The 71,369-nt window shown below is 43.0% G+C and overlaps 4 protein-coding genes across 8 annotated transcripts in view; 2 read left to right on the forward strand and 2 right to left on the reverse strand.

The window, feature by feature from the left end:
• Positions 1-4,148: 4,148 nt before the first annotated feature.
• On the reverse strand, positions 4,149-32,574 carry kdr (kinase insert domain receptor (a type III receptor tyrosine kinase)). 5 transcript variants are annotated; one of them, XM_056276290.1, is made up of 30 exons: positions 32,224-32,574; positions 30,826-30,919; positions 30,492-30,694; positions 29,701-29,822; positions 28,738-28,906; positions 28,211-28,350; positions 27,713-27,896; positions 26,483-26,606; positions 26,076-26,245; positions 25,614-25,770; positions 23,855-23,975; positions 23,535-23,646; positions 20,401-20,745; positions 19,374-19,520; positions 19,141-19,272; positions 17,882-17,988; positions 17,353-17,488; positions 16,572-16,676; positions 16,274-16,387; positions 13,235-13,323; positions 12,192-12,351; positions 11,966-12,057; positions 10,071-10,193; positions 9,394-9,505; positions 9,209-9,308; positions 7,419-7,524; positions 6,965-7,107; positions 6,226-6,313; positions 6,059-6,144; positions 4,149-5,445 (listed from the first exon to the last, which is right to left on the reverse strand). In XM_056276290.1, exons 1-30 carry the CDS (start codon positions 32,288-32,290, stop codon positions 5,229-5,231), a joined length of 4,065 nt encoding a protein of 1,354 aa, XP_056132265.1. In that variant the 5' UTR covers positions 32,291-32,574; the 3' UTR covers positions 4,149-5,228. The 5 variants fall into 5 exon arrangements, 4 of the variants coding, with proteins under 4 accessions (XP_056132265.1, XP_056132264.1, XP_056132263.1 ...); XM_056276289.1 differs by having other exon boundaries at positions 12,192-12,354; positions 28,738-28,903; positions 32,224-32,573; XM_056276288.1 differs by having other exon boundaries at positions 12,192-12,354; positions 32,224-32,573.
• A 14,697-nt stretch (positions 32,575-47,271) lies between these two features.
• Positions 47,272-49,227, forward strand: srd5a3 (steroid 5 alpha-reductase 3). The gene is made up of 5 exons (XM_056277819.1): positions 47,272-47,501; positions 47,713-47,864; positions 47,973-48,164; positions 48,261-48,386; positions 48,521-49,227. The coding sequence occupies exons 1-5, from the start codon at positions 47,284-47,286 to the stop codon at positions 48,778-48,780; spliced, it is 948 nt and encodes a 315-aa protein (XP_056133794.1). The 5' UTR covers positions 47,272-47,283; the 3' UTR covers positions 48,781-49,227.
• Positions 49,228-50,342: 1,115 nt separating this feature from the next.
• Positions 50,343-64,671, forward strand: tmem165 (transmembrane protein 165). Its single transcript, XM_056275958.1, has 6 exons — positions 50,343-50,665; positions 51,086-51,311; positions 51,407-51,582; positions 63,703-63,885; positions 64,230-64,335; positions 64,535-64,671. Exons 1-6 carry the CDS (start codon positions 50,516-50,518, stop codon positions 64,609-64,611), a joined length of 918 nt encoding a protein of 305 aa, XP_056131933.1. The 5' UTR covers positions 50,343-50,515; the 3' UTR covers positions 64,612-64,671.
• Positions 64,672-70,810: 6,139 nt separating this feature from the next.
• The window catches only part of clocka (clock circadian regulator a), an 18,766-nt gene continuing 18,207 nt past the window's right edge, over positions 70,811-71,369 (reverse strand). Inside the window, exon 21 of the mRNA XM_056275960.1 lies at positions 70,811-71,290. Within this exon, the coding sequence (XP_056131935.1) occupies positions 71,111-71,290 (180 nt within the window). The 3' untranslated portion in view covers positions 70,811-71,110. The remainder of the gene's footprint in view (positions 71,291-71,369) is intronic.

Below are 71,369 nucleotides of genomic sequence, written 5' to 3' on the forward strand. Positions count from 1 at the left end.
TCATGTTGATTATATGCCTTACCTAGCGCTCTCACCTACTGAATTATTGGCCTGGATAAAGGATGAGAAGGCAGGTGTTGATACTCCTTTGTAACAACAGAGGGCCCTATTGTTTACTTATCCCCAGTTCCATAGGAAGCCAAGACATGGGAGCAACACTGACATCTGTTGATCAGTAAGATCAACCTTCATTTTCAGTGATATAGTCATTTACTGAATTCACCTATATTATCCTATATCATTCATGTACATTGAGGTGTGTGTGTGTGTGTGTGTGTGTGTGTGTGTGTGTGTGTGTGTGTGTGTGTGTGTGTGTGTGTGTTGGGGGGGGAGTCGTTCAGTCAACCTACCTCAGAAAACAAATGGTCCAGAAAGTGTGTTCAATAAAGCCAAGTAGCAGTTTTGTTAGGAACCAAATTAGCTCAAGTCACCAACATATGATGTTTTTAAGCCCGAAATATCCATTATTTGATGACCCGACAAGTTTTACATTCTATAAAGTATAGGGGATTTGTAGCTATAGTAGGTCAAAGGCTGTCTTTCACAATAGGGTATACTGTACTCAGCATAGATAGGTCCACTTATTGAAAAAAAAAAAAGACTCACTCCCTTTCATCAGCTTACTACCGCAGAACTGCTGATTTAGTGAAATAATATCCATTCTAATATTTAATTCTGTGCTAGTAGGGAAAAGTTTCTTAATTTACCCCCAGTAGTGCATGGGCAAGTGTGGAAACAGCTTCTCATAAGCAGTGATCCATTTCCTCCCCTTTGCTATAATTAGCCAGTGTAATGTCCTTGATCACAAGCAAAGTATGTCTGGATACCCACACACTATCACCCACTTAAGCCTCAAGATTGTAGCCTTGAAAACAATTGTTGTAATTATCTGGTTATGGGAAATCAGTTATTGAGGCTGAATCAAATTTAATGAGATTATAACATGTGCTGTGGGGTAAAATAAAGTAATTGAATTAAAAGTACATGATGATTTAAAAACCAATGAACTCTGTTTACTTCCAGAAAACAAAAAGTCTCTTGTGTATTGGAGTTTGTGAATGCACACCAACAGCACATTTAATGAGGCAGTTCTGAGAAATCAAAGATCCTTGTCTTTGCCGTCATCTTTATTTAATCTGATAAATTATTATGTTGTGAAGCTATTCTCAGTGGGAAAACATCCCATAAAACAGCCATTACTAAACAAATACATGGTAGTTACATGCTACCATGACATGATTTGCTAAGGCCTATCCTGTCATATCAAATTGATATCTATAAAATGAGTCAGAGATAGACTCTGTTAGTACAACTTTTGAGATTATCTTTCTTGATACTTTGTATAAGCTCATGTCAGCTTCTAAACCAACTTTCCTACTTGATCCCTTACCAGCAAAACTTTTTAAAGACCGCTAGTCTTTTCTGGGACCTACAATACTAGACATTGTTAATTTATCACTTACTACTGGCATTGGCCCCAGTATTTTTAAGACAGCTGTGATCAAACCTGTACTTAAGAAACCGCACCTCGATCCTGGGTCTCTTAATAACTATCTACCAGTCTCTAATCTTCCATTTTTTTTCTAAAGTAATAGAGGGTTATGTATCAACAACGTTCAACCCAAATGGAAGAAAACTATCGATATGAGCCTTTTCAATCGGCTTTCAGGCCCTGTCACTCCACTGAAACTGCTCTGACCAGAGTGGTAAATTATCTTCTACTAGCTATGGACTTGGATTCCATCCCTATGCTTCTATTACTGGACCTCAGACAGCCTTTGACACCATTGATCACTGTATACTATTAAATAGAATAAATTCTAATTTTGGTGTCACTGGCCTAGCTCTCTCATAGCTCAAGTCCTTACTTATCCAGATGCAGTGTGTCTGCTATCATAACATTACATTGAAATTCTCAGATGTTAAATATGGTGTACCTCAGAGCTTGGTTCTTGGCCCTCTACCTTTGTCTCTTTATATTTCACCTCTTGGCCAAATTATATACAATCATAGAATACATTTCCATTGCTATGTGGATGATACTCAGTTTTATGTGCCTATAAGGGCTGATGACTATACTCAAATTATTGATTTAGAGGCCTGCTTAGCTGCTGTAAAAATTAAATGTCTCTAAATTTCCTGTTTTTAAATTCAGATAAAACTGAGAGGCTGGTCGTTGGCCCTGCTAGACATAGACACCAATTTGATCAACTAACAGTAACAATCAACAACTCTGTGATTTCACAAAGTGTGGCAGCCAAAAATCTTGGTGTTACGTTTGATCCCAGCCATTCCTTTGATAAGCACACAAAGGAAATCACCAAGACTTCAATTTTTTCACTTATGTAACATAGATACAATTTGGGCCAATTGGGCCAATTTGGTCTTTCCTCTTCATTGCTGAAGCAGAGACTCTAATACATGCATTTGTTTCATCCAGACTTGCTTACTGTAATGTTCTGTTTTCAGGTCCACCACGTGCTAGTACTAAAAGTCAGATGGTTCAGAATGCTGCTGCTAGAATCCTAACTATTTTACAGCCCACTCCAATTTCATTGTATATGCTACCAAACACATCATTTGCCAACATGATGTCTCTTACCATTGCTATGCTGATGATACTCATGTATATATATTTCAGTGAAGCCAGATGACTTAGGCAGGTGTGAGTGCAATTAACCACTTCTGATTTTCAAAAGGATATCAACAAATGTTCCCCTACTAAAACCAGACAAAACTGAAATCCTTGGTTTTTGTCACCAGCAAATGTCTAGCCAAATTAATTCCTCCCTTAGTTTGTAAAATGTTATTTAAAAAAAAAGATGGCTAAAACTGTGAGTCTCATTTGACTTATTTTGAAATTACAATCATATTTAAAAGTCAGAATACTTTATCAATTAAGAAGTATTGGCAACCTAAAGATTGGTCCTAGATTTTAATGATGCTGAAAATATGTTGCTTGGTTTTTACTTCATTCCACTTAGACTATTACAATGCGGTCTTTACCTGTGAAAATCAGAAAACATCCAGAACTCTGCAGCTAGGCTTTTTAATGAAAATCAACAGATCTGTCACATATCAGGAAAGAACCCAAAAGCAGACGGGACAACCAGGTAAGGGAAGAATCAAGTCTTTATTGAAGTGACCGATCTCAGGGGTAGAGCAGGAGTTGGCTCAGTGGCAGGTAGACGGGCAGGCAGAAGTCCATGAATGGCGACGTTCCAGCGAAGACTGGTCCACAGTGGAGGCTTTTTAAGGGTGATGGCGATTGCTTTGATGTCAAGGGAGAGCGGCTGATTGCTTTGATGTCAAGGGAGAGAGGGCGTGACCAGCTGGTGTACCGGGGTGAAAGGGGGGGGGGTCAGCAGGTGTCAAGGGCGATTGCTTTGATGTCAAGGGCAAGAGGCTGTGACAAGATCACCTCTTTGCCTCCCTTCACTGACTGCCTGTACATTTTAGAATCAATTTTAAGATTTTATTACCTTTAAGGCACTTCATGGTTTGGCTCTTATCTATTTCTTTGCCCTTTTAACCTCATACAAACCAGTGTGTACTTCCTCAGGTAGGGCTCTCTTGGCTGCGCCAAAGTCCCAAGTCAAGTCTAAAAGTGACTGGGTTTTACTTTAAGAGCCCCAGGGCTTTTGAACATTTTTATTTTGTTTATTCTTGTTTTTATATGTGTTTTTAATCTCTCTTTTATTTCTCATTTTGATAATTTCCCTCTTTGTTCTGCTTCCCATCGGTGTCTCTGTAAAGCACTTTGTGCACAGTGTACACGGTTCAAAAATTTTGATATAATTAAAGCTCATTATGATTATTAGTATAATTAGTATGGTTATGAAGGTCATCAAGACATTGACATGAACTAACTGCTCTTAACTACCCAGTACACCAGGCTTTGACTTAAAACGTTAGAAATCAGCCTCGTATAACCAATTATAAGTATTGTATTGTATTGTATTGTAAGTATTGTATTGTACTGCAAGTGTTGTATCGTATTGTATTGTATTGTATTGCATTGTATTGTATTGTATTGTGTTGTAAGTACTGTAGAAGTTATTATACAATTGTGAAATGGGGACATGCTAAAAGAGGGGGCATGAGAACCCTTCCTTGGATTGGAAAAGTTAAAGAATAAGCCTTACCAGAGCTGTCAAACAAATTTTTATGTGCCCTTCAACATAAAATCCCAGAATATTACCCAGTCCAGAGTGACCTTGTCCCAGTTATTATGGGCATGTTGTCAGAGAGCTCAATATACCTGCAAAAATACCCAAGGCTGAAAGGGTATTGTTCCCCTCAGAAAAACACCCACATACCCCCCCCCCACACACACACTCATGGTAAGTAAGACTGGGAAGTATTGTTTTCTTAAGGCCAGTAAGACACAGAGGGAGGAAATGAGAGTTTTAGCATACAAAAGTACACACAGAGAGAAAAAAATTGGGAGAGGTTATTACACACACATACACAGAAACAAAAATTGACATATAATTGTGAACAACTGATGATACTGGATGCTTAATTGACGTGTTGAACAAAAGCTGTTAAATACTGACAAAGTGGTGCACTAACGCCTTCTTAATCTAGGAGTGCATTTATTTTAGAAAACTAGTTACATTTAATGCTGGTTTAGTAGATGCAACCTTAATAAAATATGATAAGTCATACAAATAAAAGAGACTGTACAAATAGGAATTAAGATTATATCATTCAAAGCAACATACGAATGACAATGATAAAACTGCTTCCATCCAAAGAAAAAAGTTCATTTCAATAAAAACTCCATTTCTATCTTTCCCAAAGTTGACAAAGAAAGGCTGGAAAAAAAGAATAAGTTTTCTTGTTCAATTATTTAAAAATTCCAGTTGCCATTTCCTGCAATACAGGAAGTGGGTGGGTTGCCTCCCAGGAAGTAGGTGTGCCCACATTTCCAGGGTTACCCAGACCTTCCACTTGCTGTGTAAACATGATAGTATTCTCTGGATACCTCTAGCTGTCTAGAGGTGATCTTTACAAAGATCAATTATTGTGTGCATACAACCAATCTGAAGTGGCCATGAACTCTGATTGAATTATAACATTATCGCTTAAGAAAATGCCCAACCCCCACAATGAATAAAGCTCTACGGCACGCGATGTCATTGTTCCCAAAAGGAGTACTACCTGCAGTAGGGAAACAGAAGGGTTTGGTGCAGAGGAAGGTGATGGTGGGGATTTAGCTGGGGTCAGACCGGTGGTGTGCTATAGCGGACCTCAACACTGAACTTGTCCGGTGTCTTGGTCAACGGAGATTTCTTCAGCATATTGTGCTTCATGATCACCTCCTCATTCGCATAGATTGGAGTGTCAGTGTCGTCGGAGTGGTACCCTGATTGGTATCCACTCGTCTGGTTAGATGACTCAGAGGCCAGCGACTCCTTACTCTTACAACGCAGCAGTTGACTGAGGAGAGAAAAAGAGATGATGACATTTGGGGTCACTGTGGCCTGAAACGTACCAACTTGGAAATATATTCAAAGTATTGTAAAAGTAAGTGCAGCTTCAAAGCGGTAGATTCCACTTTACTCAATAGTTTGTGTGTTGGAGCACTAGCAGTGTATTTGTTTATGGAATTGTTTATGGAATATTTGGGACAATGACTAAAGTGCCCTGCTCTTGTCTGTGAATTTGGCTCCCCCTTTGCCCATTCATGGAAATGAGGCAGCCCCAGGATACAGAAGACATTAAATGGGAAGTGAAGTTCGTTTTGGGGTTAAATCCAGATTATCAGGGGAATAGTGCAGGGTTTTTTTAACCACGAATATACATACAAAAAAAATGCTAAGAAAATGTAATAGAGAAAATAAATCTTTTTTTTTTGCTCTTTGTTTGCGTTGCAATACTGAATTTCCACAATTGCCTTCATCAGATGTGCATCTTAAAGCCTTAATTTTGTCTAGGCATTGGCTTTACAAAATTATTAAGGAAGCCACTATGTGAATAAAACACACATTGTCGTGAGTAAAAGAAAATCGTGGACTATGGGTTATATAATGTATGAGCATACAGTCCTGACCTGAGGTTGGGTGTCCGTGGCAGCTGATGATCCAGACCTTTCATGTCATCTGGTGACAGGCTCATGCCACTATCTGTGTGACCCTCCTATGGGAAGTGGAAGTGAGATCTACTGGTTGATGATGTGTGGATGGAGATGGTATGTCTATGCATGTCAGAAACACTCACCATGATGCTGCTGTGCTCCACAGGAATGTCCTCAAAAGTCTTTACACTAAGCGGCCGACTGCACCTGTCACTCTGTTGGGAAAGCATGCTGGAGGAAGACAGGTGGAGATCAGTAAACAAGACTCAACACTGAGTACTAAACATAAAGAATCAGTAGCCACAGTGAAAAGCAATGGCAAAGCCACACTTGTGAGAAATTCACCAAATGTCCAATTCACCTCCATTGGTTTCTTACAGAGCACGAACAATCTTGGCCAAAGGCACTGTGGAATAGTAGCTGGCCTGTGATGCGAGTAAAGCAGAGGGTCAGAAGTTCAAATTTATGCAACTTTGTGCAGATGTGTGTGGTTTTTACATCGAGAGCCAATCACATTGGTCCAAACATAAGGATGTGGCACTGCCTTATAGGCTACATAGGCTTATAAGCTACAATCAGAACGATGGAGGAGAAAATTATATTCTGAGTTTTGGGATTCCTCAAAATGCATGAATCATCCCTTTCTCAGTACAAACACTCAGAGAAGAGATGTTGCATGGAGGAGAGTGGCAGGAAATGTGAATGTCTCCAGTCTTGAGTAAACAAACTTGATGAGTTGATCTAAAAAAACAACTCAACTTGTGTGTGTGTTACTCGTCCGTAAAACATGGAAACACACAGAAGTGTCTGGATAGAGATACCATGTGAATTCATAGCTTGCAAGTGTGGCTTTGCTATGAGAGGTGAATGCTTCATGCTGACCCAAGGATCGGTGCATTGTCATAGTGGAGCTGAGGTTCCAATGTATCCCCACTCAACGGCCCAGTGTAGGGGCTCCTGGGATCAGGGTTCACAGGGGACATCTGTATCTCATCTGTTGTCAGAGGTATGTAGTCCTTCCCATCCTAAAGACCGGCACACTGGTTAGGTACTCTAACCAAAAGTCAAAACCTCAAATATTTGTTCAATTGATTAAATCTGGTTTGTATAACATTTAAGAGAACATTTTTAAAGCAATATGTCTGTGAATGTTCTCATTCATCCAGGTCATGGTTATCCAAAGGAGTTGAATCAAGTGCAACTGGACTTGGTATATATCCGTAAAGCACAAGTTCACAATCGTTAAGCAATGTTAAAACTTTGATAGTTTATCATTCCAACATTAAAAATATTCTGTTGGATTCAAGGATAGGTACGGACATTGACACAAACAGACCTGTTGAGCACTGGCCTGTAGAAGATTACCCAGATGTTCTACCAGCTCGGTGAATGTTGGCCTGTCTGTGGGACGATCCAGCCAACAGTCCAACATGGTCTGGTATCTTTAAAAAAAAAGCAAAAAAAGAAACAAAAAAACATTAGAATCAATATAAGTCAAAGGCTCGAAGTAGATTTCTGTTGTATACTGTCCATCATTACATCATACAAACTAGCCTTGTAGTAAAGACCACCAAAGGTGAGATCAAGTCCAGACCAAGTCTTTAGCCGGAAGTCTGAGACCCAAGCTTGTCGAATCCAAGTCAAGTCCAAGACTGTAATCAAGGTAGCGAGCCCAACTCAAGACCAATGGAGCCAAAGTTGTCTAAAGACTGACACCTGAACAACCAATTAAAGCTTTAAGCCAATTAAATGCCACAGTTATAATGGTCAATCATCCATCCATCCATTTTCCGAACCGCTTATCCTGCTCTCAGGGTTGAGGGGATGCTGGAGCCTATCCCAGCAGTCATTGGGCGGCAGGCGGGGAGACACCCTGGACAGGCCGCCAGACTGTCATACAGGGCTGACATACACACACACACACACACCCACACACATTCATACCTAGGGACAATTTAGTATGGACGATTCACCTAACCTACATGTCTTTGGACTGTGGGAGGAAACCGGAACCCCCGGAGGAAACCCATGCAGACATGGGGAGAACATGCAAACTCCACACAGGATGACCCGGGATGACCCCCAAGGTTGAACTACCCTGGGACTCGAACCCAGGACCTTCTTACTGTGAGGCGACCGCGCCAACCACTGCGCCACCGTGCCGCATAATGGTCAATCATCAAGTCAAAATTTCCCTACACTGTAATAGATATCTAGGCTTATTTTTCCACCCAAAATTAGGGAATGTTGCAGATTCCAATTTTCTATGTTCCGGAGACATGAGTTAATCATATAAAGAAACAGATTAGAGTGCACTTTATTGATCTACTCAGGGGAAGTTTGATATTCATTTCAAAAATAAAACAGGAAATTAATTTAAAAGTCTCATCTCATCTCATCATCAGCAGCTTTTCCAGGGTCGGATGGCTGTGGCAGCAAGCTAAGTAGGGTACTCCAGATGTCCCTCTCCCCAACAATGCCCTCCAGCTCCTCCTGGGGGAGCCCAAGGCATTCCCAGGCCAGATTGGACATGTAGTCCCTCCAGCGAGTTCTGGGTCTTCCCCGGGGTCTCCTGCCAGTGTAATGTGCCTGTGAAACTTTCAAAGGAAGGCGCCCAGGAGGCATCCTAATCAGATGCCCAAACCACCTCAACTGACTCCTTTCGACACAAAGAAGCAGCAGCTCTACTCTGAGCTCACTCCAGATGTCTGAGCTCCTCACCCTATCTCTAAGGCTGAGCCCAGACAACCTATGGAGGAAACTAATTTCAGCAGCTTGTTTCCTCAATCTCACCCTTTTGGTCACTACCCAAAGCTCATAACCATAGGTGAGGGTTGGAACGAAGATTGACTGGTAAATTGAAAGTGTTGCTTTCGGTCTCAGCTCCCTCTTCACCACAACGGTCCAGTATAACGTCCGCATCACTGCTGATGCAGCACCAGTTTATTCAATTAAATTTATTAAATTACTTTTAATTTGATGCAGCATCAAATTAAAAGTAAATTAGGAAATCATCATGAATCAGCACGGTCTGAGAGTCAAGTTCAAGTCATTGTGCTGTAAAGTCAGAAATGAAATGGCACCTTTAAAATGCGGACTCAAGACTAATACAAACTCTGCACTCACATCTCGGTGGTGGCGTAGTCTGGAGCTCTCATGCGGGTGCCTTCCTTCAGCCTCCTGCAGAACAGCTCGTCAATACACACACCGGGGTAGGGAGAAGCCCCTACAAGAGTAAAGACAGTGATTATATGAAGGGGCTCGGTCACTATAAGTCCATTGTTTGTACCAGAGACTCATACTGGGCTTACCCAGGGAGAAGATTTCCCAGAGGAGGACCCCAAAGGACCAAACATCACTCTGTGTGGTGTATACCCGATCAAAGATGGTCTCAGGAGCCATCCACTTAAGTGGGAGGCGTGCCTGTTAGGATGATGAAAGGTTAATGCACTACTGTAGACTTTACCATGCAATAACACACTTCATAAACCCCCTAATGGTATTGTCTGGAGTCTATATATATACTTAGCACAAAAAGTAAGGAAATTTGTGTTTGGTAGATTATTTCTTTGTTGTTACAATGCTTCTTGGCAATAAATCTTATACCGTTGGAAAGCCTGTTTATTTCCCTTTTAAATGGTGCCACATTTCTAAGGAACATGCATTTGTGGATTAAGCAGCAGAGCTGAGTATGTGGATTGCGCCCATGAAAAATTTGCCAAATCTTCTCTGCCACTGCCAAACAGCTTACTTTGCTGTTGCTATTGACTCTTGTTTTGAGCTTCTGGTACCCCAGGTGCTGACAATCAGGTGGCTGATATAAGATTTATTGTCAAGAAGCATTGTTACAACAAAGAAATAATCTACCAAACACACATTTCCTTACTTTTTGTGCTAAGTTTATATATATATATATATATATATATATATATATATATATATATATATATATATATATATATATATATATCAGTTTAGGGTGACTCACATCTCCCTTGCGGACATAATCAGGGTCTTTGTAGACATCTCTTGCCAAGCCAAAGTCACAGATCTTCACCACGTTGTTCTCTGAAAGTAAAATGTTTCTTGCTGCCAGGTCTCTGTGAATACACTGTGAGGTATAGCAGGAAAAAGAAGAAGATTCCACATTCATATGTGGTAAAAGATTCACATTGATCATCTTCCTTGTACATAACAGTGTAAGGTTCATACATCTATTTCAATTTACAATTACAATTTACAATTTCATTTAGCAGACACGGCGGCATGGTGGCACAGTAGTTAGCACAGTCGCCTCAAAGCAAGAAGGTTCTGGGTTTGAGCTCCGCGGTAGTACAACCTTGGTGGGTCATCCTGGGTCGTCCTCTGTGTGGAGTTTGCATGTTCTCCCCATGTCTGCGTGGGTTTCCTCCAGGGACTTTGGTTTACTCCCACAGTCCAAAGACATTTAAGTCAGGTAAATTGGCCATACTAAATTGTCCCTAGGTATGAATGGGTGTGTGTGTGTGTTGTCCCTTTGGAGGAACTTGCTTGCTGCCACACCACCTGGCGCTCTCACGTCTCAGAGGGAGTGAAGTATATGGAAAACCAGTGCACACAACACTGTGTAGCAAAGCATGCGACGAGGCATGCTCGCAAAGCTACCCCTGCCCCCTCCAGTACTGCTTTTGCATGCCTGGTCTGCAACCGCAACTGTGCATCCAGGATCGGACTATTCAGCCACCAAAGGATTCACAAATAGGAGAAGATGGTCATCATCGGACACGATGGACAACCAGCAAGCAAGCAAGTGTGTGCATGTGTCAGCCCTGTGATGGCCTGGCGGCCTGTTCAGGGCTCCCTGCCTGCCACCCAATGACCCTGAGAGCAGGATAAGTGGTTCAGATAATGGATGGATTTAGCAGACACTTCTATCCAAAGTGACATACACCTGAGAGCTGATACAACACAACCAAGGATCTAGGCAGGACAGAACATGAGTAAGGGCCATAAAGCTAAGTTCGAGTCTGATAAGACATAGATACCAATAGGCAGTGCACAGAGGTAATGCATAGAGTGCATACTGTTGTGGTGTTAGTTCCAGGCACCTTTCATTGACAGAGTATAGTGAGCAGGAGGGAGTGTAGACCTGAATGAGGGAGTTCAGGTAGGTGGGAGTTGTCGTAGTTGCTGTTTTGTAAGCGAGTGCCAGGGTTTTGAGTTTGATGTGGGCAGTGACTGGGAGCCAGTGGAGGGATATGAACAGCGGAGTGACATGTGTTCTTTTGGACTAGTTGAAGACCAGATGTGTCACTTTGTTCCGGATCATCTGCAGAGGTTTGAATGTACATGAGGAGAGGCCTGCCAGTAAGGAGTTGCAGTAGTCAATGAGTGATATTATGAGAGCCTGTACCAGGAGTTGTGCTGCATGCTCAGACAGGTAGGGTCCGATCTTCCTGATGTCGTATAGGGAAAAATTGACATGACCAAGCTATTGAGGCCATATGCATCTTAAAGGTTAGTTGGTCATCAATCATTACACCCAAGTTTCGGCAGTCCTTTGTGGGCATGAGTTGGGTTGATTCGAGCTGGATACTAATCTCTTGCTGTAAAGAGGGACTGGCTGGGATGACAAGGAGCTCGGTCTTAGAGAGGTTAAGTTGAAGGTGGCATGCTTCATCCATGGTGATATATCGGCTAGGCATGATGAGATGTGAGCCAAGACTCTGTGGTCTTCTGGCAGGAACAAAGAGCTGGGTATCATCAGCATAGGAATGGTATGAGAAACCATGGGAACAGATGATTACACCAAGTGAGGTGGCATAATTTGCATGTAATTTCAAATTGTAGCCTACATACACATATTTCCAGGTTACAGTGCTTTGGTCAGTTTTTGAGTCTCACCTTGCGAGAGGACAGAAACTCCATTCCCTTGGCCACTTGAAAGCTGTAGCTGATCAGGTCTTCCATGGTCAGGTGGTCATAGTCTGAGCTTTCTATAATCACATAATGTATATCTTTTGCATGAACTATATAGACAAAATGATCATAGTACTGAAAAGTAAGTATACACATCATTCACTGAAAGTGGGTTCGCCTGAGCTGTTTTTGTTTTATTGTTTTTTTGCACCTTCACTGTTTTCCAAGTTGACGATTGAAGTCGTGTCTGTGGTTCTGGAGCAGACAGCTGTGCCTGTGCAGATGTCCAGGTGAGCACTGTTTCCCAGACCCAGATCCCCTTCAGTCACATCCTCTTCCATAGGCACCCACTCCTGACCGCCCATCCTTTTCTTCTATTGATTTCATTTAAGCAAAACATTGACAGAAATAAAATGGTCATAATCATAATCATAATGTTAACATGTGTAGCAACAATGCAGTAATTGCAGAGACACTACAAGACTTGAGTCTTAAAAGAGGCTGAAACCAGACGGACAACATCTGTGGAAAAAAGCTGCGGTAACATTTTAGATTACAACCTGCAACGTACAGTGTAATTACCCCCTAGCTACGGTGTGATCTTTTGTACTAAGGGTGTACCAATACAGTATGTACCAATACTTTTTTGGGGGGATTTTTTTTTAATATACTTTATTAATCACCATAGGGAAATTATGCTCTGCATTTAACCCATCCTAGCTGTGTAGCTAGGAGCAATGGGCAGCCACCATGCAGCACCTGGGGACCAACTCCACTTTGGCTTGCCATGCCTCGGTCAGGGGCACAGACAGGAGTACTAACCCTAACATGCATGTCTTTTTTATAGCCTACATATATGTATTGGTACGTATCGTATTGACACTGCTTGGTATTGCTACATATACCAAGCAATGTCCAGATTTTTGCTCAGTAGGTCATACATACTCTGTAATAATACCAGTAGTAGTAAAAAAAACTACAGTATAAAATCTTTGTAAGATCCCAAATTGTTGAGATCTTATTCCATAACGTCACATCTTGTTCCTCAGTACATATATGTATTGGTACATACTGGTCTGGTACACCGTTTGTATGGGCTGTAATCAAAAGCATTACCAAAGCTGCATCAGATCGTATAGCTGTGTAGTGGCAGATGATCGGTGTCATGGCTGCAGGTAGCAGTTTGGAGCAAGTGTAACCACATCAGAGGATGGCTGTGCTTTACAGGCAGCATTCGGGTTACAGTTCATTTACCTTGAAGGGGCTGTACTCTCCACGTTTGCTCTTCAAGAAGCTGGAAAGGTTGCCGTGCTTACAGTACTCCACAATCACCATCAACGGCCCTGAAGAGAGCGATACAAAGTGAGCGTACAATATGATGCAGTACTGCAGAATAAACACAGGCTGTTGGCATCCGGGGAGCGTGACGGTCTATTCCGCTGCAACACAGGGATCTCGGTTCGAAGCCCCGTGTTGCCTCCGGTTTGGTCGGGCGTCCCTACAGACACAGTTGGCCGTGTCTGCGGGTGAGAAGCCGGATGTAGCTATATTTCCTGGTCATGGCGCTAGCGCCTCCTCTGGTCGGTCGGGGAGCCTATTCGTGGGTTGGGACTGGGGGGAATAGCGTGATCCTCCCACGTGCTACGTCCACCTGGCGAAACTCCTCACGGTCAGGTGAAAAGAAGCGGCTGGCGACTCCACCCGTATCGGAGGAGGCATGTGGTAGTCTGCAGCCCTCCCCGGATTGGCAGAGGGGGTGGAGCAGAGACCAGGATGGCTCGAAAAAGTGGGGTAATTGGCCAAGTGCATTTGGGGAGAAAAAGGGGGGAAATCCAAAAACAAAAACAAAAAAAACATAGAGGCTGTTGTATAGCGAAAAGGGGGAGCTATTATGAAGAGAAAGGAATTAACACAAGTCTTCCAAAGTGAACATCACTGACTTTGTTTTGGGAAGCAGCTATGTAATTAGGCCAGACAGCACTTGTAAAATTCCATTACTAGCTGTCATAAAAGAGGCAGTCATACAGGATCGCTAGCATGTGCTCAGGACACACACACACACACACACAAAAAACATGGTTGACAAAGTAGATAAACCCGGCAGATTTACGGTTACAAAATTAAAATATAGCCGCGAGAGGCAATTCTGGGGTTCCAGCCAACACAGACCATAAGAAGCTGAAAGCTGGAACAGCTTCATTAAATCTATCCACCAAGTTTAGTGATGTTTTAACAAGCTGTCATTGATTTATGGCCAAATTTGCGCCAGCCCCATACACGTGTTTGGAACTGGTGGCACCCCCTATTTAGCAATTTCAAGACGGTTTTAACACATGTGGTTCAAACATTGTTATGAAACATATCCTGAGAGTTTTGTAATGATTGGACAAACAATATGCCACACCCATTTTTGTATTTGTAGCGCCCTTTAAGTGGTCTATTTGAATAAAACTTTCAGGGTATGTCAGGTACTTATGTGGACATATCCTGCAAGTTTTGTGATGATTGCCCAGCGGTTGTTGACTTTGGTCTATTTGTGTGCTGAGCCACGCCGCTTTGAAGTTCATTGGTCAATATCGTGAAAACTAAACAAGATATCGACAAACTTTATGTAACTTTTGATAAATTTGGTCGAATAATGAGCCACATAAAATTTGGTAGCAATCGGATCTACAGCTAGGAGATGTCAAAAATGTTTTTCAAAAAACTGAAAATGACGGAAAATCTAGTTAGGCAAACTTTAGTAGTTCTTGAGGCAAATTTGAAGAGCGATGATAGACGTCTGTACCAAGTTTTGTATAAATCGGACTTACGGTGTTGGAAATTATGACTTCTCAAATTTGACCTTTAATTATAGCGCCCCCATCAGGCCGACTGGGGTCATGTTTCTTGGGTAGCACTTGCACACATCTTCCAATCAATGGGCAAAATCTCGTGTCTCTGCCATTTCCCATCTTACAGGAATTTGCACAAACAATAATAAGCCAGTATAAAAACCACGCCAATCACACTTACTGTAAATATGTGATGTATCTGTGATGTACACTACCGTTCAAAAGTTTGGGATCACCCAAACAATTTTGTGTTTTCCATGAAAAGTCACACTTATTCACCACCATATGTTGTGAAATGAATAGAAAATAGAGTCAAGACATTGACAAGGTTAGAAATAATGATTTGTATTTGAAATAAGATTTTTTTTACATCAAACTTTGCTTTCGTCAAAGAATCCTCCATTTGCAGCAATTACAGCATTGCAGACCTTTGGCATTCTAGCTGTTAATTTGTTGAGGTAATCTGGAGAAATTGCACCCCACGCTTCCAGAAGCAGCTCCCACAAGTTGGATTGGTTGGATGGGCACTTCTTTGAGCAGATTGAGTTTCTGGAGCATCACATTTGTGGGGTCAATTAAACGCTCAAAATGGCCAGAAAAAGAGAACTTTCATCTGAAACTCGACAGTCTATTCTTGTTCTTAGAAATGAAGGCTATTCCATGCGAGAAATTGCTAAGAAATTGAAGATTTCCTACACCGGTGTGTACTACTCCCTTCAGAGGACAGCACAAACAGGCTCTAACAGGTACTATTTAATGAAGATGCCAGTTGGGGACCTGTGAGGCGTCTGTTTCTCAAACTAGAGACTCTAATGTACTTATCTTCTTGCTCAGTTATGCAACGCGGCCTCCCACTTCTTTTTCTACTCTGGTTAGAGCCTGTTTGTGCTGTCCTCTGAAGGGAGTAGTACACACCGGTGTAGGAAATCTTCAATTTCTTAGCAATTTCTCGCATGGAATAGCCTTCATTTCTAAGAACAAGAATAGACTGTCGAGTTTCAGATGAAAGTTCTCTTTTTCTGGCCATTTTGAGCGTTTAATTGACCCCACAAATGTGATGCTCCAGAAACTCAATCTGCTCAAAGAAGTGCCCATCCAACCAATCCAACTTGTGGGAGCTGCTTCTGGAAGCGTGGGGTGCAATTTCTCCAGATTACCTCAACAAATTAACAGCTAGAATGCCAAAGGTCTGCAATGCTGTAATTGCTGCAAATGGAGGATTCTTTGACGAAAGCAAAGTTTGATGTAAAAAAAATCTTATTTAAAAATACAAATCATTATTTCTAACCTTGTCAATGTCTTGACTCTATTTTCTATTCATTTCACAACATATGGTGGTGAATAAGTGTGACTTTTCATGGAAAACACAAAATTGTTTGGGTGATCCCAAACTTTTGAACGGTAGTGTATGTATGAGTTACGGACTGTGAAGAGAGTCTGGTATGATGACTGGACTTACCCCCCGGCTTGGTGCAAGCTCCCAGAAGGTTGACTACGTTGAGATGGTGGCCAATGTGGATGAGAATTTTCAGCTCTGACATCAAGGCACGATACTCACTCGATGTGGCGCCCTCTGTGACAAAAGGCGATAAACTTACTTTGTGTGTGTGTGTGTGTGTGTGTGTGTGTGTGTGTGTGTGTGTGCGCGCACGCGTGTGTGCGTGAGTGAGTGAATGTATGCAAGTGCACAAAACATTGTGTCTCAATATGTCTTTTTTTACACATGTGCTAAGAGGAGTAAGGGGCAGAATATTTACCCTTAAGCATCTTTACTGCAACAGTTGTACACGTGGTGGCTTTCTCAATGCCAAAGGCAGCTGCCTCTACCACTTGGCCAAATGCTCCTCGTCCCAGTGGGTCACCTGATGAAATAAAACATTTGCAATGGATGCAAGGCCAACGTTTCATCTCCTAGATATCAGCGCAGTAAGCATATCACTGTGAATAATGCTTTAGCTTTAATCGTAACACTTTGCAATAACTGTAGCCTAATACAGCATGAACAAACAGCTAATAAATGATTAAACAATACAAAAATTATCAATAAGTAGTGAGTTAATGAAATACTAGGCCATAATGATTGGGCCCATAGTAACTTATCGGTTGATGAAGCACTCACTTAGTTAACACATGATTTTATTGAATCCAGGAGGGACTCCAGAAAACAACCAGAATCTCCAACTTGAAGCTTTGTGTTTGAAAAGGTCTGACAGTTGTACAATTACTTTTTTTAGTAGTAGCCATCATTGAAATGGTAAACAGTTTCTTCTTTGTGTGCATGCTTTTGTGCACGTGAGTGTATAATTTGTATGCATAGCTGTTTTCTGTGATTTCAGGAGTGTACATCTCATTGATATTAATCTCAATTTTGCTGAACTAAAATGAACCATTTCATAAGCTCATTATTTGTTAATGATTTAGTCTGATCCCCTGGAAAATCCTTTGGTAACTGTTTGTTCATGATGTGTGAAGTATTTACAAATAATATTTATTTAAAAGAAATACTGTTTTGCATAGCTCGTCTTGTTGCCACTGTACCTAGCTTCAGCCTGTCCCGTGGGAACTCCCACTTGTTAGCGTCATATGTGAGCCTCTCACACTGCTCATCCATGGGCATGTCTTCTGAGTCCAGGATCATGGACAAGTAGCCTGTCTTCAGATCCCCACCACTTGGCTGAGAGGAAGAAAGAGACAGATGGAGTGCGTGAGAGGAGGGAGAGAGAGAGAGAGAGTATATGTGACAAACAGATATGTGCTAACTAATAGTTTTTCAGTAGCTCTGGTGCCTCTTCAGCTAATGAGGCCTTGCCAGTGTTGAGGGTGTACGTGACTTATGGGAGTAGAGAGTGGCCCTGTTGTTCCAGGACACAAAGGAGAGCAACCACTGAGAGCCAAGCCAGTCATTTCCAATCAGTCATACACAGACCTAATGCATGCTTGTGTGTATGTGTGTGTGTGTGTGTGTGTGTGTGTGTGTGTGTGTGTGTGTGTGTGCAGGTGCGTGCATGCGTGTATAGAGAAACAAGGAAGTAAAAATATGGCAAAAGGAAAATGAGGAAGTTCTTACTCTCTTTCTTCCACGGATGACAAAGACGATGAGCAGCCAGAAAAACATGGCAATGACCACTGACCCAATAGGAACAATCAGCTCCACATTGGTCTTTTCCTCTGCACCTAGAACGAGTGGCACAATATGATCTGCAACAGTTGTTCACAACCCACACGGGTCTTCAATGAAGAGGTAAACAATGTAAGACAAACCGTTCAGCTGAGAGTACAAATTTTATTGTCTGTGATTCATTGATTGGCCAGTCTAGAATACATTTTTCAGTAATGTGCATTGGGCACATCAAACACAAATTTCACAGAGGGATTTCAGGAAAGTGCAATCTCTGGCATGTGCGTTTTCTGGATAACTGTGTTTCTGTGTGGGGGTTGGCGAAAAGGAACTTTTGGAATTTGGACGGGAAGCTGTCTGATATTTTATCTAGTCATAACAAATGGTCAGGAGTCACCACCAATATCAACTTGGAAAAAGGGCTGCCATAGGCACAATGGTGCATGACTACATGGGATGGAAACCCATGCGTTAAAATAGACTGTGCCCGTCTCCCCTCTACTTCTTTCTGCCGTTCTCTCCCAGCCCTGTTTTCAGTCAATTGATTTCCCAGCCTATTCATGTCTTCATCCTCTTATTCTGCCCCATGTAAGAGGGTATGTACTTGTTAGCGCTCTGAAGCAGGATCTGCCCTCTGTCCTGCCTTGTTAGCATGGCTGGCACCTGAGCAGCCATGGGAGCTCACTGGGTGACAGGCCAGGGACTGGGGATGGGTCACGTAGACCTCGGTTCTGGACAGAATATTTGTTTGTTTGTTGCTGTGTCCCCATGATCGGGGGAGATAGGGGGAGAGGAGAACGGGGGCGGGGGGGGCAGGGTTGGCCTCTCTCTTTGTCCTGCCGTCTCCTCATTGTTTTGTATTTAGAAACTCCCAAGAGGATGTGTGCTAATAGGGCCAGCTTCCTGCCCCGTGGAAGTGAAGTTATTCTTACACTTCATCTTTGATATCATAAATGTCGTGTTTGTGATGTGGATGATGAAGACAGCTATAAATACATGTTTTATATTTTGTATGTGACATAGAGAGCTGAGATGTTGAGGGTCAATACGTCTTGGTACACCAATAATATTCTAAAATGCCAGCAAAATCAAAATATTAAATGATTATACACTACACTATTTCATTTAGATTATCATATTTTATGCCATATCATTTTCTTTTTTGCTTTGCCCAGCTTTCTAGATTCCAGTACCAGGCGGGCACTGACCTTCAGTAGTCAAGAAGGCCTGTGAGGTGTCACAGCCAAGCCCGTTACATGCAGTGCAGGTGTAGAGACCACTGTCCTCTTTCTTCACACGCTTAACAGTCAAAGTTTGGTTGAAACTGCTCAGAATCACTCCTGAAAACAAGCAGATTTATATATTATTAGTTTTCAGAGGTGCCAGTGAAAGAAAACAAATTGTTAGCGGATCCATTAATGACACCTGACAATGTTCTCACCTGAGTCCTTCACCACCGTGCGGTTGTTTTTGGTCCAGATCACAGTTGGTCTTGGAGTACCAGCGACATCACATGTTAGTGTGGTCGTAGTACTCACATTCACTTTTTGGTCAGTTAGATTACTCAGGATCCGTGCAGCTTCAAGAGCTGAAATGCAACAATACCAGTGACAGTTGAGGTATCGTTCGTCTCTAACATAATGCGAGCAGGTGAAAAGTATCTGCTACTGGAGTTGGATCATTTCATTTGTCTATAATGCAAGTCAGTACATTAAATATATTTAACAATTTTGTTGATCTGGATGTCATTCTTTTTTCTTTTTTTAAAAAAATGTTTGCCCCCTTTTTTCTCCCCAAATGCATTTGGCCAATTATTCCACTCTCCAAGCCATCCCGGTTGCTGCTCCACCCCCTCTGCCGATCCGGGGAGGGCTGCAGACTACCACATGCCTCCTCCAATACATGTGGAATCGCCAGCCGCTTCTTTTCACCTGACAGTGAGGGGTTTCGCCAGGGGGATGTAGCACCTGGGAGGATCATGCTATTCCCCTAGTTCCCCCTCCCCCCTGAACAAGTGCCCCGATCGACCAGAGGAGACACCAGTGCAGCGACCAGGACACATATCCACATTTGGCTTCCCACCAGCAGACACGGCCAATTGTATCTGTAGAGACGCCTGACCAAGCCAGAGGTAACACGGGGATTAGAACCAGCGATCCCCGTGTTGATAGGCAACGGAATAGACTGCTACGCTACCCGGATGCCCTGGATGTCATTCTTTGATGCAAGTGGAGTTATTTGATTGTTTCTGCTTGGTTCAAGATGTTGACAAGTTTCTCCAAAATTTCCGAAAGCAGCGATACATCATTAGAAACATGTGGAATTGCCTCACTCCATTAGGGATTCTTTTTTTTTTCACCTGCCATATGATTTTTTTCTGAATATCTATGTTCTGAGTCTAAAAGGTATCATTATTGTGGATACAGTGAAGAGTGGGTCTTTTTTTTTTTCTTAAGCTGTAGTTGTACCTCTGAGAGAGAGGTGGTGCAGCAGGCATGTCTTCTCTCTGGTTTTGATGTTTTCCACCCGACAGGCATAAAGACCCTCATCCTGACGGGATGCATTTGGAAGTGGCAGCTCCAGGGTCACGTTGGTGCCCTGCAGGCCGGAGAGCATGGCCTGGGGGAGGGGCTGCTGGAGCAATGACAGGGAATGACAGGGCTGCACAGAGGGGCTGCGCTCAGGATTAGAGACGTTGGTGACACGGAACCATGCCAAGTTCCCATAGATCAACCTGTCAGCCTTACACCTCAGGACCACCTGGTCAGCCTCTATGGGTTCAGTGGATGGGAACACACTTAGCTCAAGGCCACCTATAATGACATATGGCAATGGCAATTCATATAGCACATTTCATTACAAGTAATTTAATGTGCTTTACATTAAAAGACAAAATATAAAATATAGGCATAAACATGACAAACATAGGTAACACAAACAATATAAATATGAGAATATAAGCACGACTAAAATGCAGAAACTGAATCAATGAAGAATGCACCCAATGTATATTAAACCTACTATACAACAATTACCCCCCCCAAAAAAATCAACACAATCAAATAGAAACAGGGGTTTCCATTTAATTTATCTATTTGGTTATATGTGCCTATATCCATTCATTATCCAAACTGCTTATCCAAATTGGGGTCGCGGGGATGCTGGAGCCTATCCCAGTAGTCATTGGGCAACAAGCGGGGAGACACCCTGGACAGGCAGCCAGTCCATCACAGGGTCTATGTGCCTATATGATAGGCACATATAACCAACTGTACAAGAAACAAGTGCTACCATACAGGTATACACACACGCACGCACGCACGCACGCACGCACGCACGCACGCACGCACACACACACACACAGTAATTAACCATAGGCCTGGGAGAATAGGAAAGTTTTGAGTTTGCTTTTGAATTTGGACACAGTTGTGGTGGACCTCAGGTCAGCAGGCAGCATTTTCCAGACAGCAGAACCAAGGTAACTGAAAGCATCCTCACCAGACTTGGATCTAATTCTGGGTACAGCTAGAAAACATCTGTCTGGTGACCTGAGAGGCCTGATCAGGTTATAATCAGTGAGCAAGTCAGAAGTGATTCTGTATGTACTGAGAGCCAATGAAGTAATTTCAGTACCAGAGTAACATGTTAAAATTTTTGTGTACATGTAAGGAATCTGGCTGCTATATTTTGAATGAGCTGAAGCCATCCTGCTGACTATTTGGATAATCCTGCAAATAGAACATTACAGTAGCTTAACCTGCTTGAGATGAATGCATGAGTCAGTTTCTCAGAGTCAGTTTGAGATATGAATACTCTAAGTTTTGATATATATTTTTAAGTGATAAAATGCTGTTCTGCTGATATTTGGCAATGTGATTTTCAAAACTGAAATCAGTCTCCAAAATAATGCCAAGGTTTCTGACTTGCTCACTTTATTTCAGAGGCAGTGATGCCAGGTGTGAATATATCTCCTGTCTGTGACTTTTAGGACCAACTACGTATCTCGATCTTGTCTGCATTCAGCTGTAAAAAGTTCCTGGACATCCAGTAATTAGTTTCATAAATACAGTTCACTAATTTATTAACAGGCTAAGATCACCAGAGGAAAGAGAAATGTACAACTGTGTGTCATTGGCATATGAATGGTAGTTATATATTGTGTTTCTTTATGATAATACCAAGTGGGAACATATATAAATTAAAAAGCAGTGGCCCAAGAACTGACACCTGTGGAACGCCAGAGAAAATGTTGGTTTCAGTAAATTTAAAACTACCAGATGAAACATAAAAGTTCCTGTCCTTTAGGTAGAATGAAAACCAGTTAAGAACAGGACCTGCTAGGCTTACTGAATCATGAAGACTTTGAATTAAAATGTCATGCATGGTCAACAGTATCAAAGGCAGCAGTGAGATCAAACAATACTAAATCAAAATTATCTGAGTCACTGTTGATCTTAAAGTCATTTATTACTCTTAAGAGAGCTGTTTCTGTGCTATGATTGGCTCTGAAACCTGATTGTTATGTACTGTATATATTATGAGTTGAAATATATTCATCCAGTTGTTTGTATACTACTTTTTCAAGTATTTTGCCTAGAAAAGAAAGATTGGAAATTGGTCTGTGACAGATGGATCTAGATTGTTTTTTCTTCAACAGAGGTGAAATTACAGCAAGTTTGAGAGAAGCAGGGAAAATATCCGTCTGCAGGGAGCTATTAATACTGTTTTCTAAGTAATTTACAATGCAATTGGAGACGGATTTGAACAGTTCAGTAGGAATGGAGTCAAGAGAGGAGGTGCAAGGCTTTAGGCGCTGAATTACTTCCTCCAAATAGCTAGTGTTAACAGGTGAGAATGTAGACATTGATCTCATGGTAAAACATTGGTGTGAGGGTGAGACAGGTGTAGCTGTATTGCTGAAAGAAATTAATATATTATCTTGACATAAGATCTTTTTTAAAAAAGAAAGCAAATCTATCACATTTGGTCATAGAGAGAAACTAATGAGGGATAGATTTGGAGGGATTAATCAGTTTGTCAAGTTGAAGAGAATAATTATTCTGATGATCAATTGAGAAATGTAGGACTGTCTGGCAGTCATATTCACATTTACATGTATTCATTTGGCAGATGCCTTTTTCCAAAGAGAGTCAGCAATTAGCAGATACGTTCAAGTACTACCCACTGGCATCGTATAGCATTACATGGTAATCGTATCATAGCCATGAGAGCAGGTCAGATCAAATGCGATTTAGTCTTGGCACACTTTGCATCATCAAGAGGTGGAGAGTAGGAAAATCAAAATCAAAAACAGCTTAACATTACCTCGAAACAGTACAACAGTGAAAATATGCTACGGGGGCATAGAAAATTGCAAGTCCAATAGAAAGGGGCTCAAAAGTAGACACCAGAACAATGGTGCTTAAGTAAGGGTGCAATAGTAACAGCCAGTGCCACCAGAGACCATTTAAGGATTAAGGTAGGCCTTAAAGAGAAACGCTTTTAAGACTCACATGAAACAAATTTACATGGACTCAAATTAATACACCATTTATTATTAGAAAAGTAAAGAAAAAAAGAAATAGCAAGATACTGCGCTTACGTGTCACATGGAAAAGGATGATGCGTGAATCCTGCCCTGCTTTGTTGGTAGCCAGGCATCGATAGAGGGCGTTAACCTCAGCCTTACGAATCTTCAAAGAACTACCAGTTTTCTGTGGAAATACATTTACCTTTGCTAATCAATAGCCTCTTTAGACAATCCAAATTAAATACATTTTGACACAACCCACTTTTCATTAAGAAGTGATGATACTGTATAGTTGATATGAAGAGTTTAGGAACCCCTGGATATGGGATCGGATGATCGTCTGAGCTGGCATTGGTGTGTAGGCAATATTAGTGTGGAAAACAGAAGAGTACCTTTTGCAGTTGATCAGTTTCAGTTCTGATTGGGTCAACAGGGTTTTGACCGGTGCTATTGCTGATGTCTCTCCATTTAGTGCACTCCTTGATCCTGGCGCTAGACTTTGACAAACCAACCCTGTTGAATTCAGATGAGCAGAATCCAGATGAGACTCAAAAACATCTTATATGATGATAAAGCAATAGTTCTTCAGCCCTGACAAAGTATCTTCTCTCTTGCACCCCACCCACATGGAGGTCAGTGTGCAGCGCCAGATGCAGAAAAGCCTCCCTGAAGCTGTTAGGGATTTAGTGTCTTGTTAAAGGATACAGTATCTAAGTATAAGAGATACATATGCCACCACAGAGAGTGAAATCCAGGTGCTTTAGTACTCACTACATCACTCTGGCATCTATAATGGTATTGGGTGCTTTCTCTCTCTTGGACTCCTTCTCTGACTCCCTGACTTACTTTCTCTCTTGTTCTCCCACTCCACCCACTCAGAAATACACCAAAATAAATAAAAAACTGTAACTTTTGTAATGACTTTTGTTTCTTTCTTTTGTGTGTGTGCGTGGGTGTGTGTGTGTGTGTGTACTGGGTTACATAATTTATTTTCAGACTTGCATTGTGGTAGTATTTCCATGAACTTGCTCGCAAATGTTCCCATATAGCCACACACACACACACACACACACACACACACACACACACACACACACACACACACACACACACACACACACACACACACACACACACACACACACACACAAAACTATACAGGCTGGACTCCAAAATGCTCTTGAGCCAACTGTAATCTCAATTAATAAAGATGCAAATCCTGGTTTTGATATTCTGCAGAATACAGAACACACAATGAATATGAAAGGACACTGAAAAAATGTGAAGGAGAATAAATGTAGAGATAGATAGCTGAGGACAGGAAGGCATGCAAGCAGAGAAGCAACTTTGACAGGAAGAAGCCCTTTTTGATTGAGAACACCACGGGAACAACAGGAAATGTAGCATAGGACTGAGGAAGTGTGCTGATGTGTTGGCTGAAGATAAGGCCCTGCTGATGGTCTGCTCTGGTCAAAGCAGCCACGCACTTCTGCTCGCTTCTTTCAACAACCTTCAGCCTGACCAAATACCTGAGGAGACTGTTGTGTAATCAATTTCACCAAGACCCCTTACAGTAAGTATCCTGTTGCAATGCAGTTACAGGGCAGCTATCACTGACACCACTGCTAACACCGCGCAACAGCACAACACTGGAGATGGATTTCAAGCAAACTAACAAGCATATTGCCCTTGCTAAGTTTATCTGAGTATCGCACACTGAGATGATTTTAGCAAACACATTCTGGATCTGAATACTTCACGTTTTGTTTTGTTTTCCAAAAATGGACATTGTGACACTATGACTCATATCCGTTGATCTACATCAGGTCACAGGTTGCTCTCATTGTCTCTCATCATGTTTTTATCAACATCACGAAAGCTGCTGTTCTGCCATTACATCGACAACCTGTTGATAAAGAACATCTGAGGGGCATTTGAGCAGCGCCGCCTACAAACACAAATCAGTCTCTCGCTCTCTCGCTCTTTGTCTCTCCCTCTCTCTCTCTCTCCACACACACACACACACACACACACACACACACACACACACACACACACACACACACACACACACACACACACACACACACACACACACACACACTCACACACAGTACATGCACACATTAAGGAGAGGAAGGTTCAACTCACTGGAAGGCCTCTGGGCAGTCCTCTAAGGGCATCCACTGCCACTGGATGTTTGCTGGCGTGGGGATTCCATAGGCAGTGCACCTGAGGGTGGGGCTGCTACCATACATGTATACATCAGTGTCCACAGCCACCTCCTTCTCAATGATATGGGGAGGCACTGCATAGGAAGACATCAAATATTAGCATACACTGGCAACAGGAACAACAGGAAAAATATAACTGAGCTATATTGAGGCAAGCAACACCTCTATAGGGAGGTTGTCGTGCAGTATCAGGTGCAGAATAGTACTTCTAGAGTAGTGCTGAAGACTCACCCAGGACTTGCTGATTTACTGATCTGGTTGTTAGACCAGGTCAGTAAGTCCCTGGTGAGTTTCCCTACACTGCCCTGCAGCCCAAATGCTGGTCAACAGGAAAACAGAGATGAGGACTAAGGGGGGGAGGAGACGAGAATGTACATGCCATTGACCAATAGCTGGAAGGAGCGAGTCTGTTCCTCTTTAGTGATCTTATTAGTCAGAACAACGGTGTAATTCCCCGTGTCTTTGTCAGTGACTCCACGGATTATGAGTGCGTCATTTCTTGGTTTGATCCTGTAGTCATCCTTACGAATTTGCTGGCCATTCTTATACCTGCATGGACAGAAGTGGGACGCATTACAATGCAACTGATAGACTATCTAGAGAATAGCAGATTGTATGAACAATCACACGGGTAAAAAGACCACAATGTGGAAACGTAGTTCTGTGATTAGCATATGTATGATGGCTCCATACTACGTCGCCTTGTTGAGAAGTTGTATGCTTATCTTTCAAATAAACTATGTATGATATTACAGCTCCCACCACTACCACTCATCGTGAACCTACCATTTAACAGTGGGTTCAGGGTAGGCATAGTACTTCACAGGGATGAGGTACTCAGATGTCTGGTCACCCACATTTACCTCCAAAACCTTCATCCATGGCTCCTTTACCTCAATGAAAGGCTTTTCTGGAAATAGGTGAAAAAAGAGAAAAAAGTAATAATGGTACTGATAACTAAAAGATTCAGGGGTTCAGAGATTTGGAGGCCATTGGATGATGTACTATTTATTGACACAATGGTAAGTTGATTCCAAGATCATTGTCATTAAAACTTTAAAATCTTTACGGTTTAAAAATGTTGGCCAAGACTCAGGACATAATGAGAGCTTTAGTGGATGAGAGTAACTTCTTGCTAGTTTAAATGTCAAATTGAATGAATCTTCAGTGATTGGGGGTCATTGCAGCAGAAACAAACAGATTATATTGCAATGAGAAGAATATACATAGGGTGAGAACAGAGCCTGGACCTACTTGTTGTTTCGACAAAGATGTCACAAACTTCAATTTTCCCATTTGTTGTTTTTTATGTTGAAAGTAAAACACTGTACAGTTTGCTTTCCACCACCCTACCCGACCCCACCCTTTTTTCTCCCTAATTGTATCCAGCCAATTACCCCACTCTTCTGAGTCGTCCCGGTCACTGCTCCACCCCCTCTGCTGATCTGGGGAGGGCTGCAGACTACCACATTCCTCCTCCGATACATGTGGAGTCACCAGCCGCTTCTTTTCACCTGTCAGTGAGAAGTTTCGCCAGGGGGGTGTAGAGCGTTGTAGGATCACACTATTTCCCCCCTGAACAGGCGCCCTGGCCGAGCCAGAGGAGGCACTAGTGCAGCAACCAGGACACATACCCACATCTGGGCTTCCCAGCTGCAGACACGGACAATTGTGTCCACAGGGACGCCCAAGCAAGCCAGAGGCAACATGGAGATTAGACCCGGCAATCCCCATGCTGGCAGGCACTGGAATAGACTGCCACCCACACCCCTCCCCCCACTGTATAGTTTTCTAACCAGACATTTTATAGCCTAATCTTTCATGTAGTTAAGTTATGACTACGACAGTAGTCACAAAGGTGATCAATTCAAGTAAACAAAATATTCAAGGCTTCATGAAGGGATGAAAATGTGAATTTCAAAATGTCTGTGGTGCAATGTAATGTAACCCAATGTGAAGCATGTTATGGGTACCATAATGCTCTCTGCTTAAACAACATATAATCCATGCACCTACCATACACCTGCAGAAAAGCTGTGGCACTTTTCTCCATCTGACCACTGGATGCAGTGCAGGTGTATTCTCCTGCGTGGTTCACCGTCACATTCTCAACTATAAGCATATTGGACAGTTCCAGAGAATTCCACAGCTTCCTTTTGTGGGATACCGTGTGGGGTGCCCCCAAACCACTCACTGAAGTCTGAAAAGTGGAGAAATGTGAAGAACCTATGTATGATACCGTCGACTAGTAAATGAGATTCGTTCATAGCTCATTTGCGCATTTAGGAATAGTAAGTGGGAACACTATGAATGGGCAATCGTGTACAAATGACATGAGTGAATTAAAAAAAAACATGTACGCAGTATTACATAATACAGTACCTCTGTCTTGAATTTACATTATCATGTGTAAGTGTTCAATTTCAGTATGAATTGAATGTCAGTATATAACATGAGGCTATCGGAAAGGTTCAAAGAGCACAGGAGCACAGTCGAGAGGACATGGGTACTGACCAAGGCCTGACTGGAGTGTGTCCAGTTGAATTCAATGCCCACATTAAGCTCTGTGTTGGCGGTGCAGCTGAGTGTCAACCGCTCCCCCACAGACAGCCTCAATTCTGTGGGGGTCAGGGTGAGGTCATGGATCTTGTATCCTGCGGAAAAGGGAGGGAAGACATGCCAGTGAGTCGAAAGCCTATTGTTCTCCTGAGACCACAACCTCTCTCTCTCTCTTTCTCCCTCCCTCACTCATTCACTTAGTACCTCGCTCACTTATTCACTCAGTCACTCACTCATTTATTCCCTCATTCCCTTCCCACTTACTGTCTTGCTCTCTCTCTCTCTCTCTCTCTCTCTCTCTCTCTCTGTCTTGTGCGCGTGCGCGCGCGCACACGCACACACGCACACACACACACACACACACACACACACACACACACACACACACACACACACACACAACTCCCTTTTCTCTGCTGACATATTGTAAAACACTGCTCTAACAGGAATCACTGTGATCTCTTCTCATACTCTCTTCATACCAACGACAGCAACAATGTAGAGCGGGGACTTGAAGGTCTGACTGTCTATATGAGTCTGGCAGAACACCACCCCGGCGTAGCTGATCAGGTGACTGGGAACAGTGAAGCCCGTCCTGGCATCCCACAGACAATCCTTCCCATCTGGGTACAGCTCCTTCTTGGGATACTTCTGACAGACACAGAAAGATTAAAGATGTGATGTGTAATTGTGTAATTGTTGCTATAGCTCTTCTTGCAAATTCTGAAGTTTCTTTTTTCTTTTCTTATGTTTTGCACCTTACTTCATCATGCCTTGAATGAAAAAAAGATAATAGATGAATAAAAAAGATAATAGATGGAAAAAAATCATAACATAAGCGATTAAACGAAATGGAGGGAAATAAAAGGCAAATAATAAAGGCAATAAAAGCAATGAGGGATTCAAAGTAATTAAAGAAATCAGGAGACGTGTGCCTGTCAAAAGAGTCTGAACGTGTGGTTTCAAAGCAGCAGCTGGTTCAGCAGATCTAAAGGGTTCAGATGAGCCGCCTTTATCTGGTTCAAGTGATTCTGACAGGCTGTAAATCACAATGCCACAGCAGGTTGCAGGCCATTATGAAATGTGATGACAACACTACATGCTGAGAAAAGGGAAAATTGGTACGTTTCAGCTTGTGGGTTTTTTTTTTCTTTGGAAAAGGGCAAAGGTTGTAGTAGTTTTTCCAAACCACATTCATGCAGATAACACATGCCGTAGAAGCACTGTATGAGGCTATATTGGCTGATGTGCCAAAAGGGTGGGGGTACATACCCCACACAGGCAATGGAATTGTTCTGCAACTGCCCCCCCCCCCAAAAAGTCATTATTTACTGCTATTGTTTCATCAAACACAACCTGCCTGGTTATGTCAATATTGGCAATTAGGCATAATAATAAATTTGCTCCAGGAAAAGAGATAAAAGGTACACACAACTGCTCCTTACAGTATGGAGTGTCACATTGAGGTTCTCCACCGACCCGCGGCACGGTATGATCACCCGTTCTCCTTCACGGATGAAAACTACTTCATATTCTTTCTCAGACGGCACAAATGGCACCTTGTAATCTGAAATCAAACAACACACACAAATAGCAAATGTGCATTCACGTCGAAATCATAAGAAAATAATGACGACAAAGTGGTTTCCTCAGTCAGCACCACACCACACAACACAACACCACATTACCATATTCTCCTATATACAAAATAACAAAGCTCAACATATTTCACCCCACATCAGCTCACATCCCTCCATACCACAGTGCGAGGCAACACAATACAGCACGAATCAAATGATTTTCACGTGTGGAAAATCCCATGTCAACAGCCCCACATGTACGATCAACATGATAAAAACACATGGGCAATGTGTGGAAAATGTGATTTTGCACTTGGGAAATGTGTGGTTTTGGAACATTTGATGGAGATAAATTAGCATGCAAAATGCTCATGCTAATGTGCACAAAACATGTTCTCCACATGGAAATTGCATGTGTTTTTTTTTCTCATTTCCATTTATTTTTCACTTTTCTCATCCATCGGTGTCAGTGCCCTATTTAAAATTCCTCAGTATGTTTAGAGGAAAAATAAAAATTACATGTTTTTTTTTGTTATTGTCTGTATTCATGTCTAACAAAACATAGCGCAGTAAAAAAAAAAAGAAAGTTCAACTGTGGTGTTTCAAACACTCCAGGTGCTTTTGCCGTTACAAAGGAAGATTGGGATTAGTCATACCGTGGACAAACACAAAAGCAGCTGCTGACGTTTTGCCATCCTCCACCTCGAGGTCTTTGTAGGAACACCGATACTCTCCGGTCTCATTGGCAGTCGCATTGGTGAGCCGCAACGTTGTGCAGAAGAACCCTGATCCACTGCAGTCACTTGTGGAGACTCGTCTGCTTGTGGAAGGAGTGGTCCAGCTCAGGTACTGGCGACCACTGTCAGATGAAGGAAACAACCAGTCTTTCATAACTCTTACCACAATGGATGGATGGATGGATGGATGGATGGATGGACGGATAGAATAACGTGATAACATGTTTAGATAAATCATGGTCTTTGCTCTCACCTGCAGCTGAGCTCTAGGTTATCAGATTTATTTATCCTTTGGATGCCAGTGACGTTCAGTGTTGGGGGATCAGGCATGAACCGCAGTTCTATAGCTAGAGGAAACATTAACCGACATTGGTCACCCCAAAAATGCTACAGAGTACCCCTGGCAAACAAAAAGACCTATAAGGGATTTTTTGTTACTGGTGCAATAAATTTGATAAACAAACTGCATTAATCTGCACTCTTCTCCACTGAATGTATGTTGTGCAACGTGTGTATGGTGCATTAACCGTCATACAATTGTGTGTCATGTGATGAGATTTGCTGTATTGATGTAATGTGATGTTTTTGTTGTGCCTGGTGAGACCAAAGGTGATTCTCTGGCCTCATCTGGACAATAAAGTTGCATTCTATTCTATTCTATTCTGATTCGTTCCAGCAAACACAAACAACAGTAAGGATATATCAGTCAATGTTTGGCCTTAACAAGTCACGCTTCCTCCAAGGGTTCAGAGGTCAGATTACCGTTGTTTACCAAACACACAGTCTATGAAGAGATTTAAGTGGAAAATGAACTACGAGAGTGATCTCTGCATCAACAGCACTATACCAGTTATCCAGATCCCTACAATGAGAGACACTGTAGGAACAATTACACATGTTGCCAAAAACAACAACAACAACAACAACAACAATAATAACAACACAGAAATTAAAGTCAGCTATGATGCTTTGTAAATGGCTGTCTGGCTACTCTGGGCCATTATTTTTCCAGTGCTGCAGCAAATGGCGGAGCTGTGTCAAAACAGGAAGCTGAGGAAGATGGGCCGGGTCAGGCTCAAGAGCCCAGCACTGTATGGCCTAGGTGGGGTTCCTGTTTCAGAGGATACAAGCCCAACGCTCGCCACCTCCCTCTTAAGCCCCATAACACATACGCTGTGGGAGGGCATGACATGTCACACAGATCAACAAGTATTTAGACACAATTCCGATATTGATTATCTATTTAAGTACATCAATCCCAAATTACAAGAAAAAGAAAAAGGAAATGCAATGTGCCATTCTTTGAGGTTATGACACAGCATGTGTAGACCTTGCATTATTATAGGATAGTTGAAACTGCAGCAGCTTTAGTCACAGGGAAAGTTTTCCCTCATCCTCTGTTCATTCCCCACATGTCCATCACAAAATTCATTCCCAACACGATGTCAACATTAAACTGAATACATACCATGTGGTTGTTTTCGTTTAATTAAAACCAAATAGCTCATATTACCCTAACAGGTTGTCAGGTGTAAAAGAACACGAATATGGCCCGACTTCAAAGCAATACTTGAAAGCAGTTGTCATGAAAGACATTGTTTTTAACCATTTCAATTTGCTCTCCAACTAAATCATAACCGTATTCTCTCACCAGCGACGCAGTGCAGATCCAGAATAATGCCCAGCAGTGGGATGACGGAGACTGCCTGAGCCATCATCCGATGAGAAAACTCGTCCGTTCCCGCATGAAGATCCAATTAAAAGTTCACTTCAGGTTCATCCTACCCGCTCATTACGCGTCCGACAATGGCGGTCTGCAGTAGTAGTATTTCCCTGGGATGCTTACGGAAATTCAGCCCCGTCGCAAAGTATGGAAGCTATACGAGTGGGAGGGAGGGAAGTCAGCTTGGGATGTCTCCACACTGAACACGGTTTGCGCTCCAGATCCCATCAAGCCGGAGGTGAGGACGCCGGGGGTGGGTGAGGACGCCGGGGGGAGGGTGGCGCCTGGCCAGAGCGGCGGAATCGCGCGTCAACGTGTCGCACTGCCTCGGTTGTCTGAGCCCACTTACTCAGCTTGCTCAGGAAACAGCACTTGCTCACTGACACGCTCAAAGGGAGCGGGTTTGTTATCGGAGGAGGAAAAATGTCTCAAAGTGGTTTTGATGTTAATTGGAAACGCTCTAATTGTAGAGCAACGCCTTATCTTGGAGCGCGCAATCATTGACTGCGTTCAAAAGGCGCAGACTACAGATGCGCCTGCGGGGTGTGACCCAGTCCTCCACCTGAGGAGAGCTGTCAATACCATATTATCAGCTGTCACTTGATTGAATCAAAGTGGCCAAAGGAACCAAACGAAAACCAAATATAAACATCTCTAAGTGCCCTAAGGTGCAGTCACTGACGTGATGTCCGCTTTTGATCCATAATTGTATGATGTTTGTTTGTAATATGTGGGAGAACCTGTTTAATCGTGTCTAGCTGTGTGGCGGTCTATGAGTAGCTTATTTGTGTGTGTGTGTGTGTGTGTGTGTGTGTGTGTGTGTGTGTGTGTGTGTGTGTGTGTGTGTGTGTGTGTGTGTGTGTGTGTGTGTGTGTGTGTGAGTGAAGAAGAGCTCCATACATTCTAATGTAATGAATCGGTGATGTACGGTGGGGAACTTGTTTAATGATGTTCACTCTGTGGCAACAAATTTCGTTGAGTAACTAATCTATCTAAAGATTTTTTTCCTGCTATTAATATGATGACTTTCAGCTGATGAGGCGCGTGCTTTGACTTCGGTGTTGGCATGGATTGTGTAGGGCTCGGACGGAGTGGATTGGACGCTGAGTCCCATCTCCACATGCTTCCTGTCCTGGTCACTTCTACAGGGATTCTGTCGTCTGAATCGCGTGCCGCCCTCCAAACCAGCACTTCCTGCCGGGCACTCCGTTACCAAATGCATGTCAGGAAACATACTTCTTCTTTTTTAATTTTTAACCCCCTTTTGTTTTCCAAATTTATGATATGTAAGAACGGCTCTGACCCCTGGCCCACTGAGAGACAAAGAGCAATATAAGAGAAGTTAAAAACGTATCTGGAATAACGGCTGGAAACATCGGCAAAGAAAGGGGATAGCTGTACCAGAACATAGTGATCCTCCGTGTTTATGAGGTATCTGCCCCTTGGTCTTTCACAGCAAAAGAGAAAGGATGTGAGTTACAGCTGTCAGATTTTTTGCACCGCATTGCCAAAGCATAAACAGTGAGTGAATACATGAGACATATTATGAGATAATTAAGTGAGTAAGGCTGCATCCACAGTCCTAGCTCATCATGCTGATACAGTTAACTACCGGCCTCTGTAGCGTATTAATGTACATGCCCCGAATGCTCATAAAGCCCTACGTTGTATTGGTCCTATTTGTGTTTACAATCTCCTCTGGGGTCACGCGAGATGTGTTTGCTGTTGTTGTTTTTATGTCTTGTATGTTATGCCCAAGAACCAAATTGCCCTTCAGGGATGAATAAAGTTGTATTGTAGCGAATTCAGGGGGCAACCGCCGCAGCCGGGAAGCGAACCCGTAACTCCCGCACCGCGGGCGACGTCGCTAACCGCTCGACTAAAGGGTCCGACCGCTTTCATATGCACGTTACAGTATTGTATTGTATTGTAATGTATTGTATTGTTTGAAATACCACTATCACAGCGTTTCAACAAGATGCATGAGGCATTACTTTTAGATAGACTGCAAAGACAGAAAGAGAATGAGGAAAGAAGAGCTAGAGTGCCGTGTCCTCCGCAAATAGCTACTGTGATTTAAAACCGTAAATCTGAGAGATAAACACAATTCCGCCATCATGGGATCATATGACATAGTTGCACATGTCTTCCAAAAGCCAAAGCCAAAACCAGAAGCCTTCTTGATATATCAGCATTCATTCTGCTTCGCACTATGCTCAACAAATTAACCTTTGCTTTTGACAACTTTGTTTACAAGGAACTGAAAAAATTCTTCCTGCTTTCGTGCCAGCTGACATAAGATACACAAAGCGTGAGAAGGGCTTATGCAGGCCAATCCCGACGGAAGTCCTGTGGGCACGCCATCATTAACCACTGCAGAGCAGCACAAAACGAGCCTAAATGCCTTTTATATAGCTAAGAAGATCCAAAGACATTAATATAAGGCTACCTGGACATGAAAAAAGGCCTGATCAACTTCAGCTGGACACCGAAGGTTATATAATAATAATAATAATTATTATTATTATTATCATTATTATGTGTCAGAGTGGTTTTTAAAAGGAATACTTCAAGTAATAAGTATTCAAAAAATATGGGTCCCACTGACCCCACTCCAACACACCTGAGGGGGCGCTAGCATAAATGCATGCACGAATGTGCGTGCGAGTGCGTGCACACACGCACACACACACCTCCTCCGCTTCTGATTGTCAGAAACCAACGTTTGATCCGTGTATCCAAGTACTGCAAAAGTAAACAACTTGATATAATCTGTATATCAATTACAAGTGATTTCTTTTACAAGGAAAGCACTGTAATAAGCGAATGATTTATGACTACAGTTATATCACAGGCATATCTACTGGTCGATGAGGCTGGGGTGATAGAAAGAAGACACTTTAATGGCACAGGTTCTCTGGACCTTTTAGTTCAACCATCATAACCATCGGTTAACCGTAACACTGGCCCTCATTCATCAATCGTTCGTATGTACAAATTTGTTCTTACACACCCATGGATTTTTTTAGCTCTTAAGATGGTCTGACAGCCATAGGCAAAGCCTGGTGGTTAATTGCTATCCCTTCCCCATAACATCTATTGCCTACCTCTTGCAACGAGCAGTCACCAAGGCTTGCAAAGACCGTTGCACCAAAAGGGTTTACGTCTGGACCTAAGCTAAATCGGCGGTAACTCTGAGTTCTGAGTCTGACCTAACAGTTACACCTGGTACACCATCTAGGCTTAAGCCTTCTTCTCGCTAAAACCGGGCGTAAATCTTACACCTGGTCAGGAGCAGGAGTAAAGCCAGAATCTAGTAATCGAATCTTTCTATAGTAACGACTTTAAACAACACAGTTTCTAACACTAATTATGGCGCCTCTTGTATACCGAATTCACAACGCACGGGCTTTTCGACGTGAGACTTCTTAGGGACAGAAGCTTGCTTGCTGGTTGTCCATCGTATCCGATGATGACCATCTTCTCCTATTTGTGAGTCCTTTGGTGGCTGAATATTCCCATCCTGGATGCACAGTTGTAGTTGCAGACCGGGCATGTAAAAGTGGTGCGGGGGGGCGGGGGTAGCTTTGCGAGCATGCCTCTTCACACGCTTTGCTACACGGTGTTGTGTGCGCTGGTTTTCCTTAAACTTCAGTCCACATGAGACGTGAGAGCGCCAGATGGTGCGGCAGGGGGCAAGTTCCTCCAAAGCAGAAGGGTTGGGGACTCAGGTAGCAGGAAAAGATACCTGCGCAGAGATAGTCTTTAAAGTGGCATGGGGGGTGCGCTTCTCCCAACGCCTCCACACAACTGCAGGAGGCTGCTGGAAATCCAGTTTTTCGGAAACCGCCTCGAAGCGTACCGCCACAGCTTGCTTTTCTGTTTGGGTGTGCTCCCTTAGCCTTTTGTCTTCCCAGACACACCCACAAGGCAGTGAGGCAGTGGTTGATCGGTGCCAGGGCATGTCCACCAGGGTGGGCCTACACACCATAACTCTGGGGCTCACTACTGCTCCGAGATCCCCTGCCGAGTTAGCCTGGGGCCACAAGACCCCAGTTATCATGTGTGGCCGCGGGGAGGCCTGGCGAGAGTCTTGGTGAAGAAAAGGCTGTGGTGAAGGGACAGCTTACATGCTAGGGTGCTTCCCTGTTCGCCACAAGGGCTAGCCAGCGGCAGCTAGCTAGGAGGGTTACAAGCAGGTTGGAAGAACACACGCACTCTCGCCCTAACTACGCACTAGACGTATCACAACATCCTGTGGGCAGCCACACACACAGGGACAGAAGCAATCCATTGGACACATGCAATGAAGAGGAGCTGATTGAGAGGTTTCGGTGGAGAGACATATTTGAACTTATTGAAGAGCTTGCAGTTTGTGTCGGACCACAATGCAGCATTGTCACCCATGTTGTAGCTGCAAATAGAACTTCGCTTTTACACTAACGGTGGTTTCAAAACAGTCCACAAGTTGACTACCTGTCAGGCCATCCGAAGGGTGTCACTAGCACCGAGCTGCCGCTTTGCGGGGTATCATTAAAATAACTATTATTAAACTAAATAAATAAACAATCACTGAACAACCATTTATGGCACCGTTATTGCTCTCCAAGTCAACTGCTTCTTATTTGTTATCACGCTGGAGTGCTTGGCAGTCAGCGTTTTCCTGTGCTGGCTGTACAGCTTGTCTTGTACTTTATAGTACTTATATTAGTAATGAATGGACCGGAGACCAAGGCATAATGTTGACCTTTTACTAGGCATATCTTCAAGTCTCCACACTCGCGCATGCGCGCTCATTACATATCAAAACCTGCTCACTACATCTCCCCCTTTTAAAATGATACTTACAGGATCTTTACAGAAAAATTAAATCATATGTTATAAAGCCTAATGCTGATTTTACCAACAAGGCAGAGGAACAGCTGGCACCTTAAACATCTCTGTAAACGTGAGCATACACTCACCGGCCACTTTATTAGGCACATCCGTCCAACTGCTCGTTAACGCATATTTCTAATCAGCCAATCACATGGCAGCAACTCAATGCATTTAGGCATGTAGACATGGTCAAGACAATCTGCTGCAGTTCAAACCGAGCATCAGAATGGGGAAGAAAGGTGATTTAAGTGACTATGAACGTGGCATGGTTGTTGGTGCCAGACGGGCTGGTCTGAGTATTTCAGAAACTGCTGATCTACTGGGATTTTCACGCACAACCATCTCTACGGTTTACAGAGAATGGTCCGAAAAAGAGAAAATATCCAGTGAGCGGCAGTTCTGTGGGCGAAAATGCCTTGTTGATGCCAGAGGTCAGAGGAGAATGGCCAGACTGGTTCGAGCTGATAGAAAGGCAACAGTAACTCAAATAACCACTCATTACAACCGAGGTATGCAGAAGAGCATCTCTGAACGCACAACACGTCGAACCTTGAGGCAGATGGGCTACAGCAGCAGAAGACCACACCGGGTGCCACTCCTGTCAGCTAAGAACAGGAAACTGAGGCTACAATTCGCACAGGCTCACCAAAAATGGACAACAGAAGACTGGAAAAACGTTGCCTAGTCTGATGAGTCTCGATTTCTGCTGCGACATTCGGATGGTAGGGTCAGAATTTGGCGTCAACAACATGAAAGCATGGATCCATCCTGCCTTGTATCAACGGTTCAGGCTGCTGGTGGTGGTGTAATTGTGTGGGGGATATTTTCTTGGCACACTTTGGGCCCCTTAGTACCAATTTAGCATCGTGTCAACGCCACAGCCTACCTGAGTATTGTTGCTTACCATGTCCATCCCTTTATGACCACAGTGTTCCCATCTTCTGATGGCTACTTCCAGCAGGATAACGCGCCATGTCATAAAGCTCGAATCATCTCAGACTGGTTTCTTGAACATGACAATGAGTTCACTGTACTCAAATGGCCTCCACAGTCACCAGATCTCAATCCAATAGAGCACCTTTGGGATGTGGTGGACCGGGAGATTCGCATCATGGATGTGCAGCCGACAAATCTGCAGCAACTGCGTGATGCTATCATGTCAATATGGACCAAACTCTCTGAGGAATGTTTCCAGTACCTTGTTGAATCTATGCCACGAAGGATTAAGGCAGTTCTGAAGGCAAAAGGGGGTCCAACCCGGTACTAGCAAGGTGTACCTAATAAAGTGGCCAGTGAGTGTATGTAAACTGGTTAAATGAACTTCACATTTCACATCTCATATCTAGACACACATTTCACATCTCATTTTCCTTTTTTTTTTAACCTATGAACATATCAAGACAAGTACATAACCTAACTGAGAGGTATGGTAGACTACCTGATCCTCTCTGTTGTGGTATGGAGGTTATTCTGCTCAGTGTATACTCACAACACTAAACTACAAATTCAGTCTTTTAACAGGCTTGACTGCCCTGCCAACTCTGGTGTGTAGTCCAGAGTCCGGCTGGCTTCCAGACGGTGAAGGCACTACTCTCAAATGAGAACGGTTTCTTTGGAGACTGCCTGTTGAGGTTTGGATCACGTATGAACGTGGTGTCCCTGCTGATCCAGAGATGACTCCTGTGTGTGGAACATTCCGTATCCAAACTCTCTGACCTGGTTGGAGTGGTGGTGTCTCCCGTGCTCTATGTCGTCTGTTGTATCCTTCAGCCTGTTGTCTTTTAAGCTCCTGGTCTTTCAACTCAAAAGCTCTCAAGTCTGGCCATGCTGGTTTGAGAGTGCGTGGACACACCAGAAGGGGTGGTTGGATGTTGTGCCCCATCAGGAGCTGTGCCGGTGATACTCCATGGGCAAGAGGAGTTGCTCTGTACGCCATAAGCGCTTTGTGAGGGTCTTCACTCTTCTAAAACAAGGATTTCATAGTCTTTACTGCACATTCAGCTTCCCCATTGCTTTGCGGGTAATGGGGGCTACTGGTAACATGTTGAAAGTTGTAGTCTTTAGCAAAATCTGTGAACTCTGCAGCAGCAAACTGCGGTCCGTTGTCTGTGACGAGTGTATCCGGCACCCCGTGGCGGCTAAAGATGACTTTTATTTTCACAATCACAGCTGCTGCTGAGTGCTTGTTAAATTGGCAACCTCAATGTATCTTGAATAGTAATCAATGACTACAAAATACCGACCCTTCTTCCACTCAAATAAGTCAGCTGCTAGCCGTTCCCATGGGTGTGATGGCAAGGGTGTGGTCATCAGAGGTTCTGTGGCATTTTGACTCTCTTTAGCACAAATTTCACACTGACGTACCTTCTCTCTGATCTGTTTTGTCAGCCCAGGCCACCACACTGCTTCATGGGCCCTGGCCATGCATTTCACCATTCCCTGGTGATCCTGGTGAATTTTGTCCAATATGTCCTGTTGCATGCTTGCTGGAATCAATATTCTCTTTCCTTTCATCAACAGGCCATCCACCATCAACAGGTCGTTTCTGTATTGCCAGAAAGGCTTTAACTATGGCGCAGAACTGCTTCTTTCCCATCCTGTGTGGATCAGGGAGGACAGCTGCTTACACACTGGATCTTCTTCTTGTGCTCTTCTTATTTGTAGCAACTTCTCAGGTGAAGCCGGGAGTTGCTGAATGACCTGATTGATTTGAGCTGTGACGTCATTCTGAAGCGCAAGGTCTTCCTCTGTTGCAGTACGCTGGAGTGGAGCTCTTGATAGAGCGTCAGCTGCAATAAGATTTTTCCCTGGTACATGTACGATTGAGTAGGAAAAACACAGAAGTCTCAATCTGAAGCGCATTATACAAGGCGGGATGTCATCCAGCGGCCTTGAGCTGAGAAGACTGATTAAGGGTTTGTGGTTGGTTCGCATCACAAAGTGTAAGCCCATGAGGTAGGTCTGAAATCTTTCGCAAGCCCAGGTGACAGCAAGGGCCTCTTTTTCAATTTGGGTATATCTGCGCTCTGTTTCAGTCATGCTGCGAGATATGAAAGCCACTGGCCTCCAGTCTCCAGGTTCTTGAAGCTGAGATAAGACCCCTCCTAATCCGTAAGACGATGCATCTGCTGACACCCTGGTCGGTTTCTCTGGACTGTACTGGGCAAGGACAGTAGATAAGCTGAGCTCGTTTTTCACCTTTTCGAAGGCACACTGCTGCGCTGCTCCTCACATCCACATGTTTTCTGCTTTCAGGAGTTCTCTGATTGGCCCTGTGAGCTCTGCGATGTTAGGAGAGAATTTCCCCACATAGTTGACCATCCCCATGAAGCGTTTTACGTCAGCCACATCTTTAGGTGGTGGCATCTCTCTAATGCCCTAATCTTCTCAGGATCTGCTTGTATGCCCTCTGAACTGACAACGTATCCGAGAAATTTGACCTGCTTCACTGCGAACTGACATTTGTCATTCAGAGTTAGGCCCCGCTGCTGCAGTCTTTGCAACACTTGATGCACCCTGTCATCATGCTCTTTGGGCATGGCACCGAACACCAGGATGTCAACCGCATGACACAAAGTTCCTTTTAGGCTGTCAAGCATCTGCGTTAAACGCTTCATAAAGTGTTCTGGCGCGGATGATATTCCAAAGGGAAGCCGATTAAAACAATAATGGCCAAATGGTGTGATGAAGGTGGTGAGTGGGGCTGAATCTTTGTGCAAAGGCACCTGCCAAAAACCGGCAGTGGCATGCAGTTTGGAAAAAATCCTAGCTCCAGCTAGCTTAGCTAGCGTCTCATCAACAGCTGGAAGAATATGTCGCTCCCTGCACACATTTTCGTTCAGGGGGTTTACGACAACACATATTCTAATTTTTCCATTAGGTTTTGGTACTACGACCATTCCTGAGCACCACTCTGTAGCTTCCTCTATGGGACAAATAACGCCCATTTCCTCCATCCTTTTTAACTCTTCTTGAACTTTTCCTCTTAAGGGCAATGGCACAGCGAGGGCAAAGGGGGTGGCATTTTCTTTTAATTTAATTTTGTATTCTCCCTCTAGCTTACCTAAGCCTGTGAAAACGCTGGGATATTGTTCTTTGTAGCTTACCTCAGCTGCTGTGATAGCTTGCACAGGGCTGAGCAGGCAGAGGTCTTGTATCGCTGGTAAGCCAAGCAAAGGAGTCACTAAACCTGGCACTGTAGAGCCGAAGGAACGGAGAAGACCGTAGGTTCACACTTTAGCCGTGTAGGCAACTTTCTTTAATCCACGGTAAATCAGAGAGACAACCAAACCCAGCTCGACTGAGCGGAGGTGGCAAGAATAACCAGAAAACTGGCTGGACAACCATAACTTAACCCTGCGTTAACCTGCCAGGGCAACCATGACTTAACCCTTAGTTCCTGGGTTGAATTCTGTCCCCAATACGTGTCCACCACATGAGCCCCCCCAGAATTCGCCCTAGTAATCGAAGTCAGGCAGGCGCGGGGGGACGACAGGCCGTCCGCGGCGGCTCCGGATAACAGGGGCCGGAGTGTCTCTGGGAGGCATTGACGCGGGCCTGTGGAGGTCGGCCTGAGGAGCAGAAGAGGCAGCTCGGGCCTCCACGGGGGGAGGAGGCGGAGCCGGGGGACGACCGCGACGAGGAGGTTGGGCTAACTCCAACGGCTGCGTCAAGTCCAGGTGTGCGGGTTTAACTCGGTCCACTGAAACATGCTCGGCCGTGCCCCCAAAATCCACCACCAGGTGCTTAGTTCCCCGTTCCAGGACGCGGAAGGGGCCGTCATAAGGGGGTTGCAGAGGGGGGCGGTGTGCGTCGTGACGGATGAACACGTAGTCCGCTGACTGCAGACCTGGGGGCACCTGGGACACCGGAGCGCCGTGTTGGGCGGTAGGGACGGGTGTGAAAGCACTGATCCCCGTGAGCTGGCAAAGGAGGCTGACCGATTCTTCGTCGCTACACAACGTTCCTCCCATGCCGGGGTGCTGGCTCCTACCTTCACTGGCCTCCCGCCGACATCGCGGGCGTGGCCCGACGGTGGCGCCACAGCATCAGACCGCTACAAGCCCTCTGGACTCTGTATGTACCACGCTCGATTTGGTGCGAAAGCTAAACGGTGCCGTTCCCCCTGCAACTACAGGCCGACGGGAAACGAGAGGGCCAACACTCAGTAGTGGCCATGAGTGTTGGCGATACGAGCAGGCTACTCTTCATCCTCGACACCATCTCGGTCGGCGATTTCTTTGTGACACGGGCGCACAGAGAAGCGTGCTCCCTGCTAATGACGTCGACATCATGGGCGGGGAGCGGGGCCCCCAGTTGGCGACGGCTGACTTTCTTTAATCCACGGTAAATCAGAGAGACAACCAAACCCAGCTCGACTGAGCGGAGGTGGCAAGAATAACCAGAAAACTGGCTGGACAACCATAACTTAACCCTGCGTTAACCTGCCAGGGCAACCATGACTTAACCCTTAGTTCCTGGGTTGAATTCTGTCCCCAATACGTGTCCACCACAGCACAACATACACTTGCTGCTTCGCTACAATTCCATTGTGACTAATATCCGCAGTAAAATTTCCCCTTCACTTCTATGGGAGAGTTACTTGGTCCACACAGTCTTTGGGTTGTCAGTAGCAGCTTTCCATGTCGCTTTTGTGAATACAAATGTGCTGGGATAGCTGTCACTGCAGCACTCGTGTCCAACTTGAACGTCATCTGCTGACAATTCACTGCAACCGATTTCTGCTAGAATGTGTTGGATTTTGTACAATTCACTGTACCCAGGAACAATGTCTCTATGCTTTCATCCAAGTAACTTTTCTTAATTTCTTCCACTCTCATTTTCGTTTTTCTTACATTTCTTGCACTCAGCAGTGCGCGCGGGACATGCACTGAATGAATTTTCATGTCTTCCCACATCTGCCGCATTTAGTATTTGCATTATTTTGCACTCTTTTCTTTGGTTTAAAACCACTTTTTCCATGTACAGAGTATTTCTGTTTGAACTTGAATCTAACTGCATCCATGTTTGCATCTGTGCCATGTGTGCTACTCTGTCTCAATGCAGGCTGTTGCTTTTTAATTTCCTCACTTTGGTGGATTTTTGTGACAGCTTTCACGAGAGTCAACTCAGAATCTAGCTGTAACTTCTCTGAAAGTCCATGGTCTCTGATACCTAAGACAAGGCGGTCTCTGATCATCTCGTCGTGGAGAATTCCATACTGACAATGCTCAGACAGTTTATGCACAGCAGTAATAAACGCTTCAACCGTCTCACCAGGCTCCTGGCTGATTTAGCTCTTTTGTAGATCACATTATGCTTGCATATGAAATGTTTATCGAACGCTTGCTTTACTTTGTCCTACTTTTTCTTGTCCTCATCCGTCAGCGCTAACGTGTTCAGAACGTCATCCGCCATGTCTCCCATAGTGTAAACTAGCGAGTTAACTTGATACTCTTGACTCTTTGCATTTAGTCCTGCCGCTCTGCGGAATCTTTCAAAACGTCGGATCCAATTAGGCCAACTACCAAAGTCTCCGAAGTCAAATGCTTCAGGCGGACTTATTGAAAATAGAGAATCCGTTCCGTTTTACCTTCCCAATGCTCCTCTCAAACGTTGTATCAACGCAGCTCCACGTTAGCGTTAGCTCTGCTAGCTCACTCGGCCAATTCAAAAGTTCCTTTCTCACGTAGTCAAACTGCACGGAACATTCCGGTCACTTGCGTCGGGTGATTGTATTCATCTCAGAGGCGAGGAAGACGACTTCTGACACCGTGTCTTGTACTTTACAGTACTTATATTAGTAATGAATGGACCGGAGGCCAAGGCATAACGTTGACCTTTTACTAGGCATAGCGTTAAGGCTCAACACTCGCGCACGCGCGCTCATTATATATCAAAACCTGCTCAATACACAGCTCTGTTAATTTTCTTATCTCAGTAACTGTGAAACTGACTCTTCTTTTTATTTGATCCTCCATAACGTTGCCGCAAATTAGAAATGAATAGCTACAAATTAGCAAGACAGCAGGAGATTGTTAACAATGTATCCTAGCAACGCAAGCTGCTATAGGCTATAGACTTAGTCGCGTGGGCTAAAGCCAGGCGTAGTTAAGGCTAGGCTCAAGTTTGGTTGGTGCAACCACAACTGTCTAGTTCAGCTGTCAGGTTCTACACTGGTTCCGTACTAGCCTCTGAGAAAAATCTCAGGGCTAAAAGAAATCCCATGGGGGTGTAAGAACAAATCTGTACATACTGTAACGTGCACGGGTAAGAAGACACGCTGGCCGCTGGTTCGCGGGTCTGACCCTTTAGTCGAGCGGTTAGCGATGCCTCCTGCGGTGCGGGCGATACGGGTTCGCTTCCCGGTCCGCGGCAGTTCCTGTGGTTGCGTTGTCCCCCCCATGGAATTAGCCCTAAAGTTTGTCTCAGTTTGTCCCGAATTGGCTAACACAGATGTCTTTGCAAGCCTGGGTTATGGCTCGTTGCAAGAGATAGACAATAGATGTTAGGGGGGAGCATCAGGCTAAAAAATTAAATGGGAGTGTAAAAACAAATCTGTATGTAACGAACGATTCATGGTCGATTGTCTCCGCAATAGAGATTATACACAATTCAAGGTGACAAGAAAATGTCAGTAAAAAATACAAAATTGGGCCCTCTGTTGTAATACGACATTCAGACATAAAAAAACCCATCAGACTTTATAAGTAATCTCAAAAAGGTCCAAAGTCGCCGTTTCCTCTTGAAATGAAACCTATTAGCACATGGGGAAAAGCAGCCCTTGTATCTCTTTCTCTCATAATTTGGATTGAATTTTCGGCGCTAGGACTCGACCTATCAATGCTGATTTTGGTTTGTTCAAAGGCATACCACTGCACTGTGAAGTACAAAAGGAGTGTAAGGTTCTGTAAATCTATGAGCAAGGGGCCTAATGGGGGTGCAGTTCTTGGCACTGCAAAAAAAAATAGAAGAGAGGAGGGAAACAGGAGGACAGGGAGGAGAGAGAGCCAGGAAACAATACACACTTCCTCAGACAGGATACAGAGCTCCTCTAAGAGGCATCCTGAAATCAAACGCCTCAAAGGCATAACTGTGTCTTCCACACAAACATGCTCAGTTGCCTTCAATACAATATTGCATTTTACAGTGGGAAATTATTTAGACAGAGGGGACACGTGAATTACGTGAACACAATGGTGTATAGAAAGCTCAGGGGAAACGCAGCCATCGACAAACTGTAGAGGCCATTGATGCAGATTTTGAATCCCAAAAATGGTCTCAAATCACTCACACATAAAACCTCCGGGCATTCTGATAACACACACCAACACAACCATGCCTTTGCTAATGTTCGTGCTTGTCGTTTTTCTCTGTGTCCTGCAATAACTAAGCCAAGACACTGTTTACAGAGAGAAAATGGAGGCTGAGATAATAATAATAATAATAATAATAATAATAACTACAATTTCAGGAAATGGAGTAATCCATGAAAACATTTAAGAACACCAACTGGCCTTAATTGAAAAGTTACAATATTGAAGTAAACAAAATATATTTACGTGTGTCTAAGTCTCTGCTGAGGTTTGTTGTGCCCGAATTCAGTTCAGAAACAATTTAAATTAGAAAGTCATGGGAAACAAGGAAAGGCATAGTCACTTATACGGGTAGATTATAAAAAACAGAATGTTGGGAGCCGAAGCTGAAATATTGCAAAAGTTCGACTCTTTTTATAAATGGTAGGACACTGAAATTTCAGCTCATAAGTTTGTGTCATCAACACCTGACTTCTGTTGTGTCCTGCTCTCTGGCTTGCTAAATTGTTGCGCAAAAAAAACTGCAGCTTGTAGAAAACAAGCATTTCATTATGAGAATATGTGTAAACTTACTTTTTTGTATATGACAAATAAACTTGAAACTTGAAAACCCTGACGCAAATACAGTGGCTTAAACTAGAAATTGAGATCACACAACACCAGTCTTGATCTCCCCATGGCGGCTCCCAGTTCTTCACAGATCTGAGGTTAAAGTACACCTTTTAATATACAAGGGACTTCGGGCCTTACACCATCCTATCTAATTGACCTCACTGATTCACAATGACTCCTTTGTAATCAACTCTCGCTTGCTATTACACGGTTAAACTTTCATACGGCTTTAGTTGCGGGAAATGTTCACAGTGTAGTGCCAGCCTTAGGGAATCTAGTTCTGATGAAGTCTTAAAATCAAAGCTTAAAGCGTATTTATCTTCAGTATCATAAAACCAACCATAATACTGGCCTTTAGTGTGTGTGTGTGTGTGTGTGTGTGTGTGTGTGTGTGTGTGTGTGTGTGTGTGTGTGTGTGTGTGTGTGTGTGTGTGTGTGTGTGTAATGATTGTCTATTATTCTTTTTCATTCAATTGTTTAATTTATATTTGATTGATTGATTGATTTGCTATCACTCTTTTCTTTGCATTTTCTCTCACCATATTATATTTGATTCGACTTGTTTATGTCTTATTTGTTTCCTTCTTTCTTTTTCTTTTAACTATTTCTTGGTGTTTTGTTGCTTAAGGGCTTTGAGACGTCTGTAAAAAAGTGCACTTTGAATAAACCTGACTGGTTTATTAATTGATTGATTGATCAAAAGAGTGAGGTAATTTGTGATCGCATAAAGCACATACCAACAGACACAAGTAATGAAAAGCGCTATACCACATTTCCATGTCCAGATCGGAAAACAGAGGGAATATGCCCAGATTTAATCTGAATTAGTAAAGGTCTCATTAGCTGAAATGTACCGGCTATAGTTCATGCATTTATCCGTGCACCACGAGTCCATGCATTTTCGTTAAAGCAATCAGGTGCTGCCATCTGTTGTCTAATTATTCTAAAAGCAAAGTGTACATTTTTTTTAATTTCACCTTAAGCTGTGTTCGTTTACTTTGTGTTATGCGCAGCACATAAATAGCGATCAAACGATTCGTTTAATAATTTTGTTTTAACCAGCTGTCCAGCTGATCGTTATTTCCTTGTCACCGCGTCTGATGTGGAACTGTCGTCGGGTTCTCTGAGACGGGGACTTTTTTGATGTTGCACAATACAATGTGGGCGAGTGTCGAGTGGGAAGATGCGTTTGAGTCCAACTCGTGTGATCGATATCCTATGGTTTTTGTTGTGTTTATGTTTTTTTCTGGCTTTTTTAGTGCACAGATTCTCACGTATTTTGCCGGCAATACTAAAGAACTCCCCAGTCCAGCTTTTGTTCCAGGATCTTATTCGATACGGCAAAACTAAGCAGCGGTTAAAACGAGACAACTGGCTGCGCATCTTTGATATCCCAAAAAGGTGGCTGTCCGTAAACGGATTATTTTGCAAACCTAAGATGTTGGCCCGGTGAACAGACGCAAATAAACTCGATCGTTTTATCGTATCGCTATTTATTGCCATTGATAACCATTAAATGCTCTATTCCCAATACGAAATAACCTATTGGATTGATCTGTTGCTGTGAGTGATCTGTTGCTGTGACTGTGTACACATTATTTCCTCCATTTAGATGGTTCTGGCACTTTTATGCAGTCTCCCTTGTTTGGAATGGCCTTCTGTTGGCCCTGTCCCTTAATTTGATATTAAGGGACGAGCCATATCCATTATGGTTAACTGTGATGTCGGGATATTTAACAGGCATACCAGCGGTTGATAGTCAAAGTATGTGAAATCCAGCGCTCCACATTGGTCTCAGAATATACTACGTTATGAGTCCTTTAATTGTTATCTTCTCATACACCTTTAGAAAAGTAATGCCATGTCTTTAAGCTCCAAAGGTGTCTACTTTACTGGTGCTGCTGCTGCTGTGGATCCATTCTCTCAGGAGACTGTTGGAGTGCCTGCTTGTCAGTGTGTTTTCTGAGGGGCCCATTCATATGGTGCAATACATATTTGGCTTGGCCTATTATATCATACTGGGGGTAACAGTCCTCTGTGCAGACCATCTGAGGACTGTTGAAGGTAAAACTGAATTACTATTCTGCAAATCTTTTATGTGGTAATGGTTCTGTGTGGTGTTAATGTTTTTACTGCTTGTTTTCTTTTCTTTTCTTTCAGAGACAAGCACTCTCCTCTCCCAGCTAGGCTGGCTACACGTTGCTGGGACCGCACTCTTTATTTGGGCCTCACTGCTTCAACACCGCTCCTTGGTGCTGCTAGCTAAGCTTCGTACCGGAAGTTCAGGTAAGCTCATACACTTGTCTGAGATCAAACATATACTTACCTATTGCATCAGTAGTAGCATTAACATCTCTGTCCAATAATCCTGTGTCCTGAATCTGCAATGTTTTCTATCAGTCGTTGTTTTTGTCTTACAGGAACAGTGGAGACACTGGCTCACAGAATACCGAATGGAGGGTGGTTTGAGCTGGTGTCATGTCCCCATTACTTTGCAGAGCTGCTTGTCTATGTTTCACTGAGTTTGGTTTTTGGAGGCCTCTCTCTTACTTGTTGGCTTGTTGTCCTTTATGTTCTCTTTAACCAGGCACTTGCAGCACAACTTTGCCATGAGTTTTATCTTAGCAAATTTGAATTTTATCCAAGGCATCGCAAAGCATTTATACCGTTTGTATTATGACTTGCCAGCGGTGCCATCAGTGTCTCCCTTTGTGCAATTCTTTACTGGGAATGAAAAAATGGTAACTGAATGTTAGAGAAGCTGGCTTGAGACAAATAGGTCACAGGTTTGGAACCACAGAAAATGTTAGCAGGGGAAGTGAGCAACATTAAGGTACAATCTCAAGAAATTTCGAATAAATACAGTGTAATGTTTATCTATGTATTCAACAAATGTAATGTCTATATGCATTCATTAGGCAATGGAAAGAAGAACTGGAGTTGGTCCCCGGGTGCTACAGCTGCCACTGCTCCTATACAATAGGATGGGTTAATTGCAGAGAACACATTTCGTTGTAACCTGTACAGTCAGTCAGTCAGTCAATCAATCACTCAAGCAATCAAGTCGCACAATGACAAAACAAAGTGGTTCTCCTTTTTTCTTTATTTATTAAAAAGTAACTTCTCATTTTTAGTCTGTGTCTGCCTACTTACATTTGAAAAAGGAGGGGTAGATGAACAGAACGATGTTAACACCACGGCACCACGCTTGAAGTTCTCTCGAGGGGAGGGGGGGTTGCTAAAAATGCCAATGTTTTAAGCTTAAAAAATGTCGAGACGTTAATTATCCAGATCAATAACTATCAATTATCTGAGGCTTTACTGTTAATAAAGAAAAAAATAATTAAAAAACAGAACTTGGAAATCACCACAAACCCCTCCCTTACGGTTTGTGTTGGATTTTACCTAAATGCAATGCATTCATTTTATTGCAGGGCTTCGCCAATGAAGTCATCGCTATATCTGGAAAAAAACGCGTTAATGCTTGATAATTGATATCCTGTACTCATATGAACTCTAACCTCAGTCAGACCAATTGCACTCTTTTTCTGCTTATAATCGGCATGTAACATGTAGTGTTATAATTGTCTTAATTTTCCTGATTATGCTCACTGTATATTCTGAAAGCAGTTCTTTTCCTTGGCTTCCACAAAGTATCTACACATATAATACATCATATCTTAATTGCTTTATTGCCCAGTTTAGTTAAAGGTGATTAAGTAGTAACCACTGAATTAAATGATTATCGAATATAAGTATTTATCGAATATAAGTAATATAAGCGACTCTGGGTGTTAGAAAAGCGTTATATAAGTTCAAATTATTATTATTATTATTATTATTATTATGTAATTAACAGAATATTCAAAACAGCAGAAGTCTCAAATATAAATAACTGCTATTATCCTTAAACGGTTACTGGTAAATGAACAACAGAGACAATAAAAAAAATAAGAAGCTGAGCCCTTTTTATAGAAAGATAAGAACTTAGGGACTGTCACGTCACAACGACTCACTCCAACTGGCGTGTTGACGAGTCCAACCAGTCTGCCGTCTTTAGTTTGCACGTCTCTCAACCTTGACCATATTTTCCGTGACAGCTTTTATTGACGGCTATTTCAACCAATTATTATCAGCCAAAATCATTACGTAGGCTTTGCCAGCTACACGGTTTCCTTTCTACGGTCCAATCACCTCCACGGTTTACCTGCCGCTGAGGCAGCAAGTTTCCAACTTCGGTGAGTTCACTCTGACTGGAAAACCATTGGGCTCTTGAAATTTTACTCACGCTAATATGAAGTTGGTCAACTTTGTTTCCCCTGATATTAAGTGATTCACGAGGGACGGTTTCAGTCAAAACGCAACTGTCATTCCTCAGCCTTTATAACGTGATTACTCGTTTTGCTTCGTTTGAAATGCCTCTCATGGTCGGCGGAAGAGATGGACGGGCTGATAGAAGTGTGATGTGTGTCCTGCTCCCCCTCGTTGTCCTTCTGTTTTTATCGGCCGGAGTTTCGGGTATACCGGAGGAGCAGAAATCCGTTCAAGAACAGCCTCCTCAAGAGGTACAAGCTTAATCATATATCGCCGACAACAATATCTCTCGTCAGTGACGGGAAAACGATTTACGAAGCCGGCGTTGCTGGCCATTTCTTCTCAGCTAGCAGCGCCTGCTAAGTATGTTTTGTTTTCCGAGTTAGCCTCAGCTAGCAAATGTTAGACAGGCGATTCTGAATAGCTAGCCAAATTTTGAAATGATGATCAAGAAGACAGAGCTGCAGACGTAGCCATCAGTTTTTCTGCTGGCGCTAGTGGACATGTCCAAACGTCTACTGTATTGCTGAAATGTTATTCCCAGTATGATTCCAGCAAGTTACTTAAATGGCTCATTCGCAGATAAAGTGAAACTTTCCATTTCAGTCTGCTTTTCCACTCAGAGTTGCGTTTTAAAACTGTGCTTATTATGTTGTTGTTTTGCTTCGTAGAAAGTCCCCAGTCCCCATCCCATTGGCCCAGTGGTTAATGAAGATGACTCCAGTAAAGGAAACCTGGGCTTCATCCATGCATTTGTGGCTGCCATCTCCGTCATCATTGTCTCTGAGTTGGGAGACAAGACGTTCTTCATTGCAGCTATCATGGCTATGCGATACAACCGCCTCACTGTGTTAACGGGGGCTATGCTGGCTCTGGGCCTTATGACCTGCCTCTCAGGTTGGTAGAAATGAGTGTTTGGTTCTGTACATTACTCATATAAAGTGACCTTGCAGTCTTTTATTAATGTTAGTGGTGTGATGTATCCCCCTCAGTGCTGTTTGGCTATGCCACGACCATCATCCCCAGAATCTACACATATTATGTGTCCACTGCACTGTTTGCCATCTTTGGTGTGCGTATGTTGAGAGAAGGGCTGAGAATGAGTCCAGATGAGGGCCAGGAGGAACTGGAGGAGGTGCAGGCTGAGATCAAGAAGAAGGATGAGGAGGTAGGCTCTGTAGTTTGGTGATAAAAGGTTAAAATGTGGCATTTTGAGCTCACTCGCATTCTTTCCCGCCATAGATTGTGAACTAACATGTGTGTCAACTTACACAGCTCTTATTTTTGTACCCTGGTAACTAGAAACTCATGTTTGTGTATATAAATTGCTTCACCTTGAGGGATTCCAAATATTTACTGTGTTAAGTCTGTATGATTTTTCAATCCAAAGCTGCACCCATGGCACAGCAGATAGTAGCTTAATAGTTTGAGGGTGCTCGGGAGTTGGGAGGGGGTGTGCTTATATTTCTGTTTTGTGATTAGATAATTAACTATTAAAGTATTACAAATATTGGCTCAATTTACCAAAGCAGAAATTAAAGTTCCATCCAGCTCCATTTGCAAAAAAATATATTCATGTTGTGTCCACAGAACAGAGCTAGTGTTTTTTTTATTGCATTATTTTAAACACATTTGTCCAGAGGTGTAACTATATAGACAATACTGTTTTTCATGATCCTCAATTAAGCCCTCGGCCATTCTGTTTCTTCTCTGTGGTTTTATGGTGGTTAGCAAACAAAAACTCAACGTTTTGTTAGCTTTTCCTTAAGTGAAAGGAATAGTATTCATGCATTCACATCTTAGGTCAGTGCGAGGGGAGGGGCTGAGGACAATAGGTGAAAACAATTGCTCCTTAGTGTTAGTCATAGTGCTGCATGAAAGTGCAGAGCTGCGATAAGATATGCCCGCATAAAGTTCAAAACCTTGCTGTTGGCTTTCCAGGCAGTTCAACAAAAGAAACTGTACCAACCTACTTGTAAACCCATATCAACATGTACACTCGCTCACTCTTTTTGTTCTACCTCTGCAAGGCTACTGTTTATGGCTGCTTCAATAACAACAAGCTCTAAGTTCAGACTTTTTTTTCATGCTTCGAACCTCAAAATGGTGGGGCCCGGGGAGAAAAAAAAACTCAAAATGCTTCATTTATCAAGTTATCCTGACAATGCCACAAATCAGGTTTGTGGCATTGTCCGGATAACTTGATAAATGAAGCATTTTGAATCCACTGCTACAATTGCTGGTATCCCTGTTGGTGATCTAGCTATTGCACACTGATAATTTTTGCATTTGACATAACATGCAGGCTATGACACGTTTACTATGTTGTGCTCTAAAATGCTGGTAGGAGACACAGAAATGCATCTTCTGTTGCTGCCTCTCTTTTAAATTGCTTTGGATAAAAGCATCTCCTAAATGAGAAAATACATTTAAAATGCAAATTAATCACTTTTGATTTTCAAGTTATCTAATTTTCTGTCTGTGGTGGGCAATGCAGGCAGTATGGCGGGCCACCACGGAATAGTCTTATGTATGGGAAACACTGGATTGATGACTTAAAGGTCCGCTGAGTGCTTTTATTGATTTTACCCAAAGGACCTTCCTCACCTAACAGCCGATATGATACTGTTCTTGCAGTCACCTCATACCTGTCGGCATAGGTGTAGCTGAGCCTCTCTACTAGAGGAACAATGACTCATATAGTAGACTATCCTTTCCGTTCATGTACAGTATTTGACCCTCAGAAGTAATGACCCATGAAAGAAGGCAGATGGTAAAGCCAAATTTTCAAGTTTGATCTTGCCATGGGGGTAAAAAAAAAAACAGTAATTCAGTTTGTTAGCTAGCTGTCCAACAGAAAACGAGCAACTTCAGCATCACTCAAAAATCCTATGTCCATTTTTAGAGTGTTCCATCTTGAGAAGGCTAAGCCCACTGAGGTAAATTTGTAATTTCTGATATTGGGCTATACAAATAAAATTGACTTGACTTGATAACTATTTACCCTCATATTGTTGGCCTCGAAGTGGTGTTATTTCATCTTTTTTATGTCTTTTTAGGCCTACTTGTTTCAGACTCTCCCATTGTGTGTGCAGGCAAAGTATCGCAATGGTTCTCCATGCTTGACTCACCAGCCACTCACTGCACTGTGCAGACAAGAGAAGTAAACAGCAGTGACTTTAGCCAATGAGCGCAAAGCTCTTTTTGTTTCAAGGGCAAGTGAGCTCTTCTGGTCATATGGTCTGTACATGGCTGCCTTCATGACAGGGGGACCTGTGCTACGTTTAATAAAATAGCTTATTTTAAGCCTATGAATTTTTTCAGTCTTGGTCTACTGTGGGTTATTTAAAACACTTTTTTTTTTTTTTGCCTAAAAATTGCTTAGTGGTCCTTTTTTAAAATGTGGTGTACACTTGTGAGATGCAATCACATTTGTCCCGGAGACTGGCTTCCTTAAAACAGTGCAAACTCTGTCAGAGTTGTCTGTAAGCAGGGATGCTTAACATATACAACCATTTGATAGGTTTTGTATATTGAACTCTTTGCTGTATATGTAAATTGTAACACAAAACACCCTCTGAAACAAAGTACAACTATGGTTGAGCCTACATGCTGACCTTCCTGAGACCTACACTACGAAGCAGGATTTGGGTTAGCGAGGTAACTTCAGGTTTAACTCTGGGCTTTCATTGTCACAAGAGTGGTTTCCTTTTTACCAGGGTACATCGCCATGGTAACTTACGCTGCACACCTAATCTGTTCTGGAGCAGGTTATGTTCGATTTAACAGATCAACACGTATAAAAGCACCGCCTACTGACCAATAAATTCTCTTGGAAAATGTGATCACCATTCCTAGAAGATCCTGTGGACCTTGGTGCGTGAATAGTGAGAGGGTCTCTTAGGAAGGCAAGAGTTTGTAGAGACGGACAAAACCGTTTGGCTTTCCGTCACAATTATCTGTATGAAAGATAGCTTCTCAGTGGAGGGAATGGCTTATCTTTGTCAGCTTCTTGATACATATGTTGCCAGTGTGGCACGTCAAAGTCACACGCTTACAGTCCTGCAGACTGTATGCATTGACTTGCGTTTTTTATTTTTTATTTGATTTTTTTGATACAGGTACTTTTATGTATGCTGTTGGTCAGGGATGGGCAACGTGATCCAGAAAGGGTCAGTGTAGGTGCAGGTCTTTGTTCCAACCAAGCAGTTACACACCTAATTCCATTAGTCAACCATTAAAGTAGGGCTGCACGATATTAGGAAAACATGTGATATGCAATAACATTGAATATTGCGATGACGATATGACTCGCGATAAATAAACAAATATTGAAGTATACAGTTTTAATGTCTTTCTGCTTTAGGTTTGTTGCTAACATAGACCCCAGACAATGAACAGCCTATGCACACTAAATAAAAAAATGTAATGCATTATTTCCATTCCAGCAACATGGTTTTATTGAAAAAAAATGCACCTGGCTACAGCCGCTATATTGACAATGAACAAATACCACCAACTTCTTTGCATGGCAATCAGTTTCTTCATCATTTTAACAGAACATGTAGGCCTATTTAAAGCAGCTACTAGGAGTTTACAGTGCATCCGGAAAGTATTCACATCCCTTCACTTTCCCCACATTTTGTTATGTTACAGCCTTATTCCAAAATGGATTAAATTCCTTTTTTTTCCTCATCAATCTACATACAATACCCCATAATGACAAAGCAAAAAAGTTTTTGTAGAAATTTTTGCAAATTTATTAAAAATAAAAAACTGAAATATTGCATGTACATAAGTATTCACACCCTTTACTCAGTACTTGGTTGAGGCACCCTTGGCAGCGATTACAGCCTCAAGTCTTCTTGAGTATGAAGCTACGAGCTTGGCACACCTATATTTGGGGTATTCCTCCCATTCTTCTCTTGAGGATCCTCTCGAGCTCTGTAAGGTTAGATGGGGAGCGTAGCTGCACAGCTATTTTCAGGTCTTTCCAGAGATGTTCAATGGGGTTCAAGTCTGGGCTGTGGCTGGGCCACTCAAGGACATTCACAGACTTGTCCTGAAGCCACTCCTTCGTTGTCTTGGCTGTGTGCCTAGGGTCATTGTCGTGTTGAAAGGTAAACCTTCAACCCAGTCTGAGGTCCTGAGTGCTCTGGAGCAGGTTTTCATCAAGGATCTCTCTGTACTTTGCTCCATTCATCTTTCCCTCGATCCTGACTAGTCTCCCAGTTCCTGCTGCTGAAAAACATCCCCACAGCATGATGTTGCCACCACCATGCTTCGCTGTAGGGATGGTATTAACAAGGTGATGAGAGGTGCCTGGTTTCCTCCAGACATGACGTTTGGCATTCAGGCCAAAGAGTTCAATCTTGGTTTCATCAGACCAGAGAATCTTGTTTCTCATGGTCTGAGAGTCCTTTAGGTGCTTTCTGGCAAACTCCAAGCGGGCTGTCATGTGCCTTCTGGCCACTCTACCATAAAGGCCTGATTGGTGGAGTGCTGCAGAAATGGTTGTCCTTCTGGAAGGTTCTCCCATCTCCACAGAGGAACACTGGAGCTCTGTCAGAGTGATCATTGGGTTCTTGGTCACCTCCCTGACCAAGGCCCTTGTCCCCCGATTGCTCAGTTTGGCTGGGCGGCCAGCTCTAGGAAGAGTCCTGGTGGATCCAAACTTCTTCCATTTACGAATGATGGAGACCACTGTGCTCTTTGGGACCTTCAAAGCTGTAGAAATTTTTTGTACCCTTCCCCAGATGAAATTTGAAATTAAATTTTATTTGTATAGCCCAATATCACAAATTACAAATTTGCCTCAGTGGGCTTAACAGCAACACAACATCCTGTCCTTAGACCCTTTCATTGGATAAGGAACAACTCCCTAAAAAAAAAACCTTTAACAGAGAGAAAAAATAGGAACAAACCTCAGGGAGAGCAACAGAGGAGGGATCTGTGCCTCGATACAATCCTGTCTCGGAGGTCCACAGACAATTCCTTTGACTTCATGGCTTGGTTTCTGCTCTGACATTCACTGTCAACAGTGGGACCTTATATAGACAGGTGTGTGCCTTTCCAAATCATGTCCAATCCATTGAATTTACTACAGGTGGACTCCAATCAAGATGTAGAAACATCTCAAGGATGATCAGTGGCAACAGGATGAACCTGAGCTCAATTTTGAGTGTCATAGCAAAAGGTGTGAATACTTATGTACATGCAATATTTCAGTTTTTTATTTTTAATATATTTGCAAAAATTTCTACAAAACCTTTTTCACTTTGTCATTATGGAGTATTGTGTGTAGATTGATGAGAAAAAAAAAGGAATTTAATCCATTTTGGAATAAGGCTGTAACATAACAAAATGTGGGGAAAGTGAAGGGGTGTGAATACTTTCCGGATGCACTGTATATTATAAATGATTACGTAACAGTCTCAATTTAAAACTGATGTCTTACCAGTTTCGCAGAGTGAGTAACTAATGTTAGAATTTTATTTTTACATTATATTTAGCCAGTCTACATGTGTTTTGTGGACTTGGAGAAGGCTTATGAGCGCGTACCCCAGGGTAATCTGTGTGGGGTACTGCGGGAGGATGGGGTACCAGGGCAGTTGCTACAAGTATAACCAAAGTGAGAGCTGTGCCCGCATTCTCGGCACAAAGTCAAACACGTTTTCTGTGGGTATTGGACTCTGCCAAGGTTGTCCCTTGTCTCCGATTCTGTTTGTGATATTCATGGACAGGATCTCAAGGCGCAGCCAAGGTGAGGAGTGTGTCCATTTTGGGAACCTCAAAATTGCATCTCTGCTCTTCGCAGATGATGTGCTTTCTCAGGGTCTTGTTCATGAGTGAGGGTAGGATGGAGCGGGAGATTGACAGGCAGATTGGTGCAGTATCAGCAGTAATGCGGACGTTGTACCAGACCGTTGTGGTGAAGAAGGAGCTGAGCCGGAAGGCAAAGCTCTCAATTTACCAGTCAATCTTCGTTCCAACCCTCACCTATGGTCATGAGCTTTGGGTAGTGACCGAAAGGGTGAGATCGCGGATACAAGTGGCTGAAATGAGTTTCCTCCGTAGGGTATCTGGGCTCAGCCTTAGAGATAGGGTGAGGAGCTCGGACATCTGGAGGGAGCTTGGAGTAGAGCCGCTGCTCCGTCACATCAAAAGGAGCCAGCTGAGGGGGTTCAGGCATCTGATTAGGATGCCTCCTGGGCACCTTCCTTTGGAGGTTTACCGGGCACGGCCAACTGGGAGGAGACCTGGGGGTAGACCCAGAACTCGCTGGAGAGACTACATGTCCAATCTGTTCTGGGAGTGCCTTGGGATCCCCCAGGAGGAGCTGGAGGGTATTGCTGGGGAGAGGGAAGTCTGGAGTGCCCTACTTAGCTTGCTGCCACAGCGACCTGACCCCGGAGAAGCGGCTAATGATGAATGAATGAATGAACAGTATACACTCACTGGCCACTTTATTAGGTACACCTTGCTAGTACCGGGTTGGACCCCCTTTTGCCTTCAGAACTGCCTTAATCCTTCGTGGCATAGATTCAACAAGGTACTGGAAACATTCGTCAGAGAGTTTGGTCCATATTGACATGATAGCATCACGCAGTTGCTGCAGATTTGTCGGCTGCACATCCATGATGCGAATCTCCCGGTCCACCACATCCCAAAGGTGCTCTATTGGATTGAGATCTGGTGACTGTGGAGGCCATTTGAGTACAGTGAACTCATTGTCATGTTCAAGAAACCAGTCTGAGATGATTCGAGCTTTATGACATGGCGCGTTATCCTGCTGGAAGTAGCCATCAGAAGATGGGAACACTGTGGTCATAAAGGGATGGACATGGTCAGCAACAATACTCAGGTAGGCTGTGGCGTTGACACGATGCTCAATTGGTACTAAGGGGCCCAAAGTGTGCCAAGAAAATATCCCCCACACCATTACACCACCACCACCAGCCTGAACCGTTGATACAAGGCAGGATGGATCCATGCTTTCATGTTGTTGATGCCAAGTTCTGACCCTACCATCCGAATGTCGCAGCAGAAATCGAGACTCATCAGACAAGGCAACGTTTTTCCAATCTTCTATTGTCCAATTTTGGTGAGCCTGTGCAAATTGTAGCCTCAGTTTCCTGTTCTTAGCTGACAGGAGTGGCACCCGGTGTGGTCTTCTGCTGCTGTAGCCCATCTGCCTCAAGGTTCGACGTGTTGTGCGTTCAGAGATGCTCTTCTGCATACCTCGGTTGTAATGAGTGGTTATTTGAGTTACTGTTGCCTTTCTATCAGCTCGAACCAGTCTGGCCATTCTCCTCTGACCTCTGGCATCAACAAGGCATTTTCGCCCACAGAACTGCCGCTCAATGGATATTTTCTCTTTTTCGGACCATTCTCTGTAAACCCTAGAGATGGTTGTGCGTGAAAATCCCAGTAGATCAGCAGTTTCTGAAATACTCAGACCAGCCCGTCTGGCACCAACAACCATGCCACGTTCAAAGTCACTTAAATCACCTTTCTTCCCCATTCTGATGCTCGGTTTGAACTGCAGCAGATCGTCTTGACCATGTCTACATGCCTAAATGCATTGAGTTGCTGCCATGTGATTGGCTGATTAGAAATTTGCGTTAACGAGCAGTTGGACAGGTGTGCCTAATAAAGTGGCCGGTGAGTGTATTTTGTTGTTACCGAGGCGGAATGAGCCAAGTGACACTACCGCCTTTTTTTCCAGAAGGGGGCACCAAAGTCAACACAAACTTCATATACCATTTATCGCAATTCAAGCAGTCTTTTGCAATATGTATATTGTGCATGTTGATATCGGGATGAAGGTAAATGTTCAATATATTGTGCAGCCCTAAATTAAAGAGTTTCCTCCAGTGATGGGCAACATGATCCAGAAAGGGCCGGTGGAGGTGCAAGTCTTTGTTCCAACCAAGCAGTTACACACCTGAGTCTACAAATCAAGGTCCTTAGCAAAGACTATTGGTTGACTAATAAAATCAGGTGTGTAACTGCTTGGTTGGAACAAAGACCTGCACCGGCTTTCTGGATCATTTTGCCCAGCTCTGCTGGGTGATGTGGAGAACCTAAGCAAAAACATGATCAGCCCAGTGTCGGGGGCTTCTTGGGCTCCAGCCCCAAATGAGTTCTCAAAAGCCCCAAATCCAAAACTTCTAGGCTTTTAAAATAACTTGAACTTTGTGTCATTCCCCTCCGTCTCTATGACTACTGGCAAATCAATGAAGCAAAAATTATATTACAGGGGAAATATCTCCATCTATAGGTCTGCCCTAACATTGTCATGTTCCATGTCTGCTCCAAATGCAATCAAATCAAATACACAGACGTTCCACATCAAATAATTATTTGTTTTAACATTTGTCAGTCAAATGAGTTACGCTGCTGTCAGGTTTGTTTATGTTAGGTATGCCATAGGCAACGTGCAGTGTTAGCAACTGTTTTAGATGTTACATTAAATGTTAAGTCTTCACTTATATGAACAGATATAAACCAAACTTTTCCAAGAAACAGGAAATATGTTATCATAGATTAACCCACAGCCCACAGCGTAACTTACGAACACCATTTTGTTTTTTTATATAGCCTATATTTGTTTGCATTTCTGAAAATTAAGTATGCCGAATTAGCTATGATAAGTTCCTGTTTGCCATGTGTCATTGCATGCACTGACAAATATCACTGGATTACTGTGATACTGAAGAAAACTTCGAAATGTGATAATTCCCAGAAAAGTTCTGGCATTATAAAGAACTTCTTTTTTTCTCTGATTTTCAAGCAGATTTATGTACTTTTATCTGCAATGGACATTGGCCATAATTGTATTCTTGGAAAGTGCAAGTCACACTGAATCTAAAAATATGTGTGTAATGTCTGTGTGGACAAGGAAGGAGGAAAAGAGAACAGAGTGACCAGGAGTAGATCAAATAAAGTACCATAAGATAATATATGCCCATGTTTTTTATCCTACTATGCTGTTCCCTAAACAAATCTAATATAATTTGAGTAAATGTCTTTTCGAGCTACAGATGCGCAAAATATATCAAAGCGGCTCAGTCCCACTTGGGTTGCTATAACAAAGACATCTCAAATGATGTCAACTTTGCATTAAAAATGACACAACACTTTATGAATGTTTATAACTTGTCATTAAGATTCCTTTATGTACACGGCAGGTGTCATGTCCGTCTTAGGCACACCCATTCAAATAAAATGTGACCCGTCTTTGATATAGTCATTGATATATCAACTACACTGCTCAAAAAAATAAAGGGAACACATAAGCAATGCAATGTAGCTCCAAGTCAATCACACTTTTGAGATATCAACCTGTCCAGTTAGGAAGCAACACTGATTTGTGGATCAATTTCACCTGTTGGTAAATTGTCTAATTTCCACCACGTGGAAATTAGACAATTTGCAAGACAACCCCTATAAAAGGAATGGATTTGCAGGTGGTGGCCACAGACCATTTGCCTGTCCTCATCTTTTCTGGCCGATCTTTGGTTAGTTTTTCATTTTGCTAGTGCCCTCACCACTAGAGGTGGCATGAGGCGGTATCTGCAACCTACAGAAGTTGCTCAGGTAGTGCAGCTCATCCAGGATGGCACATCAATGCGTGCTGTGGCAAGAAGATTTGATGTGTCTCCCAGCACAGTGTCCAGAGCATGGAGGAGGTACCAGGAGACAGGCCAGTACACCAGGAGACGTGGAGGGGGCCGCAGGAGGACAACAACCCCGCAGCAGGACCGCTATCTGGTCCTTTGTGCAAGGAGGAACAGGAGGAGCACTGCCGGAGCCCTACAAAACAACCTTCAACAGGCCACTAATGTGCAGGTTTCTGCTCAAACAGTGAGAAACAGAATGCATGAGGATGGTATGAGGGCCCGACGTCCACAATTGGGGCCTATGCTCACAGCCCAACACCGTGCAGCCCGATTGACCTTTGCCAGAGAACATCTTGGTTGGCAGATTCGCCATTGGCGCCCTGTGCTCTTCACAGATGAGAGCAGGTTCACACTGAACACATGTGACAGACGTGAGAGAGTCTGGAGACGCTGTGGAGAACGTTCTGCTGCCTGCAACATCCTCCAGCATGACCGGTTTGGCGGTGGGTCAGTGATGGTCTGGGGAGGCATATCCTTGGAGGGCCGCACAGACCTCCACGTGCTAGCCAGAGGTACCATGACTGCCATTAGGTACCGGGATGAGATCCTCAGACCCATTGTCAGACCATATGCTGGTGCAGTGGGCCCTGGGTTCCTGCTCATGCATGACAATGCTCGTCCTCATGTGGCCAGAGTGTGTCAGCAGTTCCTGTATGTCGAGGGCATTGATGCTATGGACTGGCCTGCACGTTCCCCAGACCTGAATCCAATCGAGCACCTCTGGGACATCATGTCTCGTACCATCCGCCAACGCGATGTCGCACCACAGACTGTCCAGGAGTTGACCGATGCCCTGATCCAGGTCTGGGAGGAGATCCCTCAGGAGACCATCCGTCGTCTCATCAGGAGCATGCCCAGACGTTGTAGGGAGTGCATACAGGCACGTGGAGGCCACACACACTACTGAGCCTAATTTTGAATCGTCTTGAAGAATTTCCACAGAAGTTGGATCAGCCTATGTTCTCATTTTCCACTTTGAGTTTGAGTATGATTCTGAATCCAGACCTTAATGGGCTAATGATTTTGATTTCCATTGATCATTCTTAGGTTATTTTGCTCTAAACACATTCCTCTGTCTAATAAATAAAGATTTTCAGCTGAAATATTTCATTCATCGAGGTCTATATTGTGTTTTTAGGTGTTCCCTTTATTTTTTTGAGCAGTATATATACATTAACCTTGTTGTTCTGGACTGCACCTGCTATTAGTCCACTGTTGTCCTTGCTGTCTTGTCAATTTTCTCGACAACTGTTCCTCCACGCACAGTAGCCACCAAGACCACTGGATCCCAGGGTCCTCTTAAGAAGCTGATGCTTAAAATGTATCCCTATTATTTGCACAGAAGCTGTTATTGCTGATTTATGTCTTCAATTTATATGACAATAAATTGAATGTGTTTTTAAAGGTAACAATGATTTATGTTCGATTTCTGTAATATTCAATGCCTGCAGTGTTTTTTCATGCTGGTCCTGATATGAAGAAATTATCTACTAAACATACAGATGTTTAGTACTGTGTTGCTCTCTCAAAGAAGTGCTGAAGTATACTGAGGGACAGCAAAGAGCACACCGCCTTTTATACTGTGCCGACGAGACAGTACACCTTTTTTCCACATCAGATGTACCTTGGGTCTGGATGGTTTCATGCTTGTTTTCTCCACAACCATCTGGTGATCCCCAGAAATTATCTCACGATCCCCTTGGGGGTCCCGACCCCCAGGTTGAGAACCAATGCTCTACAGGATGATTTTTCCTGGGCAACTCTCGTGTTTTTCCAAAAAGATGTACAGATTTTTAGGCATTCTATTATCTCAAATGGCTTGAAAACTAGTGCATATAGCTGCTGTAAATGGGGGGGGGTCTCCCCAGGCCCCCCTAGGTTTGGGCTAAGCACCGAATGTTTACAAGGTCTGACTTCGCCCCTGGGTCAGCCATGCAAGGGTTTGAAACTGAAAGAATAAGGCTAAATTTTCTTAGACGCCATAAGAATATATCTAAGCAACACATTAATTTAATGGAATACACAATTGTAATTATAATTAGATCTATTTGTGCCTTAATGATGGCGCAGTGATACTGATAAGCCTATTAATTTACACATTCACAGTCGGCGATGTTTTGCCATCTTTCCTGCCTGCCTTTGGCAGCAGCAACTTTGTTGCTTTTAGCCTGGATTATAGTTTAAATTCTTCATATCTGTTAATATTATAGTTTGCTCATCCTGTGTAAAATATGCAGCTCTGGTAGAATTGTCCATGTTTGCGATTGTTCATATGGTGCAAACACCGCCCCTTTTATATGAAAGCGCTCATAGCTAGATTGGGAAACCAGGGTTGACTCAACGAGTTGATAACCACCATCATGACCGTTGATGCGTGATTGCAGTTGGACTGGGTATGTTGAACTTGCTTCGTAGCATAGGCCTCTAGAGGGGGGAAGACAAAACCGGCCTCCCTATGCAGCTCAACAGTGTTCTATTTACACCAAAACACATTAGCAAATACTTCAACACCTTTTTAAAGTCATTTTTTATTCCCATGAGGTGTTGCTCATTTTTGTCTTAACTTTTTAATTTAGTTAGCTTTTGTCTGGTTCTTTTTGCAGCTTCAGCGGTCTAAGCTGGCCAATGGGACCCCCGATGTGGAGGCAGGATCTGGAAGCACCTTGCCGCAGGGAAAATGGCACAGCTTTATCTCACCTGTTTTCCTCCAGGCCCTCACCCTTACCTTCCTGGCTGAGTGGGGGGACCGTTCCCAGCTCACTACAATTATTCTGGCTGCTCGTGAGGTTTGTTGGCAGCGTCTGTGGGCTCTTAAGACATGCCAATTGGCACACTTGAAAGTGGCTTGTAATATGAGTGCCTACATTTGCACTTGCATTTACATTTAATAGGTAGCTCCTGTGAGAATTAACCCCCTAATCTTGTTGGTGTTAGTGCCATGCTTTACCTATCAAGATACACAGGACTGCAAAGGCAAAGTGTGGCTTACTGCCATTTTAATACCCATGATGTTGAATATCATGCAAGGCAAAATGCATATTGTTTTTATTGCTTATGTATGTAGCTGCATGCACAGTAGGTGTATTTGCACAGACACTTTTTTTGGCACTGACTGTTTTCTTCTTCCCAGGATCCATTTGGAGTCGCAGTGGGTGGAACACTTGGACACTGTCTGTGTACAGGGCTGGCTGTGATAGGAGGGAGAATGATTGCGCAGAAGATATCTGTCAGAACTGGTGAGAAATTCTTAGAAACCAGTTTCTAATCAGAAATTGTCAAAAGAACCTTTGAAATACCTTGTTTAAACACACCTAGATTAAACACACCAAGATCTTCATTAACACTCCCTGTGCTTGGTTGTCTTACATACCAATCTGTAGTTTAACTACAATATTGCTCTTTTAAGGAAATTGTTTTGTTTGTTTGCCTCTACAGTTACAATCATTGGAGGGATTGTTTTCCTGGCCTTTGCCTTCTCTGCGCTTTTCATCAAGCCGGAAGCTGGATTTTGATCAGATGAAAGACTTTCAGGCTCATTTTGTATATAACTTAAAAGTACAACCAACTTCCTGTCAAGAAGTCTGTACTTCTATCTACGTATGTGTGTTGACAAAAGTGAGTGATTGAAAAAGAGTACTCGCAGCAGTGTGTGTGTGTGTGTGTGTGTATGTGCGTGCGTGCGTGCGTATGTCAGTCATTGAAAGAAGAGGGACAGGACAGGAGTGTTTCCGAATTTCAACTTACTGAGTCTGTGACCCCTTACTATAGTTTGTGTCTTAACAGAATCAACCCGAAATACCTCCCTCACATTAAGACCCAGCAGTTAGGTATTAGGTCATCTTCCTGCCTTGTTATTAAATTGTATAAGGAGGTTCATTTTGCTTGTTTAGCCCACGTTCATTCAGTTGATGGTTTGACTGGTAACCTTAGACCATGAACCCTGTTTGGGAAGGAAAGCTGCTTTGGCTGATTGATTTACCATCCTCCATGTTTTCTTTAGAATATGTACAACACTTGAGGCCTGCATTGCTGTTATTTATTCTGGCCTGCTCTCGTGGTCAATGGGTACTTTTAAAAAAGGAAATGGCACTTTTTTTTATACCTTGGCTTTAAACTTTTAATAAGTGGGCCTGCTTTACCTCACTTTGTGTTGTATGAGATAAGTGAAGGTAATCTGGTGACACAATGTCTTGCTGGGAGTAAGACTGTGCCAGTTCTAAGCATAACGGGAAGCTGAAAGCAGGAACCGCTTTAGAGTACTAAAGGGGTTCCTGCTTTCAGCTCAGAGTACACTATCTGGCTTAGTGACATCACTTCCTCCTCCATTTGTTTTTGTAACTTGTTTAAGATATGTTTTGATCACTCAATATTTCACTGCCAAGAAGTCAGGGCAGGGTGTGCGGGTGGCGTGGCGGTCTATTCCATTGCGTACCAACACAGATCGCCGGATCAAATCCCCGTGTTACCTGCGGCTTGGTCGGGCGTCCCTACAGACACAATTGGCCGGGTCTGCGAGTGGGGACGTCGGATGTTGGTATGTGTTCTGGTCGTTGCACTAGTGCCTGTTTGGGGGGTAGGGGGAACTGGGGGGAATAGCATGATCCTCCCACGCGCTACGTCCCCCTGGCGAAACTCCTCACTGTCAGGTGAAAAGAAACGGCTGGCGACTCCACATGTATCAAAGGGGTAGTCTGCGGCCCTCCCCGGCTCAGCAGAGGGACTGGAGCAGCAACCGGAATGGCTCGGAAGAGTGGAGTAATTGACCATGTACAATTGGGGAGTAAGGAGGGAGTCAGGGCAGTCTTTTAAACAGGGACCTGAACCAGGGTGTACCTTTCTTGTGAGTGGTTTATATTTATTTACTCCTTAAGATCCTTTTTTTCTTTTTTTTTTGTAACTCAAGTTCTGTGGACTAGGAAAGGGTAGTAAAGGCAGATAAAAGGAATTGTAATCTTTTCTAAGAGTGCAGAGTAATGCTACATTGTCAATATTTGACAGGGTGTGAACAATGTTTGAATTCCATTTGTGATACAGATGTACATTTGTTGAAATGCCTGACTGAAATGCTCAATAAAAACGTGTCGTGCTCCCTGACTTGACTCCCACTCGATCTTGGGCTGGTTGCCAATGTTGACAAAATCAAGTCATTTGATCTCCTGATCAAACAAAACACTTTTTTCTTTTTCCCCCAAGTTTTATTTTCAAATTTAAGGGGCGCAAATGCTTTCATGCATTTGCTATAAAATGCTCCATTATGTTTTAAATTTATGAATGTTCCGGCCCATGAAATAAATGCGTGACAGCACACTCTGCAGTATTTAGAGCACCTTAGAGAAAGGCATGTGTTTTCATGCCAACCCAATATTTTTACTGAGCTTGGTCTGTAAACAACTGACAAAAAAACAATTAGCCTATATCAAATAACATTGCTAAAAATGGAATGTTTTCTCATTTTGACTGCTATTGACACTTCAACATAAGTCCTGTCAGGTTTGTTTTGTTTTTTTTAACACTCAGGACTCCCAATGCCCCCCCCCCCAACAAGTAAACAGCAGATGGCAGTAGCTGGTGTGTAGTTTAATTTGTATGGCGTTTCAGGACTCTGTCAAAGCCCCCCGACAGACATGTCTTCGCCCGTTTCCTGGCATATAAAGCTTAATATGACATTTTTTTCCAGTGTCAGGTGCTTGAGTTGCAGAGTGTGGTGTCCAGATGAATTTCATGAGTCAAGTAAGAACGCCACAGATTAAGTGATACTGGGGAGAGAAGAAAGATAAGACATTCAGAATTTCTAGTGTGTACATCAGAACTACAGAACATTAAAAAAATAATTCACCATCTCATCACAAACAGGGCATCCAATCTAGGTACTTGGACAAGTGGTGTGGAAATATTCTTCCCATCCCTCTTCTTTGGATTCTTAACAAACCTCATTCCTTACTGACTGGAAAGACAAAATTGACACTTGGTTTTATGTTTTCTTCTGTGGGGAAAAAATAGTCTACAAAATATTAACTAATTTTCTTTGCCAAAATAAAATAAAATTTTACTTTCAAGTAAAGAATTTATATTAATTTGGACACTGAATCAGTGCGTCTCAGGAAAATATGACTTGATTTGATACTATGTCAGTGCGCCTTTGTAAAACCAGAAGCTCAGAAGTTACCAACTCTACTTGGGGGAATTGGTTCAACAGTCCACGTGTGTATGTCACAGTTTGTTTAAATCCCTCACTTGAATCAGGACATTGGGTTGAGACACTGGGCATCAATTGTTCATATGTACAAATTTGTTCTTACACACCCATGTAATTTTTTTTAGCTCTCAAGATTGTCTGACAGACAGCAGCAAAGCCTGACAGTTATTTGTAATTCCTTCCCCCTAACATCTATTGCCTACTTCTTGTAACGAGCCATCCCCCAGGCTTGCAAAGACATCAGTGTTAGCCAACTGGTGTCTAAATTCAGGGGTTACCCCAGTTCTATACTGATCTCTCAGACAAAGTTCAGGGTTAAAAAAAATCCCACGGGTGTGTAAGAACAAATTTGTATGTACGAACGATTTGTATGTACGATGAATGAGGCCCATTGTGGTCTTTGCACTCTACATAGCAGTGCAATTACAGTGTTGCAATACATACCTATAGCTCTATGAGGTCTATTTTGGCCATAGAAAAATAATCTAGGTATATGTTTTCTATTCTATAATACATTATGCAAAGTCCTCCCAGATATACACCTCTACCTACTAAGACATTTAATTACATTCATTCAGGTGCAATGCTACCTAGCCCATTCTGGAAGTTTGCATTCAGCAGAGGTTAATTTTGTCTGAAATCACTCAACAGGTAAAGTGTTACATTAGGAACAGAAGGGGCTGTGACTACGGTGCCTTCATTATTTGGGTATGGATATGCATATAGCACCGCAACACATTTGAAATGAGAGTTGGATAAAGCATAAAAGGCCCTGGTGGTTTATATCAACACATGCAGTTGATGCACCACAGTTAGCTGGTCAGCAGGGGTCATTATGGCCCTGACAGAGGACTCGATGAATGCATGTGTTCCAATCACTAGCTGCAATTTCAACAGTAAATAAATAAATGATGTTGTCCTGCTACATCCTGTACTATGGCATTGACAATGTTTTTCCACCTTGTGGATAACTACAGGCAAGGGAGAATTACACTTTCCGCACAGTACTACATGGTGCAAACAACAGTTAAAATATGACAAATGTGACCATTACCACCTTTGATACTCGAAACAAAAAGCCAACATGCAAATTCCTTTCACTGGAAAAAAGCAGTCCAATTAACATTCTATGTAGTGTTTCCATCAAATTCTAGCCAAATACACAAATGATTGTCAAATATTTCAAAATAAATATTGAGGAGGAATAATCTCCTTTTGACTGATCTAACCTGTAAACCAAGAACGTCACACTTAATGAACATCTAGCATATCTAAAGTGTCATTCTATAGAAAACCACATAGACCTCAAAGACAATGGGGGGGGGGGGGGGCTTCGTATTTCCAAAATACATTAGTCTCATTGGAAGGGCTATTAACAGTTTGCCAACCAAATGCTGGTCCACTGACAAAGTCAAAGGGAGTTTTTAGAACAAACAGCTGTGACGAACCTGATGATAGTCCAGTCCCACTAAAGGGTAGAGTTCTTTCCTGCAACAAGACCGACATGTCAAGGCAACCTTTAATGGTAAAAAAAAATGTAATCCAAATTCATTCAGTGAAATATTCAAAGGCATAGCTAGTGTGTACCTGTACCTCTGAACATGTAAAACAAAGTCAGCTACGGAACAGCAGCTGTTAAATAAATCTGATAATTTCTCCCCCGAGAGACCCAAATACAACCACTATCATCTGTTACCGAGGCTATTTGTGTGTGCTAACCCATGGGTCCAGTATCCAACAACACTAAGCAATAAACACAAGAGGTTATATTTAGCTTTTTTTTTCAACTCTTGTCTGAGGCTGGGTTTCAACCAAGGGAAAATAAAGCATGACTTCAGCAGCCCTGCACTCAGATATTGAGCAAACAGTGAGCTATGGGTTCCTGAATGGATGCTTTAAAATGACAGTGAGCAAATGAAGTGAAATGGATTTGCAATGCAATGTCTCTCTCTTACACCTTAACATCTCCTTGAAAGAAAGCATACTACACCCAAGTCTGAAAACAGATAAAAGGAGACATGACATCTACAGCTTTTCTACAGCTGGATGTTGTGTTGCTGTAAAGCCCACTGAAGCAAATTTGTAATTTGTGATATTGGGCTATACAAATAAAATTGACTTGACTTGATAAGTGATGGGCGAACACAGTTCATAGTTTAAAGCTACCTCAAGGATTATGCCCACATCCTCTGTTCCAAGTAAAGCACTAGGTTTTTGTTTTTGTTTTTTCTTACAGAGCTGACATGGGATTTTTACTAAGTAAATAGAATTATTTTAAAAACAGCTGGCAGCAAACACAACTTTGGGGTTGCTGGTTGTCCGAAGCAGGGCAGAAAAGGCCCCCATTGCCAAATTGGAGAATGAATGCAATCAAGTTTTCATTTTCTGAATGACTATTACATGACCATATTAAACTTCAGTGAATACCAGTTCCAGGATGGAACTTACAATTTTACCCCAAGCTAGGCAATGCAACAACTCAACCGTTTCACTTATCACCATTTGAATTTTGCCAATGAGGACAACTTTACTTTAAACTAGTTTGGGAGATATGAGCCACAGGCCCCAATGATAATAGAACTAAAGTCTTTACAGGGATCAACCGTGGATCACAGATGCTCTAAATGTAACAGAAGTGTTCAACCTTCAGAAAATCTACAAGTATTTAAAGAGGTTGATGTGAGGAAATAATTAACTACTTAAGTCATGAACAACTTGAATAAAGATGCCAACTATTTTGGGGCATCATGAGAGAGATTAACTCAGCAAACCTTTTCACAGGATACATTTAACCTCGCCTCTGTAATCTATATTTTGTAAATAATTACTAACTCAGTCACTGAGTTATATTTGGAGTCCTTTGTTTGCTGCTATACACATAAAACAAGGTTGCATTATTCCAACATTAAAATATTTTTCTATTTCTGCGTATCATTTTGACACTTATGAAAATACAGGATGAGGATTAAACAAACTGTGACACAACCAGCAGCATTGGCATTGTCTGCTATGCAGACACACACAAAACATTAACACATCCTCTTGGAGAAAGGAAATCCATGAAAATATCAGCCACTGAGCATGTTAGGCTCTCTTTTTTTTCTTCGAATACTAGAAAAAAGCATATTCAAAGCTACAAATAACAGACTACACTTCATTTCATGCATCATATAAAATATTAGTTCTTTCTTTTTCATCATATATTTACATATTATATTACATATAATGTTCTGTACAGTAAAAGTTCAATCTACATGACATTCTTAAAAATATGTTCTGACCCATAATTACTTTGACATGAAAAACAACAATAGTCAAAAACACTAAAACAAACGTGCCATAGCTTGTTGTGCAGGGCTTCTTGAAGCTTGAACAGAGGCTCCAGTGAGTTGACTGGACATCTCTGCATAAAGTAACCCTGTGAGGGCGACTAGAGTGCTCACACTAAGCACAGGAGACAAGGGCCGGGGGAGGAGGAGATTATCTCAGTCCATTACAAGATTCCTGTCCCCCTCTCCATTACCTTCGGGAGGATACCTCGACCCAGCGAGTTCTGGGCCAAGCTGCGTGCCAGAGCCACTGTGTTCTCACTGTGCGCCTGGCCCTCGGGTCGATGTAACACGCTGCTCAGCAGTAAAGTGCAAGCAGCAACAGATCCTTTGGAAGGAAGACAAAGGCCACCCATTTAAGCCCCCCTCAGTCTCTGGGGCATGGTCTCACCACCACACTTCATCACAACTCCTAGGCAGACCCTCATTACCAACACACCCACACCTAGGTTTGGTTCACTCTGCTTCTGATTGGCTTGTGCCAGTTTAATGTGGCTGTGTGGTTGAGCGATCAGACAGGCTGTCTGCCCTGTGAGAAGCCAGTTGTTGTTGTTGTTGCTGTTGTTGTTGCTGGGGTGCTGCGGTGAAGGTTCCCTGCTGCTGCAATGGGAAGGCTGCCTGCAGGATTAGCTGGGTGGACTGGTTTCCATGAAGCAGCCGAGGAGCCTTAAGTAAAATTGTGTGGATAATGGGGATTTTAACCGGCGGTGCAATGTCCAAATCTTTACAAGTGTCTGGGTGTGGC

Source organism: Lampris incognitus, chromosome 3 (genome assembly GCF_029633865.1).
Source record: "Lampris incognitus isolate fLamInc1 chromosome 3, fLamInc1.hap2, whole genome shotgun sequence".
Classification (NCBI taxonomy): Eukaryota; Metazoa; Chordata; class Actinopteri; order Lampriformes; family Lampridae; genus Lampris; species Lampris incognitus.

What these genes read in the sequence shown, in the direction of transcription:
- tmem165 (XM_056275958.1), top strand. Translation starts at nt 50,516, where the DNA reads ATGCCTCTCATGGTCGGCGGAAGAGATGGACGGGCTGATAGAAGTGTG. An exon ending in AAGAACAGCCTCCTCAAGAG is followed by an intron (nt 50,666 to 51,085) that starts GTACAAGCTTAA and finishes TTTGCTTCGTAG; the next exon opens with AAAGTCCCCAGTCCCCATCC. An exon ending in GAAGATATCTGTCAGAACTG is followed by an intron (nt 64,336 to 64,534) that starts GTGAGAAATTCT and finishes TTGCCTCTACAG; the next exon opens with TTACAATCATTGGAGGGATT.
- kdr (XM_056276288.1), bottom strand. Translation starts at nt 32,290, where the DNA reads ATGATGGCTCAGGCAGTCTCCGTCATCCCACTGCTGGGCATTATTCTG. An exon ending in GGCCTTCTTGACTACTGAAG is followed by an intron (nt 17,989 to 19,140) that starts GTCAGTGCCCGC and finishes CACTCGTTCTAG; the next exon opens with GTGCAGAGGAAAAGACCAAT. An exon ending in GACTACGCCACCACCGAGAT is followed by an intron (nt 7,525 to 9,208) that starts GTGAGTGCAGAG and finishes TTTTTTTTAAAG; the next exon opens with ATACCAGACCATGTTGGACT.
- srd5a3 (XM_056277819.1), top strand. Translation starts at nt 47,284, where the DNA reads ATGCGTTTGAGTCCAACTCGTGTGATCGATATCCTATGGTTTTTGTTG. An exon ending in ATCTTTGATATCCCAAAAAG is followed by an intron (nt 47,502 to 47,712) that starts GTGGCTGTCCGT and finishes TCCTCCATTTAG; the next exon opens with ATGGTTCTGGCACTTTTATG. An exon ending in CCATCTGAGGACTGTTGAAG is followed by an intron (nt 48,165 to 48,260) that starts GTAAAACTGAAT and finishes CTTTTCTTTCAG; the next exon opens with AGACAAGCACTCTCCTCTCC.